At 36.0% G+C, this 70,638-nt stretch overlaps 6 protein-coding genes and 2 long non-coding RNA genes across 10 annotated transcripts; 5 read left to right on the top strand and 3 right to left on the bottom strand.

The window, feature by feature from the left end:
• The first annotated feature begins 6,205 nt into the window (after positions 1–6,205).
• Positions 6,206–17,020, top strand: LOC147539122 (cation-dependent phenylpropanoid and flavonoid 8-O-methyltransferase 1-like). Its single transcript, XM_086643475.1, has 5 exons — positions 6,206–6,451; positions 6,555–6,634; positions 13,603–13,747; positions 16,438–16,572; positions 16,664–17,020. Exons 1-5 carry the CDS (start codon positions 6,368–6,370, stop codon positions 16,955–16,957), a joined length of 738 nt encoding a protein of 245 aa, XP_086499601.1. The 5' UTR covers positions 6,206–6,367; the 3' UTR covers positions 16,958–17,020.
• Positions 6,283–15,137, bottom strand: LOC147539123 (uncharacterized). The gene is made up of 2 exons (XR_015225989.1): positions 13,539–15,137; positions 6,283–8,375 (listed from the first exon to the last, which is right to left on the bottom strand). It is a non-coding gene; the product is annotated as an uncharacterized LOC147539123 (long non-coding RNA).
• A 2,448-nt stretch (positions 17,021–19,468) lies between the features above and the next one.
• On the top strand, positions 19,469–27,580 carry LOC147539121 (ubiquitin C-terminal hydrolase 13-like). 2 transcript variants are annotated; one of them, XM_086643556.1, is made up of 11 exons: positions 19,469–19,782; positions 20,637–20,692; positions 20,790–20,970; positions 21,873–21,977; positions 22,688–22,759; positions 22,856–22,921; positions 24,819–24,884; positions 25,038–25,274; positions 25,675–25,749; positions 25,852–25,944; positions 26,717–27,580. In XM_086643556.1, exons 1-11 carry the CDS (start codon positions 19,738–19,740, stop codon positions 27,332–27,334), a joined length of 1,614 nt encoding a protein of 537 aa, XP_086499682.1. In that variant the 5' UTR covers positions 19,469–19,737; the 3' UTR covers positions 27,335–27,580. The 2 variants fall into 2 exon arrangements, with proteins under 2 accessions (XP_086499682.1, XP_086499681.1); XM_086643555.1 differs by having other exon boundaries at positions 19,485–19,782; positions 26,645–27,580.
• A 15,780-nt stretch (positions 27,581–43,360) lies between these two features.
• LOC147539120 (uncharacterized) lies at positions 43,361–44,046 on the bottom strand. The gene is made up of 2 exons (XR_015225464.1): positions 43,910–44,046; positions 43,361–43,809 (listed from the first exon to the last, which is right to left on the bottom strand). It is a non-coding gene; the product is annotated as an uncharacterized LOC147539120 (long non-coding RNA).
• LOC147539119 (putative caffeoyl-CoA O-methyltransferase At4g26220) lies at positions 43,912–46,254 on the top strand. The gene is made up of 5 exons (XM_086641340.1): positions 43,912–44,036; positions 44,131–44,210; positions 45,083–45,227; positions 45,418–45,549; positions 45,732–46,254. The coding sequence occupies exons 1-5, from the start codon at positions 43,950–43,952 to the stop codon at positions 46,023–46,025; spliced, it is 738 nt and encodes a 245-aa protein (XP_086497466.1). The 5' UTR covers positions 43,912–43,949; the 3' UTR covers positions 46,026–46,254.
• Positions 46,255–46,731: 477 nt separating this feature from the next.
• Positions 46,732–49,905, top strand: LOC147539118 (putative caffeoyl-CoA O-methyltransferase At4g26220). Its single transcript, XM_086641339.1, has 5 exons — positions 46,732–47,007; positions 48,096–48,175; positions 48,975–49,119; positions 49,223–49,354; positions 49,480–49,905. Exons 1-5 carry the CDS (start codon positions 46,921–46,923, stop codon positions 49,771–49,773), a joined length of 738 nt encoding a protein of 245 aa, XP_086497465.1. The 5' UTR covers positions 46,732–46,920; the 3' UTR covers positions 49,774–49,905.
• A 7,123-nt stretch (positions 49,906–57,028) lies between these two features.
• Positions 57,029–61,219, top strand: FC1 (ferrochelatase 1). The gene is made up of 9 exons (XM_086640735.1): positions 57,029–57,782; positions 58,685–59,012; positions 59,102–59,245; positions 59,323–59,424; positions 59,641–59,744; positions 59,854–59,980; positions 60,132–60,284; positions 60,478–60,578; positions 60,789–61,219. The coding sequence occupies exons 1-9, from the start codon at positions 57,697–57,699 to the stop codon at positions 61,102–61,104; spliced, it is 1,461 nt and encodes a 486-aa protein (XP_086496861.1). The 5' UTR covers positions 57,029–57,696; the 3' UTR covers positions 61,105–61,219.
• A 3,003-nt stretch (positions 61,220–64,222) lies between these two features.
• On the bottom strand, positions 64,223–67,286 carry ACS7 (1-amino-cyclopropane-1-carboxylate synthase 7). Of its 2 annotated transcripts, XM_086640737.1 has the most exons (4): positions 67,264–67,286; positions 65,658–65,802; positions 65,202–65,497; positions 64,223–65,081 (listed from the first exon to the last, which is right to left on the bottom strand). In XM_086640737.1, the coding sequence occupies exons 1-4, from the start codon at positions 67,284–67,286 to the stop codon at positions 64,223–64,225; spliced, it is 1,323 nt and encodes a 440-aa protein (XP_086496863.1). The 2 variants fall into 2 exon arrangements, with proteins under 2 accessions (XP_086496863.1, XP_086496862.1); XM_086640736.1 differs by lacking the exon at positions 67,264–67,286 and having other exon boundaries at positions 65,658–65,913.
• Between the last annotated feature and the right edge of the window lie 3,352 nt (positions 67,287–70,638).

Raw genomic sequence — 70,638 nt, 5'->3', positions numbered from 1 at the left:
CAAGACAAATTGGTTACGAGGACATTTTAGTATAAATTTGGGGAGTTTTTTGAGAGAGAATATTTACATAAATATGAAAGACACTTGCATGCTTAGGGAGATTTCAGTAAGGAAGATAATACCAATAATTATTATTATCAAATGAGATTCATAATATATAATAAATGATATATGACAATATTAATTATTATTATTATGTTATTATAATACTCTATATTATAGTAATTATTATGATACTATATTATAGTAATAATAATATTACTATTATTATAATATTATATTATTATTATATTACTATATTATTGTACTAAATTAAATAATAACTATTACCAATTGTTCATCAATATCTAAAGTTGTCTGCAAAAGTAAAAAAAAAATATAATTTTGAAATATCAATAGAAATTTATTATTTCAAAAGATAAGAAAATAATAATAATATTCAACAATAAATATTTACGAAATGTCCATCAATGTCCACAGGTATCTACTGGATGTCTAAGAAAGTCGAAAATTATATATTTGAAATATTAATAAAAATATTTTATTTCATATGGTAAGACAATAATATTAATAATATGATTAGATAATAATTATAATATAAATAATAAATGTCTACCAATTGTCCTTCAATGAAGAAATGATGATAATAATAATAATTATTATTATTATTTTTATTATTATTTTTATTTTTATTATTATTATTATTATTATTATTATTATTATTATTATTATTATTATTATTATTATTATCTCATCATTAAAGGACAATTGGTAGACATTATTATTATTATTATTATTATTATTATTATAGTAAAACGTACTATACATTTTGTCTATGGATTAAATCTCTTGAAATGTCCCCAGGATATTTTGTCTATAGACCAAATGTCTTGAAATGTCTCAAAGGCAATTTGTTTATAAACCAAATGTCTTGAAATGTCTATAAAGACATTTTGTCTATAGATAAATGTCTTAAAATGTTTAAGGAACATTTTGTCTTTGAGTGTCCCCAAATGTCCTAAACCACTACCACCCCTTGGATATTTGGGAGATACACACAAGGATCTGAAATGATTTTTGGGTCCCAAATACCCCCCCCCCCCCCCCCCCCCCTTCCTAACAACAAAAACTCAACACTAACATCAGACTCTCAACTTATTACTAATAACTAATGGAACAATCCACTGGATTACACTTTTGATGATCACATTAGCAACTTAATTAAATCTATTGAAATTTAAGTCAAAGGGCAGGACACTCTGCGTTGGACTCTTACCAAATTAATCAGATAAATATATTACTGTGAGCTCTATGCATAAACACTTATCTCTAATACCACATCAACCTAATTTATCGGAAGTCCCTTGTGTTATTCCTCTGGTTATCAATCGATAAGTTGATTTCTCTTTGTCTTGGCTTGATTTAGACAGAGTTTCCTTTCTCTAACTTATAGAGAGATAAATTATTAATGAATAATGATTTATCAATATTCTTTCTTTCGGATTAACCGAGATAGATGTTAATGCAGTCGAGGCGAGAATAAATTCTCTTTCCTTAAGACATTTTACACCCCCGTAACAGTAGCAAACGTTAGGGTGTATGCCTTCGGGATACAACGACTTTCCTTTCAGAGTTTTAAGATGGTAATTCTATATTCTGAAAGCGGACGAACCTTTGTAAGTATTATGAGCTCTTAGACTAATGCGGATGATCTTCTAGACGCTTCGGAAATTCAAACTTCACTCGAAACTTCTTTCTTCCTTTTTTTAGATATTCTAGGCAAACCAGAACCTCTAATTGTTAGAAGGGAAGAAAAGAAGAGAATGAATTGAATTGATGAGATATGAAGTGGGTTTGGTTGGTTTATATAGGAATTGAATGGGTGCATTTGCCTTTTGGGGTCAAAAGACATATAACCCTTCAAATATGCGGACCAAAACTGAATATTAGAGGCGGTGCATCCTGGGCCCTCAGATCTTGCTTGAAAACGCGGAGCAAACGCCATCCGTTAGATGGAAATACGCATGCCGGAGAGTTTGCTCAACAGAGAAGAAACTCAGCCGTTAGATGATGATCTGGTGGTATCCCGAGCCATGCCCGACACGGGATTAGCGCGGACCGTTGGATCCGCGAGGATCCAACGCTTCTGCGCTAGGCCCGAAACTATCCCGCACTCTCATTTGCGCAACCGTTGGATCTTGTACAATCCCGCGCATTGAACGCCATCCGTCCATATTAGGACGTGCGTGCTTTGCTCGAACGATCCCCAATCTGACTTGTCCTCTTTGACGATTTAGTCCCTATTTCAATCGATTTTCGTCTAAACTTTAAACTTGAATTTCTCATTCATTGGCAATCGGATTTGAGTGATTCTTAGCTCTAAATTGAAGAGCTCGACGAGATGAACGCAATGACGCATTATGTTTCTGAGTTTGACGAGTCGGGTCGAGCCAAAATCGGCTCCGATTCTAACACCCGTTCAAAATCGGATTGTTAAATACATAAATAATCAATATAAATGGCCATCGTGTAATGATACTGAGACAATGGGATTGTTAAATACATAAATAATCAATATAAATGGCCATGTGTGGTTATATCATTGCCACAAACATCACGTCACTTATAGAATAGATTCAATCTTGGAAAAACCTTCACGACTATGAATGTTATACTAAGCAGGTTCACTACTTTACCATTCTTTGGTATGTATGGAAAGCTGATGGGCCTAAAAGGTTACCCTAAAAGGTCTCCACCCGCAAGTATACGGACGTCAAGTAATAAGTCCGGTAAGACCGGTTCGTTCCTCAGAGACTAAGTTAAACTAAAATCTAACCTTAAAACTATTGAGATTTAAAAATGGTTTGATTGAGGTAAAATAAAAATAAAATATAAAACTCAAAAATAAATAAATAAGTCGGTATTCAGAAAAAGGGAACCTAGGGTTTTCGAATCCGTCTTCCTAATAATTCTAACGACAATTTAATTTTGATCTAATTAGAGAGTTCTTTATATAACTCAGGTTTTAGTCCATGAACGGTCTAAAAACCCGGAAGATTTTATCGTTAAAATGGTAAAAACTTTAATGAATTTATCGTTAAAATAATTATTATGACTTCATCTGAAACCCTAGATATAAAAGACTTAGCTACTCATGCTAGAAACGATAAATATTTGAAGTAATATAAGAAAAAGAAGAAAGAAACTTAACTTTTCTGCGATTTTCCCACCAAACAGAGCCTAAGGAAGTGATTTCCTTCTGTTTTTCCAAGAATCTGCCAAACGCACCCTCTGGAAAAACGATTTTCTCGTCTTCCAGGAAATGGTTTCCTCTCTGAGAAAATTATTTTCTCATCTTCTCCAACTCTATTTCTCTCTCTAACTTTCTGTTTCTTTCTCTCTTTCCACTAGAACTCTCTGTAATCTCTCTCTCTTAATGGATTCTATATCTCTCTCACCAAGAAAATAGAAACAAATAAAAGAAAATCAAAATAACAAGATGAAGTAATAGTTTATCTCAAAACCGAACCTTAATGTCTCTCTCACTTTCTCTCTTCCTCTGTAATCTCTCTCTCTCTCACTAAGAAACAAAGGTTACAAAAGAAAAATCAAAAATCAGAAATCAATAAGCTCTCGGTTTTCTCTCTCTCTTCCCTGTTTTCTTCTTTTAAAAACCGTGATCATCCTTCTCTGTTTTTCTGTTCTATAAAACTGATGATATCCCTTTCTCTAACTTTCTTCTTTCTTATATAGACCAACCGAGTCTCTCTTGCTCTATCTTCTGTTTTCGGTTTGAATCAATCTCCTCCAATCTCGGCTTCTCTGATTTTGCTCTCTCTCTCTCCAAAAACCTAACCAACAACCTTCTTCCTTCTCTCTCGGTTTTATGCTCTCTCTCTCTCTCTACCTTCTGTTTAAATCTCCTCGGTTTTGATTTTCAAGATATTCACTCCTGTTTTAGAGGAGAAGAGCTCTCCCTGTTATTCTCTATCTTTTCTAAATTGAAAAGAGAAGATGAGGTAATCCCGTGAGAGAGAGACATGAGCTGTTGAGAGTAGAAGATCAGGTGTGATACGGTTTACCGAATTAAAGTGCGTCGGCCGTCAGATGGTGTTTGCTCGTGTGCGTGTCACATTCTGGTGTGTTGGATCGTGCGGGATCACTAATGTTTGGTGCTGCGCAAAGTATTAGATAGGCCTCCTTCTTCTGTCCCGAATATGTACCACTGATGCCCAATAGTGTACCGAAGATTTCATCATTGCCGTCAGATTGAACCACACCACCCAACTAGATCAATGCCACGTGTCCTATTTGATCTGGTCAACTGTCTTTGACCCAAACTTTGACCTTGGCTAATTTGCTCGTCCGGACTCCGATTTGACTCCCGTTTTCGCCCACGGACTCGTCATGGACCCCTCTTCTCATCTGAGCATCAACATTATCCAAACTTACCATGCTACCCTTGTCACCAAATGACCAAAATGCCCCTAACACCAATTTCTCCCGATTTCGTCTGTTTTTCACATTAAACTCCGTAAAAGACATCTGAGAAAGAAAATCAAACAAATTATCAGAGTAACCGCTCGAACTGGACTAACTAACCCAAATTAAGAGATTCAAATGAGGTATTTTCACAACTCATCAAAAGCTCGTTGCGACCGATGTTTTGAACCCACTATCACTTCGTCATCTTAAGTAATTAATCAAATACTAACATTCCGGATAATTGGCTCAAACAAAAATTAAAACTTCTAAACACGGTGTACAATCAACAAATCATTGGACTCCAACACGACATCCTTATATTAAAATCAACATTGATGCATCATTTACTAACACGGCCGAACCTATTGGCAACTTTCAGGCCAAATTCATTGCAGCAAGAACAGTTCAAACTAGAGCCAAATCCATAGAGGAAAGCGAAGTAAAAGCAATATTATCCGCAATTCAATGGACAAAGGTGCATAATTACAAATATGTCATAGTTGAAAGCGGTAACCAAGGAATCATCAAATACCTCCAAGGACATCAAATTGAGCAACATTGGCAAGTACTTCCTTTTTTTTTGTTAAGAGAGGCAAGTACTTCCTTATGTGCGAACAATAAAAGCATTTTTTATGTCATTTCACATCATCAAGTTTGATCACATTGGGAGCAACAATAATATACCGGCTGATTCACTAGCTAAATGGGCAAGGAAACACAAGTGGAATCACACATGATCTTATATTCCTCCATCTATCTATCACTTGTATAATCATCACACTCTGAGTTGTTAATTTTAAATTTATGTTTCAACAAAAAAGAAATTTACTAGGCCCCTTCGCCACAGGCACTTTGGTGGTTCAAAGTAGGAGTTGAATGTTATTCAAATCGGGGTATCTGTGAAATGTTATCAACTAATAAATATTTTTATAGGAAAATATTGGAAAGTTACGTGGGCCACTCCACCATTTCAACGAAGACTCTAGGTAAAATAAGTTTTTTTGTCCAAAGGTGAAATAGACTTACAAATGCTAAAATTTGTCTTTTTTAATCTATCTAGGGGCCATCTATGTGGTTTGCGTTCCATACATGTGTTTCACTGTAATGTCGATTACAAAATTAGTCCTTTTCTATTTGATTAGGCAAATTTCACGTCGGCGAGATAATTTAAAAAAACTGCTTTTTTGAATTATACTACTCCCTCCGTCCTAAATTAAGAGTCTCATATTGATAATCCAATTTGTTTTCATATTTTTTCTTCTTTCAGATTTACTCTTATTTATTTGACAACTTTTCTTGAAGTAATTCAAGGATTATAATTTTTATTCTAGAAATACACGTAACTTTTCTTGAAGTAATTGAAAGATTACAAAGAAAAATCAACTTTTGTATTGAAAAATATCAAATATCTTAATTAGCTTAACTAAAGCACCATATATTGAAAATATCAAAAAAGGGTATTCATGGAAAAGTAAGGGATTTTATATGATATATAAAGAATGAGACTCTTAATTTGGGACACAAAAAAAGGAATACTGGACTCTTAATTTGGGACGGAGGGAGTAAAAAAATGTGATACAAAATTATTTTCTAAATACCAAAAAAAACTCAAAATGATGGATTAATAATTGAGATAATATTTTTTTTTTCATTTCTCAACCAATTTTAGAAATGCCAATAATGTGTCATTTAAAAATTGCCTAGTGTAACCTAGAATATTGCTTTAATGTCAACATGAACGGTTTCTATTAGGACTAAAATACAAAAGAAGAAAAATTGAATAATGTTCCCACCCAATCTCTCTCCCTCTCTCTTTCTCTATTTATGTTGTAAGAATCTTAAATGATCTTACATATGTTTTTCGTATAGAGTTGGAGGCATAATGGAAGGAGATTCAAAGAAACTCAGTGTCGAAGATGTTTCAAAGTCTGAGATGGGTTTGTTACAAAGCAAAGAGCTCTATCAGGTACAACAATATGAAAATTCTTGTGCAAACCCTAATTTTCTCTATTTTTTTTCTCACTTTTTTTTGTCATGATGTTACAACTTTGATTTCAATTTTTGGATAGTATATCTTGAAGACCAGTGTATACCCAAGGGAAGCAGAACTTCTCAAGGAGCTAAGAACTGTTACTTGTAGCCTACCAGAGTAAACACCTAAAACTCCTGCTGTTTTTCTTTTTATTTATTTATTCATTGTTGTTTTAATGGGTCAATGGCACAAATTAAGTTGGGGTGTGTTTGAATGAAGGAATAGTGATACTTATGCTGCATCCATGAGACTTTGCTTGCCCTATTTGGATTTTGGGTAGTCTAATTGGTAATCAAGGACAATCGTATGACTCGTTTTTTTTTTTTTTTTGTTGAAAGGCAATCGTATGACTCGTGATTATTTGAAATTTTCATTTGGAAAAACGTTGTTTTGAAAAAAAAGGTTTTTGAGAAAAATATTGTTTTTTGAAAAGATAATTTTGCAAAAAGTGGGTTTTAGGGTTTAATAAACGGATTTTGAAAAAAAAAAAAAAAAACTGAATACGATTTCGCAAAAAAAAAAAATTTGTTTTGGAAAAAACAATATATCATGAAACATTTTTGAGAAAAAAATATTTTGAAAAGAAATCATTTTGTGAAAAGAGAAATGTTTTTTATACAAACGACTTTTGTGACTGATTTTAAGTTTTATATTTGGGTGTAGTAACACAAAATCCTAACAAATCTTAAGGGTCGGGTACGCGAAGATCTGGATACTATACAAATTTTGGGTTTATGGATTCATGAATCCGTAGATTTAAGAATCCGCAGATTTAAAGTTGTCAAATAGACCAAAGATTTTAAGATTCCTACCGGTTCCTACATTAAGTAGCAATGTTACTTTAAGTAGCAGATTTAAAGTTGTCATGATAAAATTAAAATCATAATTTATCGGCTAGATATATACACATAATTTTACCCATTTAAGGTAGACTTCACAAAACAAATTAAGTTATTCAATTGCCTAGAGCTGAAACCTATGTTTGAAGTTGCCATTGTTTCCTACTCCTAAAGTGGACCAAAAAAGAGGGGTGAACCATTTGGTGTAAAGCAAAGTTAACGGGAGCTAAAAGTTTTCTTTCTATATTAGGTTTACAGAGGGGTAAGGGCATCTCCAATGCAAAATTCAAAAACATCTTGATTAGTTCTATGTGTCAGGTTCTAGTTTTGATTCTCAGTTTTCAGTCGTGAAAGTAGAGATCTTCGATTCTTTTGTGTCTCCAATGCAAACTCTAAAATTGTTTTGTCTACTTATATGTCACAGTTATATTTGTAAAGAAATAACTAGTTATTTCGATGATATATGAAAACTTGATATCTATTGGTTTAAATTCAAATAGATGTGTCGGATTATTAGATATCTCAAGGCGACAATCAAGAGTGAGATCTTAAAATATCTATATTTAACTATTATCATATCATCTTAGAAATCTAATTTGAATTTTTCATTGGAGTTAAAAATTTGGAACACTCAAAGTTTTAAATTGAGGGTAAAATTGGAGATGCTCTAAAGAAAAGAGTCAATTACATTGACGATCTAGAAGTACCAAATTTTGTGGTATAAAATAGTTGTTTTGGTCAAAAATTTATTCATCATAACTAAAAAATCAAGTAGCTTTTTGTTGCAAAAATATTATAGGTAATGATATATAAGGTTTAAAATAATATTGTTAGTTATCAATCAGGTCATTTTCTATTTTTTCTGTTCCCAAAATATTGTCACACATTAAAACTCATTTAGAAATTTTTAGAGTTTCTTCTTCGAAGCTTCTCCCTCTTCTCTTTTTCTCATTCATAATACACTAGCTAGTTTGGTTACAATTTGTCTTACTCTTATTTTATGTAATACATGTTAATAACTGTAAGAAGTTGAACTAATCGAATATCAATCTTATTAGCTAGGTTATTCCAAAAGTACAATTACAATGTATATGATATCCTTATATAGTCTTTAGAGAGAGAGAGAGAGATTAAACAGTATTTAGAGAGAGAAAACTAACTAACATTAACTAACTAATGGAATAGTTAGTTTATATTAACAGCCTAGATAAGAGCGCCCTTAACACGAGTGCCTTGTGGTAAAATAAGAGTGCCTTCAATTATAGCCGAGTGTGCCTCTATCCGTATGTTAGTTATGGTAGTTGACTTCATCTTCTCCAACTCTTTTATCAGCTGCATCTTCCTCTTATCCTCTATCTCTCACAGCCCCCCTCAAACGAATGATTCGATATTGGGAAGAACCATGAGTTTGCTTCGAATGAAATCAAATTGAGAGGAGAGAACACCCTTTGTAAAAATATCAGCCAAATTTTCTTCAGATGAAACAAATTGAATCTCCAAAGTTGAACTCATAACCAAATCTCGAATGAAATGGTAATCAATCTCAATGTGTTTGGTTCTAGCATGGAATACTGGATTAGAAGCAAGATATTTGGCCCCCATATTGTCACAGGAAATTCGAAAAGGAACAGAAACTGAAACCCCAAGTTCCTCAAGTAGATAGGACATCCATAAGAGCTCAGATGTTGCAAGAGACAGAGCTCTATATTCTGCTTCTGTGGAAGACCTAGAAACTGTTGTCTGCTTCTTTGAAGACCATGAAACCAAAGAAGAACCAAGAAAAACACAATACCCACTTGTAGATCTTCTAGTATCGGGACATCCCCCCCCCCCCCCAATCAGAGTCAGAAAAGGCTTGTAACATAGAAACATCTCCTGACTTAAGCAAAATACCACCTCCAATGGTGCCTTTCAGATACCTTAGGACCTTTTTGAGAAGGATTAAGTGAGAAGTCCTAGGCTCATGCATAAATTGTGATAAGTAATTGACACTATATGTCAAGTCAGGCCTAGTCATAGTAGCATATTGCAGACCCCCAACCATGCTTCTATAGAAAATAGGATTGTCAATAAGCTCACCATCTAGCTTAGAAACCTTCTTGCCAGCTGAGATAGGTATTAGACTGGGTTTAGAGTCAGAGAGTCCTGACTTTTCCAACAACTCAAGTGTATACTTAGTTTGAGTTAAAAACAATGAAGAAGGCTCTCTACTAACCTCAATTCCAAGAAAATAATGAAGATGTCCAAGCCTCTTCATAGCAAATTCTGTGGCCAGGACAGCAAGCAGTTGATCAAGCAAGGAGTCTGATGTACCAGTGAGGATGATATCATCCACATAAAGCAAAAGCACCATCATTTGTTCACCAGATTGAAACACAAACATTGAGGTGTCTGAAGCACTTTTGGAAAATCCCCAATTCAGAAGATATGTAGCAAATCTTGTAAACCAGGCTCTTGGAGCCTGTTTAAGCCCATAGATGGCCTTGTGCAGATGACACACATGATCAGGATATTGGGAATCAGAGAACCCTGGTGGTTGTCTCATATAAACTGTCTCAGTAAGATGCCCATGAAGGAAGGCATTTGAGACATCCAACTGCTGAATAGGCCAATGTCTAGAGATGGCTAAAGTGAGAACAACTCTAATGGTTTGTATCTTAACAACTGGGCTAAATGTCTCCATATAGTCAATGCCCTCTTGCTGATTATACCCTTGAGCTACAAGCCTAGCCTTGTACCTTTGGAGAGACCCATCTGAGTGACATTTAACCTTGAATACCCATTTACACCCAAGGACATTCATATGGGTGGTTCTTGGTATGAGTGACCATGTTCCATTTTTGAGAAGAGCTTGAAATTCCTCATCCATGGCCTGTTTCCATTTTGGGTCTTTAATTGCAGTTTTATAGCTTTTTGGTTCTGCTATAGATGAGGAAGAGTGAGTGTTCACAGTAGGAAGAGCATGAGGTACTGAGAAATGAGCTACATGGTCAGGAATGGTCTTGGGTTTAACAATTCCACTCTTGAGTCTTGTCTGCATAGGGTGTTTAGTGATATTGGGTCTTGGATCCTCCTCTTCTCTTAAGCCAGAACTTTCTTGAGAAGGTGAACCAGTAGGAGATGAACCCTGGTCATCTATTGCAGGAGATATGTGTTCTGATGATGATACAGTAGGTGAAGGGTATACTTGATCATCTAAAGAGTATGTGGAGTGATATGAAGGAACAGACATATCAACATTGATTGGAAGAGGTGGAAGCTGTAATACTTGATAAGGAGAATTTGACTCTTTCTGTGATTTTGAACTTGAAAAGGACTTGTCTATTTCAAAAGGAAAGGTAAACTCATCAAAGATAACATGCCTGGATATGTACTCTCTACCTGTCTCAATGTCTAAGCACTTATATCCCTTGTATGTTGGGCTATACCCAATAAAAACACACCTTGAAGACTTAGGACTTAACTTGTCAGGCTTAATGTTTCCTAAGTAAGGATAACATAGAGAACCAAACACTTTTATCATAGCATAGTCTGGACTTTTATCAAATAACATTTCATAGGGAGTTTTATATGAGAGAAGCTTACTTGGAGTCCTATTTATGATATATGTGGCAGCAGAATAAGCATGGAACCAAAACTCCTTAGGCATAGAAGCCTGAAACAGCAGTGTATTTCCCACAGAGGTTATCTGTCTGTTCTTCCTTTCTGCTCTCCCATTTTGTTCAGGAGTGTAGGGACAAGAACTTCTAAAGATAATTCCACATGACATAAGATGAGCATAGAAGTCCCCTTTACTGAGTTCAGGAGCACCATCACTTTGAAAGCACTTGATAGATAAAGAAAAAAGTCTTTCATTTTGTGTCTGGAAGTGTTGAAAGCATTTCAAGCTCTCTGACCTTAGCTTCATAGGGTAAATCCAAAAAAATCTACTATAGTCATCAAGAAAGAGTATATAATATCTAATTCCTGTCTTAGTAGTGACAGGTGATGGCCCCCAAATGTCACAGTGTACCAACTGAAGAGGAGTTGTGGTTGAACTTAGTGATGTAGAGAAGGGAAGTCTCTGACTCTTCCCTAATTGACATGATGAACAGACATCTTTGAAGTTCTTAGATGTTATCCTAATCCTCTTCTCCCTTTCTAGAAGTAAAATGACCTCTTGAGATGCATGGCCTAACCTATAATGCCATGTTTCAACTGTTCCTCTAGCCAAATAGGCCATTTCTGTGTCTTCTTTAGGTGTGACATAAGGGTCCATCTGAAAATCAATACTGTAAAGATTGTTTACCATTGGTCCTTCTCCCAAGACATCCTTGGACCACAAATCTCTTATTAAGAAACCCCATGGGAGAAATTCAACACTGCAAAAGTTCTCTTTTGTAAATTTTGAGATAGACAAGAGATTCTTTTGAATTGTTGGAACATGAAGCACCTTCTTGAGATGAAATGTGTGTGAACCAGTAGCTAAACTTGCTTGTCCTGTACTAGCAATATGTAAACACTTTCCATCTCCTATAAGAACACCATTCTTTCCTTGATAAGGAGTAATATGTTCTAAAACTTCTTGAGAATGTGTCATATGGCTTGTTGCTCCTGTATCAGCTATCCATCTCTTATCTTTATTGTTTATAGAGATATAGCTGCTTTCTTGTGACTCACTCTCAATTTCTTCCTCAGCACCAAAGTGAGCTTGCTCATCTTCTAGTTCAAGAGGGTCAGATTCCTCTTCTTCTTCCTCTTCTTCTTCATCTTCAATTTCTTGAAGATGTAAATTTGCAAAATTCCTACTTGCTGATCTTGAAGCTTCTGAGGAGAAGTCCTTAAACCTTAGCCTGCATTGTCTGGCTGTATGTCCCCACTTATAGCATATCCCACAAGGTACTGTGGTGAAATCAAAAAAATTATTCCTATTTTGAGAGGAAACCCTTAAATTGGGTCTGAATGGTGTCTTTTGACCATTTTCAAGAATTTGGGTCTGATTAGAAGGCCTCATAGATGATGATCTTGAGCTATTTATATTCTGTACTTTCTTGATAAAGTATAGCTCACTTGAATCATTATTTGATTCTTGCTCCTTCAACCATTGTTCATGATGGATCAATCTGCTTCTTAATTCACCAAAACTCAGATTACTATCTCTATTTTGTATGTTAATAACAAATTGAGAGTATTCTCTTCCTAAACCTTGAAGAACTATTCTTATTAACTCACTTTCACTCACTTTATCATTCACAGCTACAAGAGAATCAACAATATTTTTGATTTTACTCAAGTATTCAGATATGGGAATCGATCCTTTCTTTATATTTTGAATTTTATTTCTCAAAGAAGACTTCTGTGCTTCAAATTCTTGAAGAAATACTGTTTCTAAGTAGCACCATATCTCCCTAGAAGTCTTTAACCCTAGAATATCAGATGCTATAGAATGTGTAATTGTGGCTTTGATGCATGATTTCACAAAGCTATCGGTTTTTCGCCATTGAAGGTAAGCTGGGTTTGCTATATCTCTTCCTTCCTCTACAATCAATTGAGAGGGTTCACTATAGGTGCCATCGATGTAGCACACTAGGTCATTGCCAATTAAGGCATTTTCAACTTGATCTTTCCAAACAAGAAAGTTCGATCCATCTAATCTCGCAGATATTAAATTCATAAGATTTGGATTGTAAGATACCTGATTTTGATTTGAATTCATCTTTGATTGCTTGAAGTTTAATGATGATGATAAAGACTGTATCTCTGATTCCTTGATGACAAAAGATCAGCTTTCTTCCTTGTTCTTGATTTCGGTTTGCTCTTCGAAAATCAATTTTAGGGTTTTTTGCTCTGGTACCATGTAAGAAGTTGAACTAATCGAATATCAATCTTATTAGCTAGGTTATTCCAAAAGTACAATTACAATGTATATGATATCCTTATATAGTCTTTAGAGAGAGAGAGAGATTAAACAGTATTTAGAGAGAGAAAACTAACTAACATTAACTAACTAATGGAATAGTTAGTTTATATTAACAGCCAAGATAAGAGTGCCCTTAACACGAGTGCCTTGTGGTAAAATAAGAGTGCCTTCAATTATAGCCGAGTGTGCCTCTATCCGTATGTTAGTTATGGTAGTTGACTTCATCTTCTCCAACTCTTTTATCAGCTGCATCTTCCTCTTATCCTCTATCTCTCACAATAACAATATTAATATAGAATCACTATATTTTGGATAATTTTGTGGGTAAAACATTTTTTTTTTTGTAGGAGCTTGATGCTTGTTTGTGCAGATGAAGGGCCAATAATGTCCTTGCTTCTAAAGCTTGTCAATGCAAAGAAGACACTTGAGATAGGAGTTTACACTGGATATTCTTTACTTGTCACAGCTCTTTCACTTCCCCAAGATGGCCAAGTAAGATTTCTTTTACTCTTTTATATTTCACTTTTCTTAAGAATAAATTAATGCTGATTATGAACCATATTATCTGACAACAGATAATGGGAACATACCACATCAACTAATATAATTAACTTATAGTAATGAACATTATTAACAAAATAAAAATACATAAAAATAAGTCATGTTAATAACTGAATCTTAGATATTTCATCATGTTCTTAGCTAATATCACTTATGTAAAAATTAGGGCATGTTACGCGGGGTTATTGCAATATACGTTAAAAATGATCATTCTAAGTTCTAAAGAATAATAACGGATGTTTTGCTGGGTTGTTTGAAGAGAGAGAAATAATGTGAGAATTTTTAAGATGTGGGCAGTTATTTTGACTTTTTAATATTTTTCTTCTTTTAGAAAGAAAAATTGAGATTCACAAATGAGAAATGAACGTCCGAGATTAATAGATGCAACTTATGACATGACAAAAAAAACTATGTCATTTGTTATATAGATTTAGTGTTGTTCGTTCCCATGGCCCGATTCGAATTTTTCACTCTCTTTGGTTTACTCATTAAAATAATTGTGTGTTTTAGTAGAAACAGAATAGCCTGACGGGTATTTCAATTGTCACTCTATATGTTTTGTCAAACAAAGTTTCTGATTGTACTCGGACATGAATAGCTCATTCGCCAATTAGTTGAGAGATCGACAAAGTTACTGCCTAACAACCAACGTTCATTCAGACAAAACTGAGATAGACGTGAACTGGATTAAGTCGAGGCGATAATAAGTTATCTTTCATTAAGCCATTTTACACCCCTGCAACAATACCAACAGTTGGGTGTATGTCTCTCAGAATAATCCACGACTTCCTTCCAGAGTTGTCATAGTACTTAACAACTTAGAAAGCGGACGAACCTTCGTAAGCAATATGAACGACATTTTGACTTCTTTTTGGTTTGACAGTGTTGACTCGTAAATTGATTTATAATTAACTTAGGACTTCTGACTTGGTTTCGAGATTAGTCCTGACTTCAGTTTCGCCTTCTAGGCACAATAGGATGCTCCGAACTCCAAGTTCTAGATGCAGTAAAATGTTATTGATTCTCAATACTAGATACACTAAAAAGCTCTTCATTCTAGATTCTAGATATACTGGAAGACTCTCGATTCCATATTCAAGACATACTAGAATGTTTTCCGTTCCATGCTCTTGATTTATATTCATAACTATGGCTTCTATTGTAGACACACTTGGAATGTTTAATATATTCAGAAGAGAAAGAGAGACTAAAGAGAATCATTTTGATATGCTCACGGAGGTGATATTCTAGACATACTGGAATGCTCCTGACTTTTTCCATAGAGCTGATATTCTTGACACACAAGAATATACAGAAAAAACATAATCGAATTTGAAGTTATTTTGGGTTCAATTTATAAAAGGCGAATAGGTCGGAGGATGCATCTATTGGCTAATGGGATGTGTTAGTTGCAGTTGGGACCTTAAATGGTGTCGTCTGAGTTCTCCACCGTCAGAACGAGTGAAATTGCGTGGATTAAACGTTCTTTGATAAATCTTGGAGGCTCTCCCGAAAGGATCCCAAAAACGGGAGAGAATTGGCTGTTAGATGGATCTCTAGAGAGATGCCACCCCATGCCCGACTTGGATGGGGCGCCTAAAAGGTGCCCGAAGTGAGCCCAAAGGGCAAATGCTACTCGTTCGATCGTGCACATTCGACGCATGTGATTCGTCGTAGAGAAAGGAAAATAATCCTCAAGAATGGATGTAGGCATGCAATTGATTAGATAGTTTGCAGTTTGAACGCTTTGACCCATAAAAAAGAGAGGGTAAGTCACTGAAAGAGAAAAATTAACCTAATTTTAGTGATGTGGCGATGTTTACGTTTTACACAGGCATTTTGAGCTAGTCTATAAGAACAAGAGAGACGTCTCACAATACCACTTTGACAAAGTGTCAAAACTGTCTCCTCCCCCGTCTAATTGGAAGTTTTGATTTTGGAGTTCATTTGATTTTTAACTATAAAACTAAAAGTAACAAGGACAGAAAAACGTAACAAGGACAGAAAAACCTTAGATTTGGCCCAAAGCGAGTAAAACCAAGAGAACCGACTGAAGTCGTAGACAAATAATGCATAATAGCGAAAATCATTCCGGTGAGTAATAGGGGCAGGGCCCTGAACCCACATGCACGATATTCATACTTTTTTTTGTTGAAAGACGATATTCATACTTGTTTATGGTATTAGCGTTTGTTTGATTTTCTTTTTACTATTGCCAATTTCTATAGCTTTGTTCAAGCCCTATCTGGGCTTTTCTTGATTCTTACAAGTTCATTAGCTTGGCTCAAGCTACCTCCGTTTTGTTTACATCTATTTTTTTCAGAGTTTATTCATTTCGTTCAAGCAACCTCGAGGGTGTGTTCTTTGGTTTTTCATTAAACGAGTCCATTAGCTTCTTCTTAAGCTACTACTCGGCTATTTTCTTCTTAACTAACAAGATTAATCAAACTATGGATTCAACTACTACTTGGCTATTTTCTTCATTTAATTTCGAACTAATCTTTTCGCCATGGGCATTTGCCTTTAGTTGTCATAGCCAAGAGGGAACCAGAAATCTTAATTTCTTGTCTTTGTATCCTTTCCTTGACCATCATTCTCCATAATGCCAATGATGCATGCAGGTTACAGCCATTGATATAGATCGAAAAATGTTTGAGGAAGTAGGACTACCATTCTTCAAAAAAGCAGGGGTGGAACACAAGGTGAATTTTATCGAATCGCTTGCGTTACCTGTTCTTGATAAACTACTTGAAGATGTAAGTATATATGAACTTGTTTATGAATTTTAGAAAATTCAGTTTTAGATGTTGTTTAATTTAATTGCATTTTTTTAATTATTCATTATAGCCGAAGAACGAAGGGTCGTTTGATTATGCTTTCGTGGATGCGGACAAGAGAAACTACAAGAATTATCATGAGAAGCTTGTGAAATTGGTTCGAGTCGGGGGCGTAATTCTTTACGATAATACATTATGGTCCGGTACAGTTGCTTGGTCAAATGACACTTTACTGGATGAAGAAATGAAGGCCATTAGAAGCAAAATGATCGAGCTCAATAACTACTTAGCAGCTGATGATCGTGTTCATATTTCACAACTCCCAGTTGGGGATGGTCTCACTATATGCATGCGTCTCTTTTGATTTTTTGTTTGGCTTTCAATCTATCATGCTATATTAATGATGAATAACATTTTCTTTTGTTCACTCCGGTTATATCATACCCGTGTGGCCGTATATGTCCTAATCAGTTTTACTAAGACCTCCTTTGAATTAGTCATATTTGAGTCAAGTTTTACTTTGATCAGAGCTAAGCGTGCCCGTGTGGAACGTGTCTCTCGAAGTTGAGACATGGGGCTCCAATCTTCTTTTTGAATTTGCAGAAATCATGAAATAGGGGTGTACATTTAGTTCTGTACCGACCAAATCAATCTGATTCCAAACTGATTTGGGTGGTTTGGGGACCGAACGAAGGGTTAGCCAAATCGGCTTGAATACTAAAAGGCCATAACCGAAGGGTTTGGTTCGGTGCATTAATTTGTTTGATGGATAACCGAACAAACGGAACCAAAACATGTATTGACGCCTTTTATATATTATATATGAAACAATATTTGATGGTCATGAAGGTTGGTGGAGATTTAAACAAACCTAATGTAGCGTCCAAAATCTCAAGCTAACCGCCTTGAATTTGAAGATTTAAGATCTTCAAACTGGATCCACGAGCAACGCCTACCATGAGTGCATAATCAATACCTGAAAAACAAAATAGCTGGGTTGAAATCCAACTATAGTAGATTTCCACAAACCTAAATCTCAGGTAGGCAAGTTCAATGCCCCGTCAAGGAAGCATTAAATTCATATTCATTATTAGCATTATCTGAAATTCAACGGTGACAGCTAACATAGAACGAGATTTACTCACGCTTGTAGAAACTAATAATTGATTATTAGGTTTTCAAGGTTCTTGTATTCTAATCCAATACTAACCCTGATAATACAACGATCTTTTTCCTCTTCAATAGATATAAAAAGGTCACACTTTGAACTAAGATAAACCTTATGACACCCAAACTTGACATGTAAGCCGGCAAAATATTATGCCAAAAGACAGAATCATCAAACCCTCGTTCAGGTATCTCAGAACAATAAACAACAAACATTGGTTCTTATAAAGAATTACAAACAAGTTCACCAAACAATTCAAGCCAACAACATATGACAAGTTAGAAGGAATGATGCTCATGATACATCTTCATGTGGATCGCAATCTCAAACAAGTAAATAACAATAATAGTTAACAAACATAGACTCACCACTAGAAGGTATCTACGTAGGAGATACATTGCCTAAAGAACAGAAACCATGTGAATTATCTCAATAAATTCGTTCACTGGACATTGTCTTGACACCTTAGACAAAACCTATCATAACTCCTCACTCGGAACTCGGATTAATACATCGTTTGAAGTATTGGAAAGTAGATGAACAAATACAAGAAACACACCCACATCAATCACCTACCAATACTAGATTTAATTTTAAACTAGACCGAAATACAGTAGGGACTGTTGTGACGCCTTGTACAAAAACTATTATAACTCCTCACTCGGGACTCCGATTGATGCACCGTTTGATCCATTAGAAAGTAGACAAACAGAACTTTCCAAACATATAAGAAACACACCGAAATTTATTACCTTTCAATACCAGATTTAGTTTTTAAACTAGACCGAAATACAGTAGAGACTACTACGACAACTTGTACGAAAACTATCATAACTAGGAACTCCGATTAATACACCGTCTGAAGCATTGAAAAGTAGATAAAACTAATATCTAAATTACTTAATCTTTCTTTATAGAAATTATGTGATTAACAATACTAAACCTATCATCGAATAAATTGAAAGAGCCTTCAAAAGAATTAGGAGATATAAAATCTACCTCTTTTCGTCGTAGATGACTTCAAGACCACAATTATGCCTTATTCTCTCTCTAGAGAATTCTATCTCTTTTCTCCTTTATTTATCATTCTTATACTAAGGAGCGGTTGCACCATCTCTCCTTTCTATATTCTTTTTTTTTTTCAAAAGTGAAGAGGATTAGGGTTTTAAAATCCACCATTATTTTATCTAAACCAAACAGACCTAGACTTTTGTTACTTCCACCCAATTTGCTATATCATAAAAATAGGGGTGTTACACCTAATAACTCCCTTCCCCTTTCATTCTTTTTTGTTCTTCAACATCAGTTTGTCGCTCCCTCTCTTTCTTCCCTAGTCTCCATGAGTCACGACTAAATGTAAAATTTTACATTTCTATTCATATACGAACCAAACATCAAATTAGGAATCTACCAGGAATATATTCCTGGTCAAACCACACATCAAACTAAAATAATGTCATTCCCAAGAATCGCGTTATAGGAATACGATTCCCAGGAATCGCATTCGATTCCCGCACGCCAAACATGACCTAAGGCGAGGGATGGCAGGAACTTGTAGCTAGCTGGTTGAAAAGGAGGCAAAACGAAATTAACCTCCGAATAGCCGGTTCATCAACTTGATATAATAATTTGATTTCTAAGAATCGCGTTACAAGAATGCGATTCTCAGGAATCACATTCCATTCCACCCGCCGCGCCAAGCCAAATATGGCCTGAAAGTGTGAGGGATGGCTAGACCTTGTAGCTAGCTGGTTGAAAAGAGGCTAAAAAGGAAGACAAGTTAACCTCCTAATAGCCGGTGCATCAACTTGATATATATAATCCCTACATGAACATGAGTTCATTTTGGTTCTACAAATTTCGTTTTCTCCTTTCTTCCAGTTCCAGAATTTCCCTTGTTTAGAGAGTGAGAGAGAGAGAGCAAAAATCAGTACTTAAATCTTGTCATCTGAACTTGTGTTTTCCTTCCGTCGTGCATGGCTGACTTATCTCAGCGCCAGATGATACTTGATCGACTAAGGGTATGCAACCATAACAACTCTTACTCTCTCTACTCAATCTTTATTATTTTGTTAAGTGGGTTGAAATACAACAATCTTTTAAACTATGTATCACTGTGAAGATAATGTGCAAAACAATCTCTTCATCTTCTCTCCTAAACCCTAACCCTTAAACTAGTTTTGCAAATTACTTTAAATTTCGATGTGGGACTATTAACTAACCCTTTCTTTAATAGGAGTAATATTTTATCTTACTTGGGTGGGTGCATCTATATCATCATGGTGTACAAGTCCCCTAACTCTTAAACCCTTTATAGTTTTACAAAGTCCCACATTGAAACAATTTGAAGAGTTATCTCTTTCCTAAGAGCAATTCCAAGAGGAAGTTCTCAAATGCAAGTGTGTACAAATTTTATTTCAACATTACTAACTCAAAATTGTTGGAACTTAAATATTGTCAATCTTCATGGAAGACCAATTTGAATAACAAATAAACTTTTTTTTTTTGGAGAAAATTAGAAAAAAAAAATAATTACACAAAGGGTGGGGTGAATCAAGGGGATGGATGGTCACACCGGGGACACTCAACGGCTACATTGGGAGGATGGGATCCTCTTGAGGGAGGTTCCCAACGAAGAGGTTAGCTCGGGCGGACGAGCTCCTCCCTTGCAGCACCCCTGACTAGCGGTGGGGTCCCAAATATTTTGAATTTGGGAGCCCAACCTGCACCTGTTTGAGGTGCTTAACTCTCCAGAACTCTGTTTTAGTCACTGAAGTGGCTACCTATGCAGTTTCATCGGTTTGTTATGACATGATAAAAGTGTTTAATCCTCAGAGGTTCCGCACACTTATGTTCGATTATGTTCCATTTATAGGTTGTCCATTTTCGAGCTCTAGAGAAACCCAATGAAGATGTTTTCTGTCTAGAGTTGTGAGTACTTCCACATGTTCTTTCCCCTGTTTTTTAATTTTTCATAATAGCGAGATCATCTATTTTGTTTTGCTTACTTTTAATGTAAATTTTCTAGGTCAATCTTAAAATCAGGTTGTGGGAGATTGAAACTGAGTTATGAAGATGTAACACAAAGGGTTGCTAGCCATCTTGGATTGGATAATTCAGCTAAAGTTAGGTTAACTCTTCATAATTGTGAACCCCCTCAGCCTAGATGTCTACCTATTAAGTTCCAGGATGAGATCTACATTAATGAGGTAGTTCATCAACTGCCCTAGATTTTCTTATGCTTTCAATATGTTCTGTATAGAATCAACTGTCTGTCTCCTTTTAGGATTGCAATTTGGGTTTAGGAGTTGCTTATCTTGCATAAACCTGCTCTTAATGGTTCTGGTTTGGACGACTAGCTTGTTCGAACAAGAATGTTATACGAACTTGTACCCCAACAAGGTCCTACCCAACAATGAAATATGATACTATTGGTAGATGAGATTCTTCGCTGACTAATTGATGTTGATTGTTGCGGAAGCGATAAAGTAATGGAAACCACCATTAAAACTATGATAAACTAAACTAAGATTAGCTAAAAAGAGAAGTTTCAATCTAGATCGTTTTTATTCAATATTCAAAAATGGAAAAACAAGTCAGACTAGACTCCTTTTTATAGGATTTTAGTCTTTTAGACACTTCTTGATTGCTATTAACCTAAATAGACTTTTATAATAAAGAAACCCCTAATCTTGGACATATTAGATACTTGCTAAATACCCTATATTGGTGCATGGCCGACAGGCCCATCTTTGCTACGACCGAGAGGCCCATCCGGCTAGGGATGGTCTCCATCACTATTATTCAAGATGAGAATGTAATGACAGTTTACTAATGGGGCGTGATTGAATCCCATTGCAAAACCAGCCGTGTTATCTAAATGTCTACATGTGCTGCTGCAATCTCATAGCTGGCTCTGCTGTGTCTAGTTTGAGACTGTTGATAGGTGGTACCATCTTGTCCATTTGTGACTTATGGTTTTACAGATTTATATGGTATAATGGATTGAAATTATTACTTTCATCTTGAAACGATACTGATAATTTAGTTACCAAAATGAACCTCTTGATATATAAAAGCTGAAATGTCTCAATGTGTATTTTATCAATAGGATGCTAATATTCTGTACTACGAAGTTCTGCAAACATCGCTGCACAGATTGCAACAAGATTTTATAACGTTGAATATTGCTTTTCACCATGCAGGAGGAAATGAAGTAAGACAAGTTAATTATCTCCTTGTTATCAATTATGCCATTTGATAGTTTATCCCACAACTCTACCACCCTTAAAATACAACTTTCTAATCTAATATAACGGCCTTTCTAAAAAATCTTAGGGCGCACCAGCTCTGGATGCACAGCCACACAATTAGAGTGTTATGGTTATGGGCGGACGGTGGACCTGTAGTAGTCTTACTAGGTGCGTTCCCTTGATACGGGACCTTATGGGTTCAATTGTTTCACATACTTTTTGTTTACACTAGTTAGCATGTGCCAGCCCACCCAATAGCTTATCCTCTATAGACCACCACCCTCTGAATTTGTGTTTCCTCTCCTTCTTGTGGTATATGGGTTGTTGAGTTCTGGTTCAAGTAACCTCCATGTCAGAAGTGGAAGATTCAAATCATAGAGTTGTATATCAAGTACAGATAGACTTGTTTCCCCACCAATTTCTCTCAGATGTCAAAATTGCTAATGATACCTCTAGTCAAAACCAGTATACCACAAGTTTTTTATCTTATGTTTTTCTACTTTTTTCTTTTTTGGCAAATCTAGGAGATTATCACTTTAGAATACATAACCACATACGTTATTAGAGGGTTGTGATATAAATGTTGTAGTCGTGGCACCTTTAAAATGTTCTTCAATTGCAGATGGTGCGGAAGACTATGTTTCTTATTAGATTTAGATTCATTTGTTTTCAGGTATGTATTCGGAGTATTACACTTCCAATAGGTAGTACCGTACGTGACTTGCTTATCGAACTAAAAACAAAGGTAACTTGCTTTATTATTATTTTTTTCTAATTTTTCACCATCAATAGACAGTTATTTTTTTTTATAAATATGTTTCTTGAAAACATCGCGAAACAGGTGGAAATTTCTCATCCATGGGGGAGACTTAGACTGCTAGGAATTTTTGATCTCAGTATCCAAAAGGTATTGTAGTTATCATTTTACCAGTTCCGCAAATAAGTTTCCTTCTTGCAATTCTCCATAATGTGTTTCATTTTATTTGTCTTTGCGGTCTTATACAAATTACTAACTGTCTTACACTTTTACTTTTCTTTGCAACAGTTTTGGAAAACAGTCTTCAATGGAAATAACATCTCCCATATGAGGGTTTCCTTTACGAAAACACAATTTTGAATTGCAATGATTGATGGAAAGAACATTCTTCTTCGTCCAACTGTTTAGAAATAGCCCTTTCATTTGTCTACTCTCTTATTTCTTTCTCTTTGAATATATTCTTAATAAGTTCACCACCTCTTAAATCCCGGAGGTGGGTTCAAACCTTGGTGGAGGCCGTTATCCCCAAGACTTATCCTATGTAATTGAGGCACTAAAAGTAAAGCTGGGACTTAGATGGGCTTCTAGGCCCCATGGGATGTCCTTTAGGGGGTTCTTAATGGGTTTTCAGGACCTTAAGATGGCCTTCATGACCCCAAGATGTCTTAGATCAATTCAATTTATGAATCTTGATGTAGTCTTCTTATTATTTGTTCATAATGTATCCATGCCTTGTAATGACTCTTGGAGTCTATGTAAAAGAAGTACACGTTTTTTTGTTTCTGAGAAATCGAGTACGATCTACGTTACTCGTTACAAGGCATTGATACATCATGAAGATGTGATGAGCACGATAACCGCCTAATTTAAACCATAATGACAGAGGCATAAAGCCCGACAACATGAAAGAGGCCTAAACCCGACAAATTTACTTTATTATTTACTCTATATATTGCCTAAATTACATGGGATAAGTTTTGATGGCAAACAGCTTCCACCGAGACTCAATCTCACGACCTCATGGGCTTAAGAGGGGTGTCCAACCGCTGCACCAAAGGGTGGTGGACGAAGTATACTCTTAAAAAGCCATGAAAACTCCTTCCTGTTTTTGGCCGAGTGGAATTGAGATAGCTTAAATTGTAACTAAATCCCGCTAATAAGGTCAAATTCAGTTCCACATAACATTGTAGGATTATAAAATGGTTTAACTAGCAATATTTATTTGTTTTGTTGCAACCTGATAAAAACTACAGAATTGAATGGGAAATGACCATTTTAACTTGCAGTACTCTTTTGAAAGAATTAAACATATACATGTTTGCAAGGTATTAACTGTGTAGTTGGTCTCGGCCGAGAATCTCGAGTCTCGACTCGGTCTCGGCCCTCTCTCGAGACGAGACTCGGCCGAGACACCGAGTTAAGATTTGGTCGAGAATCTCGGGGGTCTGCCGAGACAGACCGAGAACGAGACAACATCTTTTAATTTCTTGGAACTTTTTTTTGGAAACTTTAAATTCTAATTGTATACTATTATTTGTTACCTTCTTGACTAATTATAATCCCAATCAATCTAAAGATAAGTAGCAATACTATTATATAGATATTTTAGGTCTTTTGCCTTGTACAAACTTCGAAAATTCTGTAGTAACTTTGAAAATTCTAGTAGACTAAAATACAGTATTTTTATTATGATAAGATTTTGTTTATTATGAATGATTGAAGTAGTTTTATGTTTAAAGTGTAGAAAATTATGAGGTAATGAAGAGTCCGGTAATTAAGCTTATTACTTAGTACTTATTAGCTATACATGTTGTCTCGGCCGAGTTTCTCGGTCCGTCTCAGTCTCGGCCTTCGACCTGACCGAGATCGAGACCAACTACATAGGGTATTAACATTATAATCTTTATGTTTGGGTGCCAACCTGCCTTTGGCCGGCGTGTAAATTCTTTTCCCTACATTAATTCGAATTGTTCAAAAAAAATATATATATCGATTTTTGGTTCATTTTGGCGCACATACCTTTTCCAATTGCATCCTATCCTTGCAGATCTATCGACTTAGTGAAGAGATCAACCTTATACACAATGAATCATGGACATTGCATGCAGAGGAGGCAAGTTATTATCTACATCCAGAAAATGCATGTCTTTTAGACATCAATTTTATTTTCAAAACAGTGCTGTTCTTTTAACTTGTTGGTGTTCTTCTGTACCAGGAAAGCAGTTTTTTATGTTTCTTTGAAAGTTTCCATTGTTTTTTTAAGCAGATATCAGTGGAAGAGCAAAACTTGGGTCCTCTTGATTACTTGATTCCTGTTCAGCATCATTACATTAAACATATATCTACATCTTCAATTCATCAAAGAACAGATCCTGTTTGGCAGAAACCTCGAAGTTATTGGGAACCCTTTCTGTTGAGAGTTAATGACGGAGAGACGTTGGCTGAAATCAAAGTACGTGCGAAGAAGAAACTCCAGCAGGTCCCTGACTATGAGTTCAACAAGGTGGTTCCTTATTTCTGAAACAGTGAGAAACTGTCACAAATATTTACAAGTAGTAGAGCCGACTCAGAAACTGTCTTAGTTATGATATTCGTCCTTTTGGAATTGTCACATGGTTTTATTAGAGGACTAAGAACCTCACCAACGAGAATCGCATCTTGCCCAATGTTGTGAAATTGGTTCATGTTACCACCCTACGGAAAATGCTTCACTATCCATCCTTAAATTTATCCACAGTGGTACTTCTTGTGAAACTGGTACTTTTTTGGTATATCCTACAAGTTCCAAATCTTAGTTAGGATGATTTTTCGATTTCTGACCTTTGTCCTAATGACTATGCTTTTTGTAGAGGTAAACAAACATCAACATGTGTTACTTATGTAATGAAATATTGTTTTTGCAGTGGAAGTTTAAACTGCCGATCCATACAGATTTCCTTCTGAATGAAACTGATGTATTGTCTACCCATTTTGTAAAGGTGAGTTCTACCTGAGCTTGTCCGATTTTCTTCTAATCCCACTGTTGAGAATCTGGAGATTTATATTGAACAAGTATCTATTAACCTTGTTTTATTTCCCAGGAGAGGCATGCTGAAGATTGGGAGCTTTATTATCTTATCTTGGAGCATAGGGACAATACTAATGCTCAGAGTAGAGCTGATGCACCCAATCAGGTTAGGATATAATGGAGGCAAAGCCTCGTTCTTTCTGAAAATTAACATAACTGCCCAAGCCCTAGCAAGAACGATATCGTCCCTGCTTGTGCCACCCAGGGCCAAGCCCAACAAGTACCCGGTTTTGTGCTTGGTATATGTTCCATCGAGCGCACCCAAAAGGGCTCAACTCTTGTTAGGCTTGAGGACACACCTATAAACCAGTCTCCGCTCACCCCACCAAACGACAGGGGACATTAAAGTCCACCCATGAGACGAGTTATCCCTGGCTCCGATACCATTTGTAATGACTAGTGACCAAGCTTTAGCGGTTACCGACATTGTACCTGTTTTGCCACTCAGACCCAGGCCCAGTGGATACAGTTTTTTTTTTCTGTGAATGTTTCTCGAGCCAACTCGAAAGGCATGGACTCGTAGTAGCCTTGAGCTCGCTCCAAACGCTTCCCAAGGGATGTGAGGTGTTGCATCCCTGGCTCTGATACCATTTGTAATGACTAATGACCAAGCCTTAGCAGTTGCGGATATCACCCTGCTTTCGCCACCCAGATCCAAGCCCAGTGGATACAGGGTTTTTCTCTGTGAATGTTTCTTGAGCCAACTCCGGAGGCATGTACACTTACTCTCTTAGTAGGCTTGAACTCGCTCCGGTAAGAAATGTGATACTTCTCCGTAATCTAATGAACATGTGATCATACCACAGAAAATATTGAAGATAAAACATGTGGAGGAGCTGAGAAATGCAGATGATTACCATGAAGTGACACTCTCACAGGAGTATCCGAGTGCTGGTAAATTGTACGAGGAAGGTCGTTATCATCATATTGTTCTTGATGAGAAATTTGAAGACATAGGAGGGTTCAGTGTTCTTAAAACACAGGCATCATTTTATAAACAGATATGGCTGAAATATGGACATATTGCTACGAGCCAAGTTCTATCAGCAAACACATATTCTGCTCAAGTTACAGTATTAAGTGAGATAATGAAGTCTATAATTGATATGGATCAACTAAATGTTTCTGAAGTTTCATCACCGATGATAGATGAATGGGAAGATAAGATAAAGATGGCTGAGAAACTCGAGTTCAATATCAGATGGTTCCGAAAACGGGTTGAAGATGTTAAAGAGCATTTTTGTGTTGTTCAGAAGAGTTTAGAGAAGAGAAAGAAGCTTTCAGCTAAATTACTGAAGAGAAATACACGTCTATTGGCTGCACAGATGAAGGTGAATAGAGCAAATGCGCGTCTGATCAAAGCGGAGAAGAAAGTGAACAAGATACAGAAAAAAATTGCATCTGAGATAGAAGTACTCCTTCGCTTTCAAGGATTGCCATGGATATTATTGATGGTGGTAAAACTGGACTACTTGGTGGATTGTTCTAATGTGTAATCCAAGCTAGTTATAATGATTAGTGAATTGAGTTATTGTACTTTATGAACTGTTTGTTCTGAAACAAACCCTTTTTTTGGTAAGTATGAGATTGAAGGAAACATTTGAACTTGGGGGTTTCAATCTTTTAGTCATCAACCCAAGAATGATATACTTGTATATTTGAAGCTGAAATTGATGTATTAATGGTCGTGTATAACTCTGACATACTACTAACTTTGATATAGGTGAAAATTGGTGATAAAATTGATGTATTTTATGGTCCTAAATTGCTATAATCACAAAATGTGGTAATTAATAAGAAAACAGCTCCATAAAAAGTACCAAGTTACACAAAATGTAACGCAAACTGACTTCATGAAGAAGGCAATGAGATATTTCTTACTTTCACTCCATTTTACGGTCTTCCTACGAGAAGAACTAATAGACATATCATTGATCTCCTCCCTGTCTTTGTAATTAAACATCTTGAACGTACAATTGTTTAGTTTAATTGCCATAGCTAAACTTCCATCCACTTCAAGTAACTTAATCTCATCGAATTTAACCCGAGGGTGATCAAGAATGAAATCAAGGATTGTGATTGTCCTGAACTTCTCACTTCCTACATCAAATGGCACTAAGTATACGGGAAGATAGTCATGTTTTAACGCCAAACGACAAAGAGAACTATTGGTCCAGGAAATAACAGCATTTAGATAAACAGAATGCTCTGTTAGGCAAGGGCGGAGCTAGGTAGGGGCGCCAGGTAGGGGTGGGATAACGGCCCGGTACCCGCTTGGGTCCGCCCGGGTCCGTTAGGTACCGCGGGTACCCGATACCCGTGACGGGAAAAGCCCAGCCCGTCAATCCGGTAGTTAGCAGTCGGGAAATGGTCATAGCCCTTTGACCGGGTGACCGTACCGATTAACCCGTCCGATTAAAGACCGATGGTTAATACCGATAGGCCCGACCATTAAGTACCGAATTAACTACCTACCCGACCGACCGCCCGCTACCCGTAGTAAATTAGGGTTAATCCAACGGTTGATATTTGGAGTCAATCGAGTATGATGCACAACCGTTGGATTAAAACTCTAGAGTCCAGAACATTCTACCCTCCTCTATATAAATCATCTAAACACCTCCCTTCCTTTCATTTGCCGCACCTTCATCTGAATCATCTCTCTTGCTCTCTGCCTCCATTCATCATTTCATCTATTCTAAGTTGTAAACAATTAACCCTAGTTCGTTCTTCACTTCAAGTTCATATCTCTGCCTTCCCCTTTCGTATCTCTCGACTTTCTTCTTCCCTTTCTGGAGCATAGGAGCTCACGGAGACGAAATCAAACTTCTCTCTTACTCTCGTCATTTTTTTATTAGTTTTTTTCAGTTAGTTTGGATACTCACTCTTCTTCTCTTCATCTTTTTTTCTGTTTCGACTATAATACTTTGATCAAACATATCCCTTTCATGTGATCTGTTTGATCAAACAAAGCTTTAACTTAACTCTACAACTACAGTCTACAAGTGAACTTTTTGTAACTAATATACTAATATCTCACTTTTCACTTTTGTGCTTTTGTAATTTAAATACCCCCAATATTGTAATGTTACTTTTTTTTGTTGAAAGTATAGTAATCTTACTTGTAAATTGTAAGCGACTAAGTGGTATTTAAAAGTATAAGAATATTTAATGAAATCTCAGAATTTTAACTTTTCATTTAGGTATTATTTAATTGTAAATTAGGTGATTTGGCCCGATACTGTCCGACCGATACCGGTGAGTCCCGACCGGTCTCTCGGTCACAAGCGGGATTTGGTCAATGGAAATGTTGATTTTGACCGGACCGGACCGACCGAGTAAATAGGCGAACATTGATTTTGAGTGCCCGACCGAGACCGACCGATGAAGTTAAGGCCCGCGGTCGGCCCGACCAGACCGATTCCCACCCATAGCGCTAGGGGTTACTTTTTGATCCTATACTACATAATGTAAGAATTTAACATATTTGAGTGTTAGCCAGGTTGGTTTGACCACATTCTATTTTGACCCAAATTTTTTTTCAAGTCAAGTTTTACTCCTTTTTTAGGTTTCATTATATGTTCTAGTAATTTCTTTGTCTCCAAATTTCCACTGACACATACATTATAAATTCTTACTGGTTAATTTTTTTTAGTTGTTTAAACTATTAACGAAATTTTCATGTAGATCTTTTCTCTTCTAACGTGAAGTTTTGGAATCACTTGTTTTTTATCGAAAAGTTAGATAAAAAATATTACGAACACAAATTTTTTTCTTTTGAAATACTACTTATGCGTGCATATACATCGGAAATGAAAATTTTGCTCTCTTAGTAATTTTAAGATACTCCTGGCTAACTAAAATTTTAGTTCCACCCTTGCTCTTTACACGGTGGGACCTATGTGATCGTTCTCCATCAATTTTTATTATTACCTTGGCCTTCAATGGTCAAAACCTCATAAATAAAATAAATGCCATTTGACACCATTTGCACACACAAATCAATTTGTGTTCATTAGTGACAGGATAAAAACTGATTGCGTTTGCATAGTTGCATGCAGAAACAATATGGTTCGACCTGAAGCAAGGGATACCATTCACATATGGTTGTCCAACTCTCAATGATGATTGAAACCAAGGTGACATTTCTCCTGTGTTGATATTGTTGGCTTTCGGTGTACCGATTCAACGAATTGACTCAACGAGTCTCTAACCGAATCACTGGTGAAACTGGTTACTACTTTGATTTTATTTGTAAATCAATCAAAAACACTTTCTTTCCAAATTAATGGAGAAAGACTAAGGATTAGAACAACTCAATATCTTTCGTATTTCTAACCGACAATGTCTGTTATCCAGAATAGATGATTCGTAGTTGAATCTCACTATCGATTTAAGATCGGAAAGAGGAATTGTATTCCTTCTATGATTACTGATTTATTACTTTAAAAATCAACACACTTCTAATTTGAAAAAATCAGAATGTCTTTGATTAAGAAATCAGATGGACTAAAAAGAAAAAGAAAAAATCGGAGGATAAGAAAAAGAAGATTTTTAACTGAGGCAAGGTATTCCTCTTTCCTTAAGGCAATTGACGCCATGTATAGTACCAAACAGTTACCACGTTTGTCTTCCAGGATACAACGATTACCTTTCGATTCAATGGTACTTCGAATCAGAAAGCAATCGAACTTGAAAGTATACTAACCTCTGACTTAATGCAAATGGACCAAACTTCTTGTTTATGAAACTCCTTGAAAACTCTGCTAAATCTTTCTCTTAGACACTCTAATATGATCTTCAAACAATTCTTAACACTCTGGAAAAAATGGATTGAAATATGGAGTTCATTTGGGTCCTATAAAATAGGTTTCGAATAGACACATGCATTTGGGACATTTCTGTTGGTTAAGGGACGCATCTGTTGAGACTAAAAGTGACGCTTCACTTAATTGCCTACAGATCACGTCGGCTGAGATTTCGACCGTCAGATCTCACTCAAAAGCGCGGAGAAAACACCCTCCGTTAGATGTGATGGACTTATACCGAAACCATCCCGACATCTAAAGGAGATCAGCCGTTGGATGGGGTTTCGGGATGATCCCACTTCGTGCCCGACACGGGCTTAATGCGATCCTTTGGATCTGGCGCATTTGCGCGGAGTGAATGCGTGCCGTCCCATCTGGACGTGTTCCCTTTGCGTAAATGGCCCCCAAACCAACTTTTCCTTATTGCGATTTAGTCCCTTAATTAACCAAACTTCGTCCAAACTTTAGACTTGAATATCTCATTCATCCGGAATCGGATTTGAGTAATTCTTGACTCTAAACTTAAGAGCTCGACGAGACGAATGCAATCACATCCTTTGTTTCTGAGTTTGACGATTTGAACGATCCGAAATCGGCTCCATTCCAATAATCCCCCACATGAATGAATATTCGAGATTTCCTATTATGCAGACTTACTAGACTGACACACAGACACTGACAGAGGTTAGAGGCGGAATTTCGCTGCATCGGGATAGATAGCTTGCAACTTTGAATTTTCCGTAGTGAATAGCCGTCGGGTTAACAAAGACCTTAGTGAACTATGTCTTGAACTGGGTCCCATGAGTTGTAAACCAACGAGTAACTATCACACAGCTAGTTCCTTACTTTCAAAAGTTCTCGGTTGTGTTCATTTCGGCCCTAAACAACCTGGTTTTCATGTGTGCTCTAGAGAGGTCGGCCATTACGACCTTCTCATAGAACCGGTATCAGTTCGCACACATATAGGTTATCCGTAGTAAGGTATCCTGCTATACCTCACGTTAGAATCAAGTTCTAAGTTTTCGGATTCATTAAAAGCTTAACGCTTAACCTCTCATTGCAGACAACACTGATTTCATCAAAGATAAATCTCTTTCAGTGTTCCATTCGAGTTAGTATATAACTTCAGTTGTCCCGTTGAACCTATATTTTGGGATCTCCAGTCACATAGGTTGGGTTTCCGTTATGACTTTACTCATTTACTTTAGGCAAAAGCCCCATTCCCCTTGATGAAGCAATTACAATCTCTCTAGGTAACCCTTTTGTAAATGGATCTGCTAGGTTATTCTTAGATTTGACATAATCTACTGTTATGACTCCTTCTGAGAGTAACTGCTTTACGGTGTTATGTCGTCGGCGAATATGTCGTGACTTGCCGTTATACATTTTATTATGTGCTCTTGCAATAGTTGCCTTACTATCGCAGTGTATTTTTATTGCAGGCACCGACTTAGTCCATATTGGAATATCCTCCAGGAAGTGTCGCAGCCACTCTGACTCTTCTCTTGCTTTATCCAGAGCAATGAATTCTGAATCCATTGTCGATCGAGCTATGCATGTTTGCGTTGAGGATTTCCATGATATGGCAGCCCCACCCAGTGTGAATACGTATCCACTGGTTGACTTGGTATCATCAGTATCTGAGATCCAGTTGGCATCGGCATACCCCTCTAATACTTCTAGATATTTTGTATATAATAGCCCATACTCTTTAGTCTGTCTCAAGAACCTGAGTACCCTTACTACAGCCGTCCAATGTTCTTTACTTGGATTGCAAGTAATCCTACTCAATTTGCTAACAGAATATGATATGGCCCGACGTGTACAATTCATCAAGTACATCAGACTTCCGATAATTTATGAGTACCTTAACTGGTTTACTCCTTAACCACGAGTTTTCATCAAATGCACAGTCGGATCTATCGACGTCCGAGCCAAACTCTTATCATTCTTGCTAAATTTTTCTAAAATTTTCTCAACGTAGTGAGTCTGAGATAATTTTATTCCAGACGAATTTCTAGAGATTTTTATTCCGAGAATGACTTCAGCTCTCCCCAAGTCTTTCATGTCGAAATTCTTAGACAACATTTGTTTAGTTGTTTTTATGACATCTATATTATTTCCCATAATAAGCATGTCATCTACGTACAGACATAGGATTACACATCCTTTAGCAGTGACCTTGGTGTAGACGCACTAGTCACACTCATTTATTTTGAACTCAACGAGTCTCTAACCGAATCAATGGTGAAACTGGTTACTACTTCAATTTTATTTGTAAATCAATCAAAAACACTTTCGTTCAAAATTAATGGAGAAAGACTAAGGATTAGAACAACTCAATATCTTTCGTATTTTTAACCGACAATGTCTGTTATCCAGAACAGATGATTCGTAGTCGAATCTCACTATCGATTTAAGATCGGAAAGAGGAATTGTATTCCTTCTGTGTTTCCTGATTTATTACTTTAAAAATCAACACACTTCTAATTTGAAAAAATCAGAATGTCTTTGATTAAGAAATCAGATGGACTAAAAAGAAAAAGAAAAAATCGGAGGATAAGAAAAAGAAGATTTTTAACCGAGGCGAGGTATTCCTCTTTCCTTAAGTCAATTGACGCCATGTATAGTACCAAATAGTTACCAGCGTTTGTCTTCCAGGATACAACGATTACCTTTCGATTCAATGGTACTTCGAATTAGAAAGCAGTCGAACTTGAAAGTATACTAACCTCTGACTTAATGCAAATGGACCAAACTTCTTGCTTATGAAACTCTTTGAAAACTCTGCTAAATCTTTCTCTTAGACACTCTAATATGATCTTCAAACAATTCTTGACACTCCGGTAAAAACGGATTGAAATATGGAGTTCATTTGGGTCCTATAAAATAGGTTTCGAATAGACACATGCATTTGGGAAATTTATGTTGGTTAAGGGACGCATCTGTTGAGACTAAAAGTGACGCTTCTCTTAATTCCCAACAGATCACGTCGGCTGAGATTTCGATCGTCAAATCTCGCTCAAAAGTGCAGAGAAAACGCCCTCCGATCTGATGGACTTATATCGAAACCATCCTGACATCTAAAGGAGATCAACCGTTGAATGGGGTATCGGGATGATCCCACTTCGTGCCCGACACGGGCTTAATGCGATCTGTTGGATCTGGCGCATTTGCGCAGAGTGAAAGCGTGTCGTCCGATCTGGACGTGTTTTATTTGCGTAAATGGCCCCCAAACCAACTTTTCCTTATTGCGATTTAGTCCCTTAATTAACCAAACTTCGTCCAAACTTCAGACTTGAATATCTCACTCATCCGGAACCGGATTTGAGTGATTCTTGACTCTAAACTTAAGAGCTCGACGAGACGAACGCAATAGCATCCTTCGTTTCTGAGTTTGACGATTTGAACCGATCCAAAATCGGCTCCGAATTTAACAGATATTGCATACACGAGTAGCTATCATTGAAACCAAGGTGACATTTCTCCTGTGCTGATATTGCATACACGAGTAGCATATTCCCTAATTTTCTCAATGGGACAAATTAAACCATTTAGAGGTTTTGAAATAACATCGTAAGAAGACGAGTCAATATCCCTTAGTAAGGGATGTCAACGGGGCGGGTTACCCCATTTTCAAGTCCGTTCCGTTAGTAAACGGGTTTACCATACCCGTTCTGAATAAAAGTTGTTTAACCGTTACCGCCCCGTCCGACACAATTTAACATAAACGGGGTGGGCATAGTCGGATTTATATAAATTTATTATTTTTATTTCAAATAAGTTCTTTTATTCAAATTAAAAGATTATTATAAACAAAATTTTATAAGAATTCGATTTATTAACTATAAACACTACAACTAATTACATAATGTAATATATAAAATTGATAATAGAAGATAAAAAGTTTTAGAAACACATCATATATACAATGCATAACATATTTAATTGGGGCAGTGCGGGTTTTACTACCTAATCCCAAATTCGCCCCAAACCTAATAAATATTTTTATCTTTATACCATCCCCGACCCGTTTAATAAACGGGTCGATAAACCCCGTTCCATTAAAAACGGGTTTGGGCGAAAACCCGCCAATTCGGACCAAATTATCACCCCTACCTTTACCGTGTTAAACACTCGTTTTAGTTTTGTGCCGGAGCGAGGAGCCGAGTACATATGAAGGATGGGTGCCCAACAACTATAAAAATACTAGTTGAGAGTCAATATTGAGTGAAAAACAAGACAATTAGAGCATCTCCAATGGGACATTCAAACTCTAGCACTAAGAGTGCCATTTAGGATTTTTAAAGATTTTGTTAAAAAAAACTTCTCTAATGGAACACTATTTGACACTCCATGATAATGTGGGAGCGTTTATTATAGAGACAGTAAAGAGAAACACTCTAAATTCTAAAAGGCCGTGGCTTTGGGGCATAAAGAAAAGTCTCCGGGGAATAAAGACTTAGTCCATCAAGATTGACTTACGGGACATATTTATTTTCTAGTCCAAAAATTTACTATATTGTCTCTTGCCCCCTAATCTTCATCTTTGTCTTCATCTCACCTCAACCCATGTTTTGAGACCTCAACAGTACCCTCGTTCTTCAACCTACTATAAGCCCTAATACTGAATAACAAACTTGTATCCTACCCTTCAAAACCCTAATTACCCCAACCTAGAAAATGAAAAAATTAAGGCAAACACTAACCCTAAGTTCGGGACAAACAAGAGACTAAAGTTACATTATAGGTAATGTTGGGCTTCTCTAACTGAGTCAACAAAGAGACCTAGTTTCAGGAGGCAAGACATCAACAAAAGCATTTGAATGACAGATGCTAAGTAACCCAATCACATGGTTTCAAAAGCTCCATGTAATGGTGATTAGAATTATCACATAGTAATACGGACCAGTTGCATGGATCCAACCAGTTCATTGTTTTGATCCTCACAAACTGTCCAATAACAAGAGGAATAAATTGGAGTCTCTTCTTCCTGTGCTGGAAGAATTTCCTTTTGAAATTCTTTTTTTCTATCAACTTCTGCACAATGGAAGATGATAAAGGGGTTTCTTCAAGGAATAGTTTTTAGAGAAAGAAAGAGAGGGAAAAGAGTAACAAAGAGAAGAATGAAGGGAGAGGAGGAAGATTAAAGTGGTTGTGGTGACGATGGCCGGAAAATAAATGAAGATTAGGGGATAAGAGACAACTAAGTAAATTTTTGGACCGGAAAATAAATATGCTTCCTAAGTCAATCTTGATTGACTAAGTCTTTATACCCTAGAGATTTTTCTTTATTCCCCAAAGCCGCCACCATTCTAAAACTAGAGTGTCTCTTTGAGACTCTATAAGTGCCACTTTAAAATTTAAATCAATAAAAACTTTTTCTTTTCAACTACTTTTTCCCTATTCAATTCAAGAGTGACATGTGTATGAAGTAGAGAGATTTAGAGATCTTCATTGGAGACCAAAAAAATTTAGTGTTATATATTGACACTTGGAGCATCTCTAATGGGACACACCAACAAAAACTCTAAAATCTAATTGTCAAGTGTCAAATAAAAATTTTATTTCCTAAATGTCAGCTTAGATGCCCTGCATCTCAAGGGTGGTGAGTGGTAGACCGCCCGATTTTCACTTAGGTGTCGTTTGGCAACACTAAAATAAGTTACTTTTTTGCTTATTTAAATAGAAAAGTCAAAAAGTTAGTTTGGTATGCAAAAATTATCGACTTCATTTAAGTTAAAATTCGACTTTCTCTTGAAGTTAAAATTTTTAGCTTTTGACTTCAAAGTAAAGTAACTTTATTTTTAGTCATGCATGAATTTTTCTTGACGAATTTTTTTTGTCCATCTCCGCTCCACTACCACAACTAAACTTCTACCATACCAACCCTCGCCACCACCACAACAAGCATTGCACCCCCCCCCCCACCGCCCTACCTCAACTACCACCACCACCTTTGTACCACCATCACCACCACCATACACCACCACACCTCGGCAACAACCACCTCGTAGCTCCACCACCACTACCATCATCGTACCTTCACCACAACCACCGTACCTTCACCGCCACCGCCACCACCACTATACCTTCACCGCCACCACCATACCTTCACCACCACCACGGTACCTCCATCATTACCACCTACATATCTTATCCACCACCTTTACCACCATTACCATACCACCAACACCATAACTCCGTCACTATCACTCACATACCTTATCCACCACCACCATCGTATTTCCACCATCACCACCACCGTACTTCCACCACCGCCATACTTCCACCACCATCGCCACCGCCATACCTCCACCACCATCGTTGCCACCATCATATCTCTCTACCACCACTACCATCAAACCTCAACCACCATCACAACCCATAACCATACCTTCATGGCACCACCACTACTACCAATATCACCACTACTTCGTATACAAGAGTAATCGTGGAAATCATAAATAAATTAAAATTAAAATTAAAATCAAGTATCTCTATGAGAAAGAAAAATAAAATTATCAAAAGTAAATTGAGTTACCAAACTAACTTTTTGACTTTTTTACTTATAAGTAACATTTTTGCCAAATATACTTTTAAATTTTTTTTACTTTTTTAAAGGAAAAGAACTTTTACTACAAGCAAAAGTACTTCTACTTTTGGTCGCCACCTTATTTTGTGTTTATAATCAGTCGGCCATTTTGGGCCCAATGGAGTTGAATTTCCAACCCTGGCGAAGCCCTTCTGAAGACCTGACCGGGCCTGACCTGCAGGATAATTGGATAAACACCACTACCTAATATATGTTGGTATGTAGACAGACACTAGTCTTTCACAATGGGTGCTTCTAAAGGCACCGGGCCAAAAGGCTGTTAGCATCCAAAAATTTTATTGACTCGGGTCAATGGTCATTGACCCGATGTCTCTCTAAGCACCGATTTTTAATGTGGGTGACGTTAACTTTCGTTTGCTTCTTCCACCTTCTTCTTCCAAAACAAAAGGTATTCCAATTATGAAAGTGATTTACTGATCAATGAAAATTATTAATGGAATAGCAAAGTGTGGAATCTTCCGATATCTATTTTAGAAAGGTAAGCTTACTAATATAACCAAAGAAGATTTAATCTAGATCAGTTGCCGTGAAGAACAGAAGACGAATTTATTCTTACAAGTTGGTAATTGAGGGGTATTACTACTCTCAAGATGATGAGAGCCCTATTTGCATCATGAGTATGTCATGTCCCGTCATCATCCTTTCAACACCAGTCTCTTTTGGATCTAATCAAGGAACAAAAGATTAGAGATTATGTTGACCAAGGCTAAAAGTGGATCGACTAATGATGCTCCTGTTGGCAACAATGTTAAAATCACATATCTCAATAAACATCTCTCTGGTCTCCCTCTTTCATCTCACTAAAATCAAAACTAAATAAAGAAAGTGACATCTAGAGTGAGAGAAGATGCATAAGGAAAATTGATTTTAGAGAGACAAAAGTTTTAGAGAGGGAGAAATGCATATAGAGATATAGAGAGAAACTACATGTTCTTCCAATTCCAAAACATGGTGAAGAAGATCTTGTTATCTTAATCCTACGTTGGATTATTGAATATGGATCTTCTTGAATTTTGCAGTGATCGTCTACGACAAATAAATACTTAATAACAAGATGTATAATTGGTCATTCCCAATTTCTCTAACAAGACCAGTCCTCGCTTTCTTCCTTTGGAACCCATTAGTCGGTCATAATGGTCAGAGAAGAATGCATATACAGATTTGGTGATTAGAGTTCGGTTTGCTTAGAGAGAGAAAGTTTGAAATTGGGATTTTTGGTTGGTTTTGTGAGAGATGGATGGAAGGGTTAGGGTTAACTGAGAAGGGACCGGTGCCTACATAATTAGTTGGTGCTAATAGAGAAAGGAGCGGTTAGGCCTGGTGCTAACAGAGATGGATGCTAACAGTCTTTTGGCCCGGTGCCTTTAGAAGCACCCTTTCACAATTTACTAGGGCCACCAATATATGGACAACCAATTTTTTTAGGTGGACAAACACATTTTGGGGGGTAAGTAAACTAAGTTTGAGACCATCAAATGGAAGGATCTAAAACTAAATACTCATTTCTCTTTTTCTTCCTAATCTTCATCACACCATCTTCATCCTATTTTCAGCCGCCGCCACCACCACTACCTGGTTTCACCTCCCACCACCACCACTACATGGTTTCACCTATTGATGGTTTGTTTGACCATGATTCCCGCAAATTGCTTCAGCAATGGAGTGGGTTTCAACATGTTGTTGCTTATGTTGTTAGGGTTTGTTGGATTGTACATAATCCAACTCTCATGGTGAATCTCAAATTTTGATTCTTGATTCTATCCAAAGGTCTGGAAGATCGGATTCTTCAATCCAATATCTTCTACAATGATTTTATTCTATGAATTAGTCATTCTAATCCCCTTCTTTGACTATAAACCTTTAATCAAACTTCAAAATGAAAAGTTTAGTACTATCTGTTCTTCTTCTTCTCACAATTAATTGGATTGCATAGGAATGCAATTGTGATCTTCTGTTTCCACAATTTATAAAGGGTCACTTTTACCTGAAAATCATATACTTTCCCATGACTGGAACTCCCCCAAAAAGGTTTACTGTCATGTAAAAAAAAGAACATTAGAAACAACATGAGAAGGGGGTGATGAAGATTGAAGAATCTCAACACGTGTAATGGTCGGAGAAAATGACCCTTGCTAGATTTAGTGGTGGTCTTGCCGGATAAAATGGTGCTCGTTTGTAACCGAAAAAGATGACATCATAAAGAACAAATAACAAGGTTGGATATTTCAGTTTAGATCCTTAGATTTAGTGGCCTCCAACAAAATTTACTTCCACCTAATTCTGTTGTCCGTCTAAGAAATTTAGTTGTTGGCCACCTTTACTAGATGTAGACCTTCTGACCTACTAGTACGTATGTGATTCACAGTATTAATTACTATTAATTTTTTGTACTTCTCTATTGCTATGTTAACTAAAACTGTGCATGAGGGCCACTAGGCTTGCCTCTCGGCTACACAACAAAATCACTTATTTCATTTCACCAATCCCAACTACTCACTTTGTCATACTTGTATAATATCTGGGTACCTGTGAAACCTAATTTCTTACCATTAATCGCTTTGAATATCATTCTCAGGGATGTAGGAATAAAATAAACACAAATGGTACATTTTATTATTGTGTATATTTTTCATTTGTAAGGAGGTAAATGGTTTACTAAACCGAAACCAAACTCTATATATGATTTACGCATGATCTCATTGTGGATCGCAAGGGCGGTCCGGGTCCAAGGCGACAACGTAGTTAAAGGTCTTATATTTTGAATTTTGTATTTTACTTCCAAGATAATAATTGTATTTCAAATAGATTTAAGACATGAGTTAAGTTGTAGTTTAGTGAATAAGAGTTTGAGTTTAAGTAAGAAGTCAAGGGCTCGATTCCTCCTTTAAGCATCATCAGAAATGTGTCTTCTTCTTCTTGCTAATCGACTTCTGACACTCTTCTAGCTAGTCCTTTTGGATGCTGATTAGGCCGACTTCCTTGATATATGTCGGTCTACATCTGGTTTCTCTATTCTTTTAGGCTCAAATTTGAATAACTAAAGTGCTCGTAAACAACCAACAGTTTGTCGGTCGATTGCTGAAGATGAGTATTGTGCCTTAGCATCCACCATTGTCGATGTAACTTGGATAATTTAAATGCTTCAGGCGCTTGGCGTATTCATCTCTCTACAACAGTATGTATATTTTGTGTCAACATAAGCGTTATTCTTATGACTGCAACCCCGATATTTCGTTGTTCTAAGCATGTTGTTACTGATTATCATTTCATATGTGAAAAAGTTACAACTGGGCCAATTTAATTTCATTTTATTTTATCTCATGGTCAGATCGTCGATATTTTTCCCACAAGTTCGTTTCACTACCGATTCTTGGAGTTTTGAAAATTGAATCTTCGTTGTGCACCTTTCAATTTGCAGAAGAGCAATAATTGTGACATTCTTCTTAGTGGGATATAAGAATGGGACAGACAAATATATTTTTACAGCTGCAGGAGGTGCAATATCTTGGAGGAGTGCAAAGCAATCATTAATTGCGTCATAAACCATGGAAGAATATGTTACTTGTTTCGAGGCTACTCAACATGTTGTATGGTTGAAGAACTTTATTAGTGAGTTGTCTATAGTAGGTTTTGTTCATCGACCGATGAAAATATATTGTGATAACGCTGTTGTCGTAAGATTTGTGGAGATTGATAATCTGTCTAAGAGAAGCAAATATATCATGATCAAGTATCTCTATGTGAGATATGAGGTTCGAGAAGGTCTCATTGTCATCCCTCATATATCCAACTAAACTCATGATTGCAGATCCATTATCTAAAGGACTTCCGCCTAAGGTTTATAAAGAACTTGTATCACTTATGGGAGTTGTAGAGTCCTTTGTTTGAGTTTATCAGTGGGAGTAATTGTAATTTCTCTTTTTTTTAGAGTTAATTCTTATTTGGTCCCCTACTTTGTGAACAGCTTCCTTTATGTCCCCCTATTTTCATAAATTCAAATATGACCCCCTTTTTTAGTGTAAATGTCATAAGTACCCTTCCTATATATTTTTTTTCAAAATAAAATTAATTATAACACATGAAATTCCACCTCACTTCCACCTCACATCTCTTTCTCCACCTCACCTCTCACTTCAACTTACCTCTCTCTTTCTCTCTCCAACTCACCCTTGTCTTCTCTGGCGACTTAAACATAAAAAAACTCTCATCTCTCTCTCTCTAAACACTCCGGCGAAAGGAAACCCCTTCGTCGGAGTGTTTAGAGAGAGAGAGATGAGAGTTTTTTTATGTTTAAGTCGCCGACCGGAAAATTTTTTGGCCGGCGACCTTCGCTGGAGAAGACAAGGGTGAGTTGGGGAGAGAGAGAGAGAGAGGGGTAAGTTGAAGAGAGAGGTAAGTTGAAGAGAGAGGTGAGGTGGATAGAGAGATGTGAGGTGGAAGTGAGGTGGAAGTGAGGTGGAAGTGAGGTGGAATTTCATGCGTTATAATTAACTTTATTTTGAAAAAATATATATAGGAAGGGTACTAATGACATTTACACTAAAAAAGGAGTCATATTTGAATTTATGAAAAATAAGGGACCATAAATAAAGCTGGTCACAAAGTAAGAGGCCAAATAGGAATTAACTCTTTTTTTATGATTGAAATCAATGTTATCTTTTATCTTTTCGAATAAAGTTGCACGTGTAGAGCATAACTAATTAGTAGCCCAATGAGTTTTGTGTAAGCTCTAGAAGTAACTTGGGTTGAACATGGCAGATCATCATGTTTTGTAAAAGACCTTCATTTTGGATATCAGATGATGGTTATTGACATAGTGGATGCGGTAAAATATCAAGACGACATGCACATGTTGCATGAAGTTTGGACAATAATGGGAACACAAATTGCGTAGCCCATAATACACCATAATAATAACCACCATAATTCTCGTCTGAAGAAGAACTTAGGGTTGGATTAAGCAGTGGAATTATTCTTTGTAGTGTTCTTAATAAAGTTCTTCCTGCATTGACGGCGGTTCCTTTGTGGTGGTGGTGGTTCTCCGGTGATGGCGGCGGTTCTCCGACGATGAAGACGGTTTTCCGGTGATGAAAACAGTTTTTTTACGGTGACGACGACGGTTCTCTGGTGAAGACTACTATGGTTATTTTCGTATTTGTATTAGTATTATTTTTGTCGACCTTTAGGGTCTTTTCATTCTCGACCTTTAGGGTCTTTTCATTCGCGACCTTTAGGGTCATTTTATCGAGTCGGTGTCTAGTCCCATTTCTGTCCCTTCATGAGGCACTTTATATTCGAAAGTTCTATGAACTTTACTTATATAACTCTCATGAAGTTGAGGAGAGAAATAACAATTATCATCCTTGTATCATTGTGATGTTTATCACTTATAATGGATATGTTTCCCTTGGATTCAAAAAAAAAAAAAGATTAATGGTACTAGCATTGAGACCGTGGTATGACCTTTGCATCAAAAATGTATGTATTGTGTCTTTATGATTCGATATTAGTGGTATTCTTTAATCTGGGTGGAGGTTATATGGAATGATCTTAACAAACACTAATGCAACAAAAAAAAATTCACTTTAGGGTGGCCAACCGCTTTTTAAAACATTGAAAATCTAAGATTATTACTTTATAAAATACAACTATGTGTTTGTATTGACTAAGTGAGAAAATGTAAATTATTTTATTTAAATGCTTGATAAAATTTGTCTAATTTTTTTACCATTAAATAAAACTATTTTGGTCAAATGCAACATTATTTTTTATTGATTTTTGCAGCTGCAAAAGTGGAAAGAGATAAGCTATTTGACTAAGTCTAATATTGCTTTGTGATTTAGCAAAACTGCTAGGGTGTGTTGGCGGCTCCCTATTGGTTAGTGTACCCCTTATTCCTCTTCTTTCCTTTATGGGTGGGATAGTTGGAAACAAAATTGACTTTATAAAAGGGGAGTCCCACCTCTGAACTGTACAAGCAATTCTCATAAACCCATTTTTTTTTGCTAAAAGAGGTAAATACTCTTTTATAACTCACTTTTGGTTTTGACAAGGAAGGAAAGGCGATTATTCTATTAGATTATCTTCCAAACAAAAGGTATGTAACTTATTTATATATTTCTAATGAGATTTCATTTGTTGTTTCATTGTATTATGATGATTAATTTAAGACAAAATCATATGTTTTTGTATTTACGTTAATATTAAAAGTTCTAAAGAAATTCTAACCATCAATACTAGTCCACGACACCTTTAGAAAGCCCTTTTTGCAAATCTTGGTACTTATGTACACTCTTTCGCAAAATAATTCATTTCCATTCTTGTATATCATCTCTCCGTATTTATAATTCTCTCTTTTGTAAACATTCTTCAACATAAATGCATAAGGAGGTAATTTCCTCAACCAAAGCAAAACTCTAATTAAAAGCGAGCTTGCAACCCTTCAATGAGCAGGCCAACCCGACCCGCTCGAGTCTTTGATTGGTCTCACCATTTGTAGCACTGTGTGATCATATCTAGGTTGATTTCATGATGTCACATTGGAGATCTGTACCAGAGAGAAGTTAATATTATTGAGGACCTAGGGCCCCGGGTAGGTAGCATAGGAATATTTTCTTCATAAAAGGGAAATGAAACTACAAACTTACATACATAGTCTGGAACCTTTTTGAAGAAAGAAACTTGAACATGGAAGGAGCTTCAAAGAAACTACTAGGAGGGTCTGAACTTATAAAACCTGAAATGGGTTTGTTGCAGAGCAAAGAGCTTTATCAGGTTTTTACCTTTTATTCATATGTATATATATATATACATGTATTCTTTTATAATATTCTTTAATGTATCTGAAAATAAATTCAATTTTTATTAGTATATTTTGGAGACAAGTGTTTACCCAAATGAATCAGAGTTTCTCAAGGAGCTCAGAATTGCTACTTCTACTTTACGATGGTAATTTAACTCAATCTTCTAATCCTTACGTAAAATATTTTTAATTTTACGAACTTTTACAGTTTGTTTCCGGCGGTTGGCAATTAAATTTTTTTACTAACTATGCTCTCAAGAGAATAACTCCTTTTAAAAGTTCAAGATATGCTACAATATTAACAGAGTTCTAAAAACATATCATGTACAAAACAACATGCTACATACCAAAAAAAGCAAGACCGCCATTACAAAAGAAATTTTCTGAAGTACAAATTTTTTAGTGGAAACAACAAATTAGTACTCTCTTTTATCATCTAAACACCCACCACCCGCCCTTGTTTTTTTTTTTCAATTTATTCTTCCTTCGTCTTCCACTCCCACCACCACCATCAACTCTGATGACACCATCAACTTTGGCACTACCTTCACAACCAATTACGGTGGCCATCACCATTCTCTTTCCTCTCTCCTCTTCTTTCTCTCTTCTGCCCTCTTTCTTTTCTATCCTTGCTTTTTCTTCTCTCATCTATGTTCCACGCGAAGGAGATGGTCCCTTCGTCGGAACCCTCGTCTAATTCTAACGGACGAAGTTTCGTCAAAGATCTGAAAACCCTAGATCTTGATGAAGAAAAAGAACGCCGATGTGAATCGTCGTCAAGTCAGATTTGTTTCCCCTAAACACCATTCTTTTGATGTCGTCGGCATAGTTAGAGCCAACTAAAGTTTTGTACCACATAAATTTTTCTTGTTTCCAAAACATAAACCTAGCACGTACGAAAGAACCATGACTCAAAAAGTTCTCCAGCCGACTCATGCCCAAACAATGAAGAGAAAGCTTTCCAATTATTGTTATTATTATTATTATTATTTTATTATATATTTTTTATTTCTTGTAGGAGTTTCATGCTGTGTTCACCAGACCAAGGACCACTAATGACCTTACTTCTTAAGCTAGTTAACGCAAAGAAGACACTTGAGATTGGAGTTTTCACAGGATATTCTTTACTTGTCACTGCTCTATCCCTTCCCCAAGATGGCAAAGTACTCTCTCTGGCTCCTTTTAATATATTCATCATACTATACTATATATGCAACTAAAGTACCATGTCTATGTGTGTTATAAGATATATATATATATATATAAGTAGTTAATATTCAACTTCGAAAAAAATAGTTAATATTATATATATATGAATCGATTTATTTACTGAAGAATATTGAACTTTTTTAGGTCATTGGGATCGACCCAGATCGAAAAGCATATGAGGTAGGACTTCCAATAATCAAGAAAGCTGGAGTGGAACATAAAATTGACTTTATCGAGTCTCCTGCTCTCTCAGTTCTTGACAATTTACTTGAAGATGTAAGTCGATTACATATGTATAAATCATAATATTTTCATTATTTCATTATATCATTATGCAAACGAACAATATTAGTAAATCAATGTAAGTCGATTCATTATTTCATAATAGCAACAACTATAGATCGTGACTAATATCGTTCTATCTTATAGTTATTTAGTGTTGATTTTATTGTGTATAGCCCAAGAACGAAGGAACATTCGACTATGCATTCGTTGATGCCGACAAGGGTAACTACAAGAATTATTATGAGAGATTAATGAAACTGATTCGAATAGGTGGGATTGTTCTTTTCGACAACACTTTATGGTCAGGAACTGTGGCATGGAAAGATGACTCAAATCTTGATGAATTCATGAAAGGAGCCAAGGATACCATGATTGAACTTAATAAATTCTTAGCTTCTGATTCTAGGGTTCATATGTGTCTTCTTCCTGTTGGGGATGGTCTCACTCTTTGCATTCGTCTCAAGTGATTTTTAATTCAAGGAAATTTTATTTCCTTCTACTTATTATATCTATATATAATATATGTATTATAATTTTGCTTAGGATAGTAAGTTGTACCGAATTCGCGGATTTCTATTTTGGGAACTCATTTCTTCTATTATCTTTGCTCAAGGGTTTGATTTCGAAATGCAAGTGATAAATCCGCGGTTCTTCTATTTCTAAGATATTGCAATTGAATAAAGTTTTCAGGAAAAATTGTATTTTCTTTGAATTGAATAATTTGAACTCCTAAGTAGTTTGTACTATTCTCATTGATAAATTTGGTTTGAACTACTATGGAACCTTGCCGCCTCCCCTGCCCAAACTAGACCACTCACCATAGAATGGAACTGATGGAACTCAAAAAAAAAATCTTTGGATAGAACTAACAAGTATTAGAATCAATAACAAAACCTCCTTTAGGAATAAGCAAAATGATAGATTCAATGAGTTTTTTTTTTTGAATTGTTTAGCGTGTGCCTCGAACCCTTGACCTTTAGGTGGAAGATTATACATTTTATCACTCCAACTAAGGCTTGTTGGCTTAGATTCAATGAGTTCATATCATCTCATATGAAGTGATTGAATCCTAGAGAATAGGACTATCTTGGAGGATAGGTAACTTATTAATAGAAAACAAGATCCAAAATTTGAGGACTTTCATCTCTATAATAGTATGACTATAATTTGGTTGTACATACAACAGTACATCCTCTGTTTTGGTAGGGTTGATTTCATCATATCACATGGGAGATGTGTACTTTATTGAGGACCTGCGGCCTGGGGTTAGGTAGCATAGAAATATTTTCTTTATAAAAAGGAAATAAAATACAAATTTTACATACATAGTCTGGAACCTTTTTGAAGAAAAAAAACTAGAAGATGGAAGGAGCTTCAAAGAAACTGCTAGGAGGGTCTGAACTTATAAAACCTGAAATGGGTTTGTTGCAGAGCAAAGAGCTTTATCAGGTTTTTTCCTTTTACTCATATATATATATATATATATATATATATATATATATATATATTTATCTATTATATAAAATACAATGTTTGTGCTGACTGGGACAAAGACAAATCCAACCGTTCGTTGTGTTTGATCTTATATGTATGTGTGTGTGTGTGTGTGTGTGTGTGTGTGTGTGTGTGTGTGTGTGTGTGGGTAGATGTGTATCAGTGGCGTGTCTGGAGTTTTGGATGCCAGGTGCGAGAGTTTATTCGGGGCCCTTAATGTAACAACGTTACAGCAAAAAAAATTATGAGTAAAAGAATAAATCAGAATTTGAACCAATCTTTTGTGTAATTTTAGATGAAATGTCACCATATTATGCAACTGTATGTATCTCTATCATTTTCATAACTAATTTAATACAAAAAGATGTGTTCAAATTTTATTTGAGATAATTATAGAAACGGATGAAGAACATAATTTTATTGAATATTTGAACTATGTGATTACATATAAATATTTGATTAGAAGGGTTTTTTTTTTTTTGATGAGAGATTAGAAGGGTTGATATAGCAAAAGTATTTTGTTAGAAAATTTAAATAAAAGTAGAAATGATTATCTATCGCTTACAATACCATAGATAAATATATCAAGAAAAAGAGTAATGAAAAGCTTATTAAATGATCTACCTAGAGAAGAAGAGTAAGAAAAATATAGAGTATATATAAAGTTTGGTGTAGAGTTGTCCAAAACATCAAATGAAGACTAGAAAAATAGGCAGTTCGAGAGACTAGAACCAATGATATCTTACACAGGAGGTAAGCTACGCCCAGCTAAACCATCATCACTCATGTGTACACTATGCATGGCATTTAAGCTATATTAATGCTAATTGATTCTACTAGATAGGAGCCCCTGGATAGAGGGGGGCCGGTGCGACGACACCGTGTCAGCTGAAATTTCACCCCTACCATCAATAGGTTTAGCCAGAGCATTTATAACACGACGCAAATAAGCCTCGCTCACACCCCCTCACCCACGCCCCTGATGTGTATTCTTATATAGTATGTTCTTTAATGTTTCTGAAAATTAATTCAATTTTTATTAGTATATTTTGGAGACAAGTGTTTACCCAAATGAATCAGAGTTTCTCAAGGAGCTCAGAATTGCTACTTCTACCTTACCATGGTAATTTAACTCAATCTTCTATTCTTATGTCAAATATTTCTAATTTTACTAACTTTTATGGTTTGTTTTCGGCTTTTCACACCTCTTTAAAGGTTTCAGTTGGCTCTAACTTGTGATAGAAAGCCGAAAACACAAGGGCCTCTAATTTAAATGAAGTTTCTAGTGGTGGGCGATTAAATTTTTATAACCAAACTATGCTCTCAAGAGAATAACTCCCTTTAAAATTGCAAGACATACTACAATATTAACAGAGTTCTAAAAAACATATCATGTACAAAACAACCTGCTACGTACAAAAAAAGGTTAGGCCGCCATTTCAAGGAAACAAAGAAACTTTCCAGATTACAAACTTTTGAGTGGAAACAAAAAAAGTTAATATTCTTTTGTTTCATCTAAACACCCACAACCCGCCCTTAATTTTATTTCTTTCAGTTTCTTCTTCCTTCATCTTCCCCTCCCACCACCACTATCAAGTCCGACGACACCATCAACTCCGGCGCTACCTTCACAAGCAACTTCAGTCGTCAGCCCCATTCTCTTTCCTCACTCCTCTTATTTCTCTCTTCTTCGCTCTTTCTTTTCTCTCCTTGCTTCTTTCTTGTCTTTCTTCGCTCATCTGTGTTCCGCGCGAAGGAGATGGTCCCTTTGCTGCATCACTCGTCTAGGTTCAGCCGGACGAAGCTTCGTCTGGATCTAGAAAACCTAGATCTTGACAAGGAGTTCCTGCGAAGGGGCCCTCCCGACAAAATAAAAAGAAAGCTTTCCTATTATTAATTTATTTTTATTTTTTTTCTTGTAGGAGTTTCATGTTGTGTTCACCAGACCAAGGACCACTAATGACCTTACTTCTTAAGCTAGTTAACGCAAAGAAGACACTTGAGATTGGAGTTTTCACAGGATATTCTTTACTTGTCACTGCTCTATCCCTTCCCCAAGATGGCAAAGTTCTCTCTCTGGCTCCCTTTATATATTGCAAGTACATAATATTCATATATATATTTATAATGTTTATCGATTTATTCACCGAAGAATATTGAACTTGTTTAGGTCATTGGGATCGACCCAGATCGGAAAGCATATGAAGTAGGACTTCCAATAATCAAGAAAGCTGGAGTGGAACATAAAATTGACTTCATCGAGTCTCCAGCTCTCTCAGTTCTTGACAGTTTACTTGAAGATGTAAGTCGATTACGTATATATAAATTATAATATTTTCATTATTTCATTATAATAGCAACAACTATAGATCGTGACTAATATCGTTCTATCTTATAGTTATTTAGCGTTGATTTCATTGTGTATAGCCCAAGAACGAAGGAACGTTCGACTATGCATTTGTTGATGCCGACAAGGGTAACTACAAGAATTACTATGAGAGATTAATGAAACTGATTCGAATAGGTGGGATTGTTCTTTTCGACAACACTCTATGGTCAGGAACTGTGGCATGGAAAGATGACTCAAATCTTGATGAATTAATGAAAGGAGCTAAGGACACCATGATTGAACTTAATAAATTCTTGGCTTCTGATCCTAGGGTTCATATGTGTCTTCTTCCTGTTGGGGATGGTCTCACTCTTTGCATTCGTCTAAAGTGATTTTCAATTCTAGGAAATTTTATTTCCTTTTACTTATTATATCTATATGACTATATATAATAGTTTTGCTTAAAATAATAAGTTGTAGCCGAATTCGTGGATTTCTATATTGGGAACTCATTTCTTCTATTATCTTTGCTCGAGGGTTTGATTTCGAAATACACGTGATAAATTCGCGGTTCTACCATTCCTAAGATATTGCAATTGAGTAAAGTTTTCAGAAAAATTATTTTTCCTTTGAATTGAATAATTTGAACTCCTAAGTGGTTTGTACTATTCTGATTGATAAATTGGTTTGAACTACTATGGAACCTTGCTGCCTCCCCTGCCCAAACTAGACCACTCACCATATAATGAAAATGGTTACACCTGATTGGGGATCGACTTCAATGTGATGCGATTCACGAATGAAAAACTTCATCTACTTAAACCAAATTTAAAGGAATTGACAAAAACAAATTTCAACTCACTTGAAGAGCAAATGAAAACCTTGATCAACAAGAAAGAAGACAGTAATTCCATAGATGAAGAAAAGCTGATGGCAAGAAGTAATCTTATCAAGAAATCACAATAGGTGGTTGCTGACCTGCAACTGAATTGGCATCAGAGAACTAATACTATATGGATAGCATATGGTGATGAAATATTAGATTTTATAACACAATGACTACCCACAAGAAGAAAAAAAATGACTAATTAAATAGGAAACAACATTGGAACTGACCCCAAGAAGATTGAAGAAGCTTTTGTTAAATATGTATCAACTCTGTTTGCTTAACCTTCTTCTACTCCTGAGTGGCAATCAATGCCTCCATTGACCTGCATTCCTCATGAAGAGGGGATGAAGCTTGAGCAACCAATTCAAATCTCAAAAGTTCTGGAGGTTATAAAAAAAATCTGAAAACATGTAAGGCTCCTGGCCCTGATGGCTAGGGGTGGAAAAAAGGTCAGTGAGCCGGGATCCATATGGAAACCGCCCGAGCCTGATGTGTCTGTGGGCACCCGGTGTCCGAGACGGACACCACCCATACGGACCGCCGAGTTTAGTCGGGTGGGCACGGGCAAAAGATTCTAACCGACCTTCTGCCAGAGTCTGATCGATAAGCCCGACCAATTGATATTTTCGACTTACTCTGACATTTTAATCTCATAGATAGTCATAATCAGTTAATATAGTTAACATCTAGGCTACACGCTTACACACACGTATGTACAGGGAAAGACTACATTTCTAATTTATAAAGCTTTGTATCTCTTTCATCTCAAAGAGTTTGAAATATAAGACTATGTTATCGCTACAAAATAAGTTTTGGTCTCCACATTTTAATCTCACATCGCTAGTGATAAAGAAAAAAGTGATTAGAATTTCTTATAAAAGAGTTGAGGAATAGAACAATCATGAATGGGCGATGTTTAAGGGTTTTGCTTGGGAGAAATCTTAATGAGTATCTTTTACAGGCCCTCAAACAAAAAAAGTAAACATTATGTCCGAGTTCGACTGGTCCGGTACCCGGATTAGCGGGTAATTTAGGCGGGTTTGGACGGGCAACGGACAACCAAACTTTGTCAAGCGCCCGGCCAATTTCTCCGATTTCCGAACGGACACATTGAGAATCTGTCCGTTCCACCAGGACCAGAAAAGCAAGTGACTGTGGACTACCCATCCGGTCCGTTTCCTACCCCTACTGATGGCGCTTCATGGGAGTTCATCAAAGTTGATTTTAGTGCCAGGATAGCAGAGTACGATAACATGAGTTTTATAGATTGGATACACAACTACACCTTCATTGCCTTGATCCCTAAAAAAGAAATGTGTATTCTCCCAAAAGACTTCAGACCTGATCAATGATACTCATAATTTTTTTTTTAGAATTCTCTCGAACAAGGTGAAACAATATGTCCCCTTCCCCTTTACAACACTCGGGGAGCTTTGGGGCGAATAGAAACATCTTCGATTGCACTCTCGTCGCCTAAAAAATTAGTGACTCAACCACCAAAATAAACTAGGACGGGAGGCTTGTCAAGCTAAATATAGACAAAAGCTTTTGATAATATGAGGTGGGATGTCATTGATAAGGTTTTGAGAAAAATAGACTTTCTCTTCATTCTAGAAGAGAAAGTCTATTTTTCTCAAAACCTTATCCACTTATCCACCCTTTCTCTTCATTCTAGTAGAAAGAAATCTTATCCTCGGTCATCCATGAAGCTATTTTACAGAGTTGAAAATAATGAAGTGTATTTCAAATAGGAGCTGGATCATTTCTTATCCAGCTCTTTCTCATCGAATCATGAAGACTCAAGAGTAGTTAGTTTGTTACTGCTGGACAAGACTATTGTCCACCCTCGATGTATCATAACTTAAGCTTGTTAGTTTGTTGAGAATCGGTTGTGTTAGTTAGAGAGAGAGAGCACAATTCTGTTAAAGTTGTTATCAAGTTTGTTAGAGATGGTCTTTATATACTTGTAATCCTCTCAAACTCATTTCAATAAGAATCGTTTTAACTATGGTATCAGAGCTAAATGCGCTCTTCTCTGAAATTCTCATTTCTACTTTCTCTCTCTAAAAGCCAAATTTCATCTTCTTCAATCTTCATCTTCTCCAAACTTCATCATCTCAAATCTTCATCTTCTTCATTACTTTCGAAACCTCTAGCTTTCTCTTCTCTTCAAATACTTCTACGAATCTTCTGATACTCTATTTCAAACTCAAATACATCAATGGATCATCCAAAAATCACTTATCTCTCTGTCAATTCTATGGGAAATGTTATCCCAATCAAGCTTCAAAGTGACAATTATCTTGCTTGGCGATCATTATTCTTACCAATACTTAAGAAATATAAAGTTCTTGACCTAATAGATGGCTCTCGTCCACAACCAGATCAGTTTCTAAATGATGAAAAGAAGGAAATAAATCCTGATTATCTTGATTGGCTAGAAGAAGACCAAACTTTACTAATTTGGATCAATTCGACACTTTCAGATTCAGTAATTCCTTATGTTATTGGCAATACTACTTCTCAAGAACTTTGGCGAAATCTGGAGGACTCTTTTGCTGCAGCTTCTACCTCTCATATCTTTCAATTACAAGAAAATCTTCGTGATTTGAAGAAATATACTGATAAAATGCCTGAATTTCTTGCAAAAGTGAAGAAAATTTCTGATTCACTTGCTGTTGCTGGTAGTCCAGCTTCAAGTGTCGAGTTAGTTGTTTGTATTTTGCGTGCTCTTCCTCCTGAATATGACTCTTTCTCAGCAGCAATTTGATTGAGGAAACCTCCTATCTCTGTGACTGAACTTCAAAATCTTCTCATTAGTGAGGAAATCACTATCTCAGAAAGACAAAAGAGGTCTATGCTTAATGTGAATCATGTTCTTTTCACTAATCCTCAATCATCTTCCTTTAATCGATTCAATCAGCCAAGATCAGGCAATGGAAATTCTTCTAATCAGTCCAATAATCGATTCAGAGGTTCAAGGCAATTCAATAACATCCTTCTCAAGGCAAGAATTATGATTCTCAAGGTAATTCTCAATCTAAGCCATTTCCTTCTCAAGGTTCACGACATTCTAATGGAGATAAGCCTACATGTCAAATATGCCACAAAGTGGGACACAGTGATGCTGAATGTTACCATCGTATGAACTTTAATTTGCTTATCAAGGTCGCAATCCACCAAATAACATAGCAGCTATGCTTGCTACAACTAATATTTTTTGTGAGAATCCCTGGTATGCTGATACTGGTGCTTCACACCATATCACTCCAGATGCTTCAAACATAACTTCTTCCTCTTCTTCTTCCTATAAAGGAAAGGAAGTAATCTCCACAGCTAATGGCCAAGGTATGAAAATTACACACTTTGGTGATTCTAATTTTTGTCATAATAATCATTCTTTCTCTCTCAAGAATATACTTGTTGTCCCTCAAGCCACACATAACTTGTTGTCTGTTATTAAGTTCACAAGGGATAACCACTGCTCTTTAACATTTGATCCTATTAAATATTATGTGAAGGATCTCAAATCGAACCAGACTCTTTTCCAAGGGCCAGTTGAAGGAGGCTTATATCCAATCAAGCTTGATAATGCTTCTTCAATCAAACCCAAAATAACAGCTTTACTTGCTAGGCCTACTTCTCCTGCTCTCTGGCATAAGAGATTGTGCCATCCCTCTTTTCAATCTATGCAAAAATTGAAGCATCTGTTCACTTCTGCACCTCTCAAGCCAATTTTTTGCTCAGACTGTCAGCTAGGCAGATGCAAGAAGCTTTCGTTTCATTCTTCATATAATGTAGCTTCTTTTCCTTTAGAATTGTTGCATATAGACCTATGGGGTCTTGCACCTACTGTATCTGTTAGTGGCTTCAAATACTATGCTAATGTGATAGATGATTTCTCTAAGTTTTGTTGGATCATTCCCTTATCTTCTAAGTCTGATTTTACTTTTGCCTTTATCTCTTTTGTGAACACTATTGAAAATCAGTTGGGCAAGAAAGTTAAAATGATTAGGACAGATGGAGGTGGGGAGTTTATTGCTACCTCTCTTCGATTATTCCTTCAAACCAAAGGGATTAGTCATCAGCTAACATGCCCTCACACCCCAGAACAAAATGGGGTTGCTGAGTCTAAGCATAGACACCTAATTGATCTCACTAGAACTCTTCTCATTCAAGCATCTCTTTCTTCTTCCTATTGGCTTGAAGCTCTTCATGCAGCTAATTATGTTATTAACAGACTACCTTTAGCTCATTTAGACAATATTTCTCCTTTAGAAAACTCTTTTACTGTTCTCCTGACTATGACTTTCTTAGAGTTTTCGGATTTGCTTGTTATCCCTGGTTAAAACCCTATACCTCCAACAAGCTTCATCCTAGGAGCAAAGAATGTATTTTTATAGGTTATGCTACTAATCAAAAAGGTTATAAATGTTTGGATGTCTCTACTGGGAGGGTATATATATCAAGACATGTGGTGTTCAATGAAGAACATTTCTCATTACACTCTTTGAGAAATTCTTCCTTGACCTCTTCTTCTCCAAATTCAGGCTCTTATCCCATTTCTCTTACTCCTATTCAGGTGGCTGCCTCTTCTCTTCCTCCAGTCCCTCGTATTTCAGACTTAGTTCAGCAGCTACCATCATCACCTATGGTACCTAATCCTCCCTCCCCTCACGAATCTCTCCCTCCTACTCCTTTATCTAGTGATTCTTCTGTTCCTACTGAATCACAACCAATTCTACCTACTGAATCACCATCAACTCCTATTACCTTACCTACTGAAACACCTGGTTCTACTGACTTACCTAGTTCTATTATCTTACCAACCACTACTCAGTCTATCCATCCTATGCAAACAAGGGCCAAGTCTGGTATTCACAAACCCAAAAGTTTTCTAGCATCCACCAAACACCCTATTAATTCATCATTCCACATTGACTCTTTACCACCCACACCCACACCCACATGTTTTACTCAGGCTAATAAGGACCCTAACTGGAGAGAAGCAATGACTACTGAGTTTAAGGCTTTGGAAGATTTAAACACTTGGTCTCTTGTTCCTCCCTCTCCTAATCAGAATCTAGTTGGTTGTAAATGGGTATTCAAATTGAACAAAAGTCAGATGGTTCCATTGAGAGGTACAAGGCTCTTTTAGTGGCAAAAGGTTTTCATCAAAGAGAAGGTATTGATTACTCAGAAACCTTTAGTCCTGTGGCAAAGCCAACCACCATTCGAGTCCTTCTCTCTCTAGCCACTCAGAATGACTGGATGATTAAGCAGCTTGATGTCAGCAATGCTTTCCTCCATGGTCATCTCAAAGAAGAGGTTTACATGACTCAACCTCCAGGTTTTCAGGACAAATCAAGGCCTAACTATGTGTGTAAATTGCATAAATCACTATATGGCTTAAAGCAAGCCCCTAGAGCTTGGTATGAGGAATTAGTTGACTCTTTGTTGGCTTTTGGTTTTCAGAAATCTTTCTCAGACACTTCTTTATTTGTTTACTCAGATAAAGGGGTTCTTCTATATGTGCTAGTCTATGTAGATGACATATTGGTCACTGGTAATTCCTCATCAGCTTGTGCTTCTCTCATGGCTACTCTTAGTTCTCAATTTGCTATGAAGGACTTGGGTCCTATCCATTATTTTTTTGGTATGGAGGTTAAAAGAGATGAGTATGGTCTTTATCTTACTCAAACTAAGTATACTTTAGATCTTCTCAAAAAAGCTCAAATGGCTGATGCCAAACCTTGTTCTACTCCATTACCTCATAGAACAAAACTTAGTCCAACTGAGGGTGAGCTTCTTGATGATCCAACCCATTATAGAATCTTGGTGGGGGCTTTACAATATCTAACCTGGTCCAGACCAGATATTAACTATTCAGTTAATCTTGTTTGTCAATTTATGAGTCAACCTAGGACCTCTCATCTCTTGGCTGTAAAGAGGATTCTAAGATATCACAAGGGTACTGTTAATTATGGCCTTCACTTCACAAAATCGAAATCTTTGAATATACAAGCCTATGCTGATGCAGATTGGGTTGGTAGTGCTTGTGACAGTCGCTCTACTTCTGGTTTCATCATCTATTTAGGTGGGAATCCTATCTCTTGGTCGGCAAAGAAGCAGCCAACAGTATCTAGATCTTCTACTGAAGCAGAGTATCGTTCTCTTGCTCAATCTACAGCTGAAGTTTTATGGATTTGTTATCTATTACAAGATCTTCATGTTTTTATCTCCACTCCACCAATGCTCTGGTGTGATAATGTCTCGGCCTTAACCTTAGCCTCTAATCCTGTTTTTCATTCCAAAATAAAGCATCTTGCTTTGGATTTCCATTCCATTCGTGAATTGGTGTTTAACAAAAGGATTAAGCTATCTTATGTGTCTACTTCCTCTCAGCCAGCAGATGTTCTGACCAAAGCACTACCTGGTCCCCAATTCTCTCTCTTTGGAACCAAGCTTAAGCTCTTGCCCATCGCTTAGCTTGAGGGAGGGTAATGAAGTGTATTTCAAATAGGAGCTGGATCATTTCTTATCCAGCTCTTTCTCATCGAATCATGAAGACTCAAGAGTAGTTAGTTTGTATCTGCTGGACAAGACTCTTGTCCACCCTCGATGTATCATAACTTAAGCATGTTAGTTTGTTGAGAATCGGTTGTGTTAGTTAGAGAGAGAGAGCACAATTCTGTTAAAGTTGTTATCAAGTTTGTTAGAGATGATCTTTATATACTTGTAATCATCTCAAATTCATTTCAATAAGAATCGTTTTAACTAGAAAAACCACTTCCGGAAAAAAAATATACGTATATTATATATTGTTGTAAATGCACTAATGTGAATATTTACATATTTGTATTGTCTCCTGAATGACCTTTAGTTTATGACAAGTCTTGTGTCTAGCCAAAATGCTAGGTTTTTTGCATATTTTCAATTCATTGACCTGTAGATCAAACTAAATATTTCCCATCATGCCCTTATTGTCTTTTCCTTTGAGGACTTCTATCTACACCCTTGCTTTATTTCCTCCAACTTTCCATATCCATCATTTCCTTCTTCCTTCCAACCTATGATATTTCCCAATTAATACGAGGAGGTACAACTTACAAGCCCGCCCCATGAGTGTGCCGACTTGTGCAATTCACACTTTGACCACAAACAAAACTGAGTCAAACATAAGAAGGGGTATATTAGTCATTTTTTAGAAAAAATATATGGTTGTAATGGAAACTCGTCTCCTCTCCTTCGTTGGAAAGAAAAGAAAGTGAGTTAGGTGTGCTAAATTCACGTCTTCTTCAACCGTAGTTGTAGTTGGCACAAAATAAATCTCTCTCTCTCTCTACATTTCTCTCTCTCTAGAAACCCTAATCCCTAAATCCCCCTCTCTCTCTAGAATCGATCGATTGATTAGTCTCTTTACATCATGGATGCGGTTTCCAACCCCAGAGTTCTTCCTCAATTGAATCAGTATAATTCACACCTTCGCAATTCAAATCATAGTTCAGCCATGTAAGTTGCTTACTTTATTAAGAATTGATTTATTGATCTAGTTTTCTATTTTTTGCTAATGATTCGTGATGGGATAATTAGTCCTGGAATTAGGTTTATTTTACAAATCAGAGTTTCTGTATGTTGATTGATCTAAAGATTGTAGTATTTTGAGTTTAATAGCTTGATCAATTTAGTATTAATAATTTACTTCTTAGAATTGGGCAACTCTTTGATCTGAAAAATGATTTATTCTGTTTGTTGAGATAAATTCTTCTATATACTGGATCGTTTCTACCCATTTTGTTATGCCCTAGGTTTAATTGGTACTTACCGGGTGGTTTCAGAAATACTGATAATTGTTCTGAGAAGGAAATTCTGTGGAAATTGATATTTGGGTAGCATCCAATCAACTAGTAATAGAGATGAAATCTATATTTCATAAGTTGGGTAATATCAAGTGGAAGGCCCTCTTGTCCCCAGGTTACGCTTTAGTGGGTTCTAGTCTGGTTGTTCAACTTGCATCCCTTCCCATTTATAGTGTGTCCGAACCCAATCATATTATCTTCCATAAAGAAATGGAACAGGAAATGGAGCCAATGAAGGGCAAGATGTGCGTGTCTCATACTCATATCAACTGTATTCACGATAAATATCATCATCCCTAGTCTACAAAATAAATTTCATTGAATACTTCTATGTACAAAACAGCTTAATATTGTAACTTGCTTGGTGGTAAAGATAATCTTTAATGTATTCTTGACTTATGTTTACTTACAATACATCTTCTAGTTTGCTCTAGAATTATGTACCTTTGTGTTGGTCATCCATGCGAATAGTTGTTTTTAAATTAATGATAGGTCTTAAGATGTCATCACGTCAACACTTTGAAAAACTTGTCCTAACCGATCTTGAATTTGCAGTTCACTTCGTAAGTCGAAATCTGTCTTATCCGTGAGCTGTTCAGCTGAAGTATCTAAAAATCTTGGCAAATCGTCATCTAAGTTTCAAGTTCCACATCACGATTCCTCCAATATAAGAAATGGGACACTCATGTATGATCCGTTGAAGAAGAGCAACCCATGCTGGAAAGTTTTTTCTTCTGCGGAAGCATGTGTATATGATGAACATTCTTTAGGAACTCCTTCCCACACAGCAGAAGAAAAGGTTGGGGTTTTGCTGCTCAATCTTGGGGGACCAGAGACGCTTCAAGACGTGCAACCATTTTTATATAACTTATTTGCTGATCCAGTATGCTACTCAAACTTCCCTTAGATATAAATATGTCAATTGGTTAAGCTTGATGAAGATCCAACTAATAATGTGATTTAACATTGCAGGATATAATACGCCTTCCTAGATTATTTCGGTTTCTTCAGCGTCCTTTGGCTCAACTAATTTCAGTTCTCAGAGCTCCAAAGAGTAAAGAAGGTTATGCTTCCATTGGTGGGGGATCACCTTTGCGCAAGATAACGGATGAACAGGTAAATTTACTTGCTTTATAGTACTTTCTCTACTCTGCATGTATCAAGATATAGCATAATGTATGAAATTATTCCAGGCTCAAGCACTCAAAACGGCTTTGGAGGAGAAAAAAATGTCTGTAAATGTATATGTAGGAATGCGCTATTGGCATCCATTTACTGAAGAGGCAGTTCGTGAGGTTGGTACTTGAACTTTGTGTCTACTCTTTTCGTTTAAATCTTTAGGGTTTCTTTCTTATGCTATTTCGGTGTAGAGTTCAGTTATCATTAGGTGGCAGACCATTTCCGTTTGCAGTTAACCTGACATATAATGCTTTCTGTATATAGCAATGAGTAAGCATATAGTTGTTCATCTGCCTCAGAAGTTTTATGACCAATCACCTTTCTCGTCACAGATTAAAAAGGATGGAATTACTAGACTTGTTGTACTACCTCTTTACCCGCAGTACTCCATCTCGACAAGTGGATCAAGCATCCGTGTTCTCCAAAACATGTTCAGGTGAATTTCCTTGTTTCCTCCCTTCTTCTTAGATTTTCGAGGTTACAATAAAACAATGCACATGTTTCTTTACCTCTATCTAGTTAACTGAAATACAACCATCTCTCAGCGAAGACACATATCTATCGAGGCTACCAGTCTCTATTATAAAATCATGGTATCAACGCAGCGGTTATATAAACTCAATGGCTGACTTGATAGAGAAAGAACTACAGGGTTTCTCTAAGCGTGAGGAGGTACTTTTCATGCTTTTCTTCATCCCATTTGGAACCATCTTCTTTCTTACTCATATAATAGAAAAGAAACCACAGTCATAATCACGGATGTGGGTTATCTCTTTTCTGCAACTATTATTATTTTTGCTTATAGTTGTGGTCAATATTTTAGGTGATGATATTCTTCAGCGCTCACGGGGTACCAGTCACCTATGTTGAGGATGCAGGAGATCCGTATAGGGACCAAATGGAGGATTGCATTAGCTTGATCATGCAAGAACTTAAAGTTAGAGGAGTCAACAATGATCATACTCTAGCTTACCAGGTTGATCTTGATTTCAAACATTCAAGCTTTAAGTACCTTATTTTTTTCCATTTACTTTCGTCAGTACCATCTGAGTAATCACTTCGATAATAACCAGATTGATATTCTGACTTGCGGTTACCTTCAAAATTAGAGGACTCTTTTTTTATTATGATTGTAACTTATCACCAGTGACTAATTTTTTCTTTATTAGAGTCGCGTTGGACCTGTTCAATGGTTGAAACCTTATACGGATGAAGTTCTAGTTGAGCTTGGCCAAAGAGGTGTGAAGAGTCTATTAGCTGTTCCTGTAAGGTGTGTTCCATCTTTCCTCAGATAAACAACAGAATCAAATTTATTTATGATGCTTTTAGCATACTTGATTCTTCAATCATGTGAATTATTTTATTTTCATGCTTGAACAACAGAAAATTAGTTTCATGTTAGGATTCTTTTTGTTAATTGAAACGACAAAATTAGGTTATTCTGAATTTTCTAACACTTGTTGGTTTTGTCCCATTTCAGCTTTGTGAGTGAGCACATAGAGACACTTGAAGAGATTGATATGGAATACAAGGAATTGGCCCTTGAATCAGGTATTGAGAATTGGGGTAGAGTTCCAGCTCTAGGATTGAGTTCTACTTTCATAACCGACCTAGCAGATGCCGTAATTGAGGCACTGCCTTCAGCACAAGCAATCTCAACTGAAGAAAGCAAAGCAGAAGAAGCAGATACCGACCCAATGAGCTATCTAATCAAAATGTTCTTCGGTTCAATACTGGCTTTTGGTTTACTTTTGTCCCCAAAACTAGTTTCTACATTCAGAAACTACCTCCACTAGCGTAGCGTCATCGAAACTAGAAATTTGATATCAAAGAAATCATAGTAAGGTTTTGTTTTCTAAGATTATTCTAAACTATGAAATATAATAAATAAAAGGGTGAGTTTCTCTCGCATATTAGTATACATTAAGTTTATGTTGAGATTGCTTTGTTTACTTCAATTTTTTTGGTCCATCACAGAAGTAAGCCTGTTGAAGGGCATAATTGGTTTGGTTGTTGATATTCAACAATGGCCGAGATAGACATTAGGGCCTTTGGACGTACATCTTTTTCAATGTTTCCTACATCTCTTTTTTAGATGAGTTTCCTACATCTCTTAGAAAGTATTCCTAAGAGATAAATGGCTGGCCGACCATCTGTAATTGACATCTGTAAATGGAGCCCTAGTCCCAACCCATTGGACTCCAACCGGGGAGCACTGGTGCTGGGCTGCCCATGGGGCATAAGAGCTTGGAGTGAGGGGCTCCCAGCCCAATCGGGAACCCCCGGGTTGGGCTCCCCATGGGGCTTAGGAGCCCGGAGTGAGGGGCTCCCATCTGAAGGTGGGAATCGGGCCGGTCGGGTTCATGTCATTCATCGGGTTGGGCCGGTCGGGCTTTGAAATTCTCTGCCCATTCAGGCTTTCGGATTTAATCGGGTGGGTTATTTAAAAAATCGTAGAGTCCAAAACCCGTCCAAGTCCGTCAAATTTTTCGGGTTTCTCGGGTATCGGGCGGTCGAGTATCAGGTTTTCACCAAAGTTTCAAAATATCTCGGTCGAAATGACTAAAATATTTCTATTTCGATGGTACCGAAATTTCTAACGAAACTAAACTTTAATTAAGTTTCTCTTAACAATGTTGTGTCGAGGGCACTCCGCACTTAGACAACAATATATGTATATATATATTATACACTTCAACTTTAAAAATATATCCATATATATGTTATACATACATACATAAATACATACAAGCAAGCATACATATAATGTGCATAGGTAACATCGTACAAACGGATGACATTATTAAGCGGGTTGTGTTGGATAAAGATTATCAGGGGGGCTCGGGCGGGATGCTGGGTAGCACTTCTAAATCCGTACCCGACCCGTTGATTTCATCGGGTCTGTCGTGTTAAACCCGCCTTCGGGTTTCGGGTGCCCGTGAAGGTTTCGGATTTGCGGACTTTTTTCCCAGCCCTACTCCCATCCCCATTAACATTACTCTCTGGAGTCACCTATTAACTTAAAGAAAAAGAAAACTAAGTTCAAAAAAAATGATTTAGTTCAGTAGTCTATTTGGTGATACATCGTCTTCGTTAAGTAGATTTTTTCAGATTTCACACCATGTATCTTCTATTATTATATGCAAAGTATTCACTACAAAAAAATATTAAACAACTAACGTGAACTAACTTTAAGCACTTTTCGGTGTACAACATCCTTAAGATTGAGATTGGAGTCTAGGAAAGATTTATTTACGAAATTTTAGTTTTTCACAATATATGGCATAAAACAACCTTCTTCTTTCTTTATTCTTATTCGTTTGTACTTGATCATCTTGCTCACCTTTACTTTTGTTTAGCCTTTTTTCTGATTTACCGGAACTTAGGTTGAGGATAGAATCCAGAGAGATAAGAGAATTTTTTTTGCAAAACTTTGAAAGAAAATAAAAGGAGAGCAGAAGAGGAAGATGGTCAGCTGTTGACCGATCGTAGTCAGCGAAGACAATAGACTTGATGATGACCTGACCACATTAAAATTGCCGCTAGGTCAAACTAAAGGTTAAGTTGCTTATTTTACCGAGATACGTCTATAGACAATTCCTTGCATACGAAGAGAGTTTATAACCGCGACTCAAAGATATCTTAATTGACGATTTAAGTCCTCATCTAAATTCAAAAAAAAATTTGGGGGTCCCAATAATAATATTTGCAGGTGCCTTTAAAAGCTTCTCACATTAGATGGAACTCCAAAGTCCAAGGGCAATGTACTAGCGGCACAAAGTAGGTAAACAGCTAAGTTTGTATGCCACGTGGAGGGCAATGACAAACGTTACATGAATTTGAATTTGTTCATGGATGTCGGATGATTGCAGGACAGGATACGGTGTCCTTCTGACCACAAAAGGACAAAGAAGAAGAAATTTGTAAGAATTTCACCTCACAACTGTTTTCTATTAATCTAGGGTTAATTCCTATTTGACCCCAAATATGACCAACTTGTTCATTTGGTCCTCTAAATGCTATAGGTATCCCTTATTTCAAATTTCGCATTTGCCCATTGAATTATATGTACTTTATTATTTCTTCAAAGTCACCACGGTCGGGTTTTAAATCTTAATTTAGAAAACATATATAAGTGAATACATCGATCGTTTATAATCTTGTATTAGCTATGAGTAGTCCTCTCTTTTCTGGGAAGGATCCTGTCAAACTAATCGTATGAGAAAAACTTTAGAAACTTGAATTGTTTTAATAATTTTGTGAAATAATATACTAGTAGTCTCGTGGTAGTATAAACATCATCTTTTAACTTCAAAATTCATACCACTCGAAATATATGTAAGTTGGCTCATGTGCGATTGTCAAACATTAATTTCTTGAAGTTTTAAGACAGATAAATTTCCTTGTATATGTTATATACACACACATATATGTATATAAAATGATGCAGGCCAAGTATTAATATTTCTTAATTTAAAGATAAATTAAAACGAGACCACATAATTAAGTAATTGTAACATATTATTTATCTTCATTCTTGATGATTAACTAGTAGGAAAACATCGTGATTTTATCACTTATGAACTGAAATGTTTCCGTTGACTTCAAAAAAAAAAAAAAAATGGCTAGTAGGAAAAAATACTTTTGGAAACTAGTACAAAGTTTGTATTATATGATACCTTTTCAAGATGACATCCAATTACAAAACCCCAAAGGCAAAAAGGAAAAGATCAAACAACTTCTAAAACTTAGAGATATTACATAATTGACATCCAAATCTAACTCTTGTAACCCTAGGTTGGTTAATAGGCCAGAGAAATATTTCAAATTTAGTTGTTAATTCTACAATAGATCTTTATATGAACCATTAGTTTTCTATACCTAAAGTTACTATATATCTAAATAAACCACTTTTTAATTCTTGGTTTTTCTTTGCTCTACAAATTTATGTATTCTCTTAAGTGCAACTTCTAATGTTTCTTCACTCATATTTGCAAAACAGACCCTAAACCAACCTGGTTCAGAACAATGACATGAAGATCCTGGTGAGATATTCAACTTGACTTCATTCACAATTAAATCCCATAATTCTAATTCACCTTCTCTTGTTTGTGTTCCCAATAATGGACTTAAATTCATCCAACAAAATAATCCAGCATTTCCTTTTAAACATTTAATCCCAGCTCTCTTTAATCCTTCAATGATCATATCATACCTTTTCCTTAATCTTTCTCTATTTGTTTTTATGTAATTTTCTGTGAATTTAGTATCCGATAACATTGAAGCTAAGAGATGTTGTGTTTGAGATGAAATTAGGGTAAAACTTGACATTCTTCTTGCAGTTGTTACGACTTTATCGTTGTAAGAGTAGATCGTTCCTACTCTAAATCCGGGTAGTCCTAAATCTTTCGATAAACTGTAAACTATATGGACTCTCTCTGCGTCTTTATATTTTCGATCTTCAAGTATTTCTGCAATACTTATAAACTCGGATGAAGAAAAAACAGACCCGGAATAGATTTCGTCCGATATAAGATGAATGTTTTTTCGTGTTACAAAGTCAAGAATCTCTTCGAGAAGTGATCGTTCCATTGCTAATCCTAACGGGTTTGAAGGGTTTGTCATTAATAGCCCTCTAACCTTAATATTCATCGATGTCGCTTCATTATAAGCATCTTCCAAAGCCTTTGGTGTAATTTGGAAATTGTTTGAACTATCACAGTGAACAGGAACAATCCTTACTCCAGTTCTCCACCTTAGGTCACGATCGAAACTGCAAAAATTTAACCGCATTAATTACTCAAAATGTAAATATAACGCGTAACTTAGGATTATATTAGGGTTTCCAAAGTAGTACAAAAGTTCATGGAGCTTAGTTAGGTTTAGTTCTTACCCAGGATAGTAAGGAGTTGGAACAAGTAAGGCATCCCCAGGATCAGCTAGTATGAAGGTAAGTAGTTCATTAGCAGCTGTAGCTCCTGCTGTAAGGACTATTCTCTCGGGATCGAATTTCGCTCTTTCTCCTCTTATTTTCTCCATAAAACTTGCCATTGCTTTTCTAAAAGTTTTTAGTCCATGATAATCTTGAAACAAAGCATTCTCTTTGAAGCTTGAAATCCCACTCCCAACCCTTAAATTTAATGATTCAGAATGGTTTTCCAAGTACTCTTCTAGTAAGTCAAATGAAACCTGTTTTCATAATAAAAAGTTAGGATGTTAACATGTGTGTATCTATACAACTGGAGGTCAGATTTCAAATCTTACTGTTTCGAGAAAAATATAAAAGAATACATTGATCATATGTAACTCTCTGACTCACTCTTTTTCATGGTTTCTTAAAACAACTTACTTGATTTTCTGCTAATCCCATTTGTATGACACCCGACGGGTTCATCGACTCATCATAAGGGTTCTCGTCGTAAGCTTTCCATCCAGCAAAATAAGGAGAGTCTTCTCCATGAGTATCAGAGAGTGCAATTTTTGATAACCCAACACTAGGTTTTTGCTCAATCTCAATACCCATATCTAATTTTTGTTTAGTAAAATATAGTACAAAAAGTAGTACTTTTCTAATGTTCTTGTTCAAGAAAAAAAACTAAAGTTCCAAAAGAGTAAGGAGTTGAAAGGATAAGAATTGAAGAGAACCTATGGCATAGAAGCCATATTTATAGTAGTAGTCCAAAAACAAAAAAGATAACTCCATTTTAATTGTAGAAGATAAAATCTACACCTAAAAAAGAAACCCCAATAATGATGTATGAATTTAGTAGGGTAAGCAAGATCAAACATATATCCCCTTTTGAAATCTGTTTTTTCTATTTTATTTTATAATATACAATTATTCAATTTTGATATTGCTATATAATGGGATATGTAGAAATTATATAGAGAAGTTTTCATTATCTCAATCATCATGAGATCTACAGCAAATATGGTAGTTGATCAAAAGATAAGTTTTCATCTCTCTCTCTCTCTAGTTCTTCAATATCATTTTCTTTTGATTCTTTCATATGGTCATATATACTAATATATTTTAAAAAAAAGAAATAGTATTTTTTTATTTAAATTGACTCAATTTTTTCACTGTATTTTTTGGGTATGTTGGTTGTTGAGTTCGGCTAATAGGACCCACATTTAGAACCTATGACTGATCAAATCCTTGATTAAGCATCATTAAGATCTCTCTTGGTGAACAATGGGATGATTCTCATCAAAAAACAATGGGATGATTCAAATTAGACTGCTTCAACAACACACATATGTATAGATACACACTTTATTAGAGCAAGTACAATGGAGGGGCTCAGGCTCCGGACATATGTATAGATTCACACTTCAAATTAGGCTACTTCAATGTCGAGTTCCCAACCGAGACTCCTATATCCAAATTATGTACGGTGGTGATGTACGTGTGTGAGATTTTAATTTTAATTTTTGTAACTATAAATTATTAGTTCAATAATAAAATTTAAAATTGATATTATTTAAGAGAGAGTATTTTAAAATGATAAATATAAAAAAAATAATAATAGAGAAAAAGAAAAAAAGGATTCGAAATAAAAAAAAAATCAATTAATTTTTTTTAAATAAAAATATTTAAATGTAAGTGGGGTGGATCCCGTTTTTAGGGAATCTCCACATTTGTTACCGCCGGGATGCCGAACGGTAACAAAAATGGGGTTGGGAGCCCAGCCCCTGGGCTCTCCGGTTGGAGCAAGTCAGGCTGGGACCAGGCTCCAAATTTGAATTTGGGAGTCCATCTTTAACCACATTGGACTTGCTCTTATATGGGTCATGAGCTTGGAGTCCAAAATAAAACCCAAATACGTTTTGATGCCCAATCACAAAAAGAACAGAAAATCTTGTCAACGTTCTCTATAATATTTTGTTGGTGAAAAATAATTACTCAATTTCTTTTAGTCTTCAACTCTCTAGATATTTTCGTAATCTGCAACTGCTTGCAAGAGTTTTGCGACATCTTGTAAACGAATAATTTTTGTCCTAATTTTTGGAAAAATTTTAAATTGAATTCCTATATTTTTGTCCTAATTTTTGGAAAAATAATTTCCTTCTATTTTCTTGATAATTGTTCAATTTCTTTTTGTTAAGTTCCATTCAAGTCATACCATAGTTACGTATTATCTTTCGCAATTATTTCTTCTTTGTATTACTTACCATGATTTGTTTCTTTTAGATCTTTTGTTCTTCAATCAATATTGAGATCATATTTAATCTTATGGCGAAACTTTTATATCGACGAATTATGCACATATTAAGTTTGTCAAGAATATTCTTACTGTACATTTATTATTATTATTATTATATTTATCTTAAAAATTTTACTATTATATATTCTTTTATGGACAAATATCAAATTTTATGGCGGTCGAGAATAACCGTTTGTATTCTCATCTAGTATACTTTATTCTGTAAGGTTTCGAAATCAGTTACTTATTTTTTATTGAACTAGAAAAGTAAGATTATTGCGAGAATCATGATAACAAAAGTTACTATATTCGCTACAAAAGTGTCTACAACATATAACCCCCTATGCACTAAAATGGAAGGCCACTTTCTAGTAATTTTAAGCTAGGAAACTATGATTTGAAATCATTTAAGTTTTATGGAGTGGGATAGTTAAAATGTGTGAGAATCATTAGATGAAAAAACATATCCACTATAAATATTCCCATAGATAATAGTAGATAATTTGAATATAACAATAGTGTGGGATATCTCATATCTTCTAATTATATCTGATATTGTTATTAAATAAATATTATCTAGTTTTTAAAATTTATTAAATATATTCAAAAATTAGAAAATTACATTAAATTATCATAAATGTAAGTCGAGATTAGTGGGTAAGCTAGGTAGTCTCGGGTTCTCTCTAGCCATAAAATTTGCCAATCAAAGTTACAGACACAAAATTAAACAAGCGATCCATGAAGATTGTCAGGCTGATAAACAAAGAGACATCAAGCGTCATGCATCATCAATATATGGTAATGTTCACCAAACACCTTGATTTTATTGTTTATAATAATGAGATTTATGGGGAATTGTAGCAGCCAAAATCTTCTTAACTGATCCTAAACTACCCATCAAATCATTGGTTTGAAACATCAACAAATCTTCATTTTCTTTTAAAACCATAGTTCTAATTGTAGAGAGAGAAATGTGAGGAATAAAATTATGTTTAATTAGTAGTATTAGGAAGATGTTGCTCTACAAAACTTTATTTTTACATCTATACTTTTAAAAAGTACTCTTCAAAATTCTTGGTACTTCGGATGTCCCATCTAGACTGCAAACGTTTCATCGCTAACAACGGCCTGACCAACACTAAAACCCCTACCCAAATTCAAGGTAAACTTAGAAAGCTTGTTAAAATAATAAACTCATCGCAGTTCCTACCATCGAGAAAATTCATAAAATCATTCATAACTTCAAGTTTTAATATTTTATGCTACTAGAAAATATCATATTTAGTAGTTTATGTTTCGGGACTTTATGTTTTTAGGAAACTTTCTAATTTTAAGATTAAAGTACTTTATTAATTTAGAATTTCTAGTACTTAGGAGTAGTTTAGGCTTTAGAAACCTCTATTATTATAAAAGGAAGATTCTCTAAAGGATTAGTCGGTCAGTTCATTAAATCGTACCAGTTTTTCAGATTTTTTTCCAAATGAGAGATTTATCAATGGTGGTCAATACGTGGACAACCGTTTTTCTTATATGGACAACTATCTTATGTGGACAACTAAAATAATTAATTTTTTATATGAACATCAGTTTCTAAGGGAACTCTCTGTTATTTTCACTCAAGTCGTCTTAGAATTAGATGTATTATTTTAACACCTCCCTCTTTTTTCCATAAACCCTAAGTAAGTTTGGTCTTCTTCTACTACTTCTTCATCATCAACCCAAAATTCTAGAGAGAGGATTTTTTGGAGAAGATTATGACATCAAATAAAGGGAAGGGAATTGTTGAAGGATATTCCTAACCAGAAAGATCAGATCTAAAAACCCTAAAACTCGTTAAACTTTAAAACCTAGAAATCAAAAATTTCAAAACCTTAGATTTTTTTTTACAAACAAGTAGAGTTGCTCGTGCTTCGTGGAAAATCGACAAAACACGAGAGATCTTAATTTCTGACTTTTTGTAAAAAAAAAAAAAAAAATTTTGACTTGCCAATTTCGTAGATTTCTCACGAAAATCTAACATATTTTTGGGACTTCCCACGAAATTCTGAGAATTTCCTCTTCACTTCGATTTTTTGCTTCAAATCGTTTTGTATTCTTTCAAACTACCCAAACAAAAATACAAAATAAAATTAAAAAAGTTAGAGTTTTACCTCATCGATGTAAGGTTTGATTAAAACTCATCTAGGGTCTGATAAAAAAACAAAAGGAAGTAGTAGAAACTATAATTCACTAAAAAACAAAGAGAAGTGGTAGAAACTATAGTTTACTAAAAAACAAGGAAAATGGAGATTGATGAGTTTTATCTTCTTCATTCATCTAGGGTTTGATAAAAAAATAAAAGGAAGTGGTAGAAACTATAGTTTACTATTAGTAGCAGTAAAAGAATAAGAAGAAGACTAAGAAGAAGGAAGAAGAAGAAGGAAGAAGATGATGAAGAAGAAGACAACTTAGATTTTCAATTTTGAACTATTATTTTGTTAATGGTCCACAAGTTAGTAACTAAAAGTAAATAAGACAACGATTTTTAACGTGGAAAACCTCCTTAATATGAGAAGTAAAAACCCCAAGACTATTACTCCACCTCAAATCAATTAAGCAATTGAGTTACAAACTACGCCCTCCTTGTTCAATAGAACAAAACACGAGACTCGAACTCCAAAAGGAATCAATCTCAAACACGAAAACAACCACACAAGAAAGAACAAAATAACCCAAAAATATGGAGTCCAAAACGACCGTAGATTCACTAGGATTCTGGCTGCGAATACTAGATGAACAACTCAAGAATACCAATGCAAAATTTCAGTTCAGTCGGATAAGATCTCACCGTCGGATATGCCGAACCCCAAAGACTGTACGTGCTAAAAATACTCAACCCCGCAGATTGCCTCCTCCCGGCAGACCTCTTTCTCTCTCTCTCTCTCTTCTCTTGTGCGTTTCAAATTATGTTCGGTGCTTCTCGCACAGTACTTCTAAATTAGATTAAGGTAGTATTTACAGACTCCCCCTTAACCCTCATCTCACCGACTCATAGAAAATCAACTTGGACCTGAATTTGGTTTACAAGACCAACTAGATTTTCCCACTAAGAGGAAAACCGAACACTGAGATTGTTATCGTATT

The sequence above is a fragment of the Eschscholzia californica genome, unplaced genomic scaffold (genome assembly GCF_041429995.1).
Source record: "Eschscholzia californica isolate CP2 unplaced genomic scaffold, dmEscCali1.0.p SCAF_5, whole genome shotgun sequence".
In the NCBI taxonomy this organism is placed as follows: domain Eukaryota; kingdom Viridiplantae; phylum Streptophyta; class Magnoliopsida; order Ranunculales; family Papaveraceae; genus Eschscholzia; species Eschscholzia californica.
Note: the sequence above shows the minus strand (reverse complement) of the source record. Positions and strands in the feature narration are given on the sequence as shown.

What these genes read in the sequence shown, in the direction of transcription:
- LOC147539122 (XM_086643475.1), top strand. Translation starts at nt 6,368, where the DNA reads ATGGAAGGAGATTCAAAGAAACTCAGTGTCGAAGATGTTTCAAAGTCT. An exon ending in AAAGCAAAGAGCTCTATCAG is followed by an intron (nt 6,452 to 6,554) that starts GTACAACAATAT and finishes ATTTTTGGATAG; the next exon opens with TATATCTTGAAGACCAGTGT. An exon ending in TTGATAAACTACTTGAAGAT is followed by an intron (nt 16,573 to 16,663) that starts GTAAGTATATAT and finishes TATTCATTATAG; the next exon opens with CCGAAGAACGAAGGGTCGTT.
- LOC147539121 (XM_086643555.1), top strand. Translation starts at nt 19,738, where the DNA reads ATGGCTGACTTATCTCAGCGCCAGATGATACTTGATCGACTAAGG. An exon ending in TTATCGAACTAAAAACAAAG is followed by an intron (nt 22,760 to 22,855) that starts GTAACTTGCTTT and finishes ATCGCGAAACAG; the next exon opens with GTGGAAATTTCTCATCCATG. An exon ending in CTGACTATGAGTTCAACAAG is followed by an intron (nt 25,275 to 25,674) that starts GTGGTTCCTTAT and finishes TTGTTTTTGCAG; the next exon opens with TGGAAGTTTAAACTGCCGAT.
- LOC147539119 (XM_086641340.1), top strand. Translation starts at nt 43,950, where the DNA reads ATGGAAGGAGCTTCAAAGAAACTACTAGGAGGGTCTGAACTTATAAAA. An exon ending in AGAGCAAAGAGCTTTATCAG is followed by an intron (nt 44,037 to 44,130) that starts GTTTTTACCTTT and finishes AATTTTTATTAG; the next exon opens with TATATTTTGGAGACAAGTGT. An exon ending in TTGACAATTTACTTGAAGAT is followed by an intron (nt 45,550 to 45,731) that starts GTAAGTCGATTA and finishes TATTGTGTATAG; the next exon opens with CCCAAGAACGAAGGAACATT.
- LOC147539118 (XM_086641339.1), top strand. Translation starts at nt 46,921, where the DNA reads ATGGAAGGAGCTTCAAAGAAACTGCTAGGAGGGTCTGAACTTATAAAA. An exon ending in AGAGCAAAGAGCTTTATCAG is followed by an intron (nt 47,008 to 48,095) that starts GTTTTTTCCTTT and finishes AATTTTTATTAG; the next exon opens with TATATTTTGGAGACAAGTGT. An exon ending in CCCTTCCCCAAGATGGCAAA is followed by an intron (nt 49,120 to 49,222) that starts GTTCTCTCTCTG and finishes GAACTTGTTTAG; the next exon opens with GTCATTGGGATCGACCCAGA.
- FC1 (XM_086640735.1), top strand. Translation starts at nt 57,697, where the DNA reads ATGGATGCGGTTTCCAACCCCAGAGTTCTTCCTCAATTGAATCAGTAT. An exon ending in GTTCTCCAAAACATGTTCAG is followed by an intron (nt 59,745 to 59,853) that starts GTGAATTTCCTT and finishes ACCATCTCTCAG; the next exon opens with CGAAGACACATATCTATCGA. An exon ending in CTATTAGCTGTTCCTGTAAG is followed by an intron (nt 60,579 to 60,788) that starts GTGTGTTCCATC and finishes GTCCCATTTCAG; the next exon opens with CTTTGTGAGTGAGCACATAG.
- ACS7 (XM_086640736.1), bottom strand. Translation starts at nt 65,831, where the DNA reads ATGGGTATTGAGATTGAGCAAAAACCTAGTGTTGGGTTATCAAAAATT. An exon ending in TGGGATTAGCAGAAAATCAA is followed by an intron (nt 65,498 to 65,657) that starts GTAAGTTGTTTT and finishes TTATGAAAACAG; the next exon opens with GTTTCATTTGACTTACTAGA. An exon ending in CCAACTCCTTACTATCCTGG is followed by an intron (nt 65,082 to 65,201) that starts GTAAGAACTAAA and finishes AAATTTTTGCAG; the next exon opens with TTTCGATCGTGACCTAAGGT.